Consider the following 61,036-nt stretch of genomic DNA (forward strand, 5'->3'; position numbering starts at 1 on the left):
TAAATATAGTCTTTATTTTTCACTGATTGAGTACACAATTATGGGGAATTTTGGAAAGAGTAGACTCTTCAACTCTGATACGGGAACTAGTTTCTATTCAGAACATTGTTCCAGAAGAAAATCGAGAAGCAGCATGGTCCAGTGGAAACAGCACAGGTTTGGGAGTCAGAGGACCTGGGTTCTAATCCCAGCTCTGCCAATTGCTTGGTGTGTGACCTTTAGCAAGTCCCTTCACTTCTTTGTGCCTCAATTTCCTCAACTGTAAAATCAGGATTAAATACTCGCTTTTCCTCCTACTTAGAATGTGAGCCACATTCTTTCAATTGTATTTATTTAGCGTAGTGTGCAAAACACTGTACTAAGCGCTTGGGAGAGTACACTAAAACAACAGACACATTCCTGCACACAACGAGCTCACAGTCTAAAGCAGGAGACAGACATTAATATAAATAAATAGATAGATAAATAAATAAATAAATAAAATAAGCCATATGTGGGACATGGAGTGTATCTAACCTGATTAACTTGTATCTACCCTAGCCGCTTAGAACAGTGTTTGACACACAGTAAGTGCTTAATAAATGCCAAATGCTATTTGGTTCTGACGCATTGTTATGGCTTAGAGCACAAGTTTCAGGGACCAACTGATTAGTAAGTCTGAGGACTGCCAGCTGCACCTATATCAGTTCTTAGATCACTGAAGTTCAGCAGCATGGAGTAGCACAATTAGCACTGGTCAAGGAGTCAGAGGAGCTGAGTTCTAATCTCGTTTCCGTCACTTGCCTGCTGCGTGACCTAGGGCAAGTCACTTTACTTTTTAGTGCCTCCGTTTGGGACATAAATCACACAGCAGACAAGTGGCAGAGCTGGAATTAAAATCCAAGACCTTTTGACTCCTAGGCCCATGCTCTATCCACATTATCTATAGCATTAGAGAAGCAGCAAGGCTTAGCAGAAAGAGCACAGGCTTGGGAGTCAGAGGTCGTGAGTTCTAATCCTGAATCTGCCACTTGTCAACTGTGTGACTTTGGGCAAGTCACTTAACTTCTCTGTGCCTCATTTACCTCATTTGTAAAATGGGGATTAAGATTGTGAGCCCCATGTGGGACAACATAATCACCTTGCATCTACCCCAGCGCTTAGAACACATACCAACACATAGAAGCGCACATAGTAAGCACTTAACACATACCAACATTATTGTTATTATCAAAGATACAAATTACTCAAAACTCCATCAAGAATTCTCTTGGTTAATCTTCAATGAATCTTAAATGAACAACCAAAATGGAAACTTAGATAACTTTCTGGTTATCACAGGTTTCTGCTGAATTAAATGAGTTGGTTTAGGGTGGAAAATAAACCCAGTGGTTCAACCTACCTGTGGAGGAAAAGCTGATTTTCTTCACTCAGGTGGTTCTTGTTTAAATGTTGCTGGGGATTTTATTTGCTCCTGTTTCCCATGGGATACACAGAATGCAAAGGATCTCAAGATGTGAAGAATCCTTTAAATGAGTGACCTCTCCAGAGGGAAGATGGAAATTGTTTCGAGCAGTCAGGTGGGACACCTTCCTTTTTCTCCCCCCAACATCCCACCCTCCACCCGAGGGGAGGGGATGCAGCTCATCAGGGTGCGGGGCCTGCTTTTCTTTACTCAGGTGGTTCTCGTTGAAATGATGTTGGGGTTTTTGTTTCCTCCCATTTCCCATGGGATACATAGAATGCAAAGGATCTCAAGACACAAAGAATTATTTAAATTAGTGTCATCTCCAGAGGGAAGAAGGAAATTGTTTCTTATTTAGACAACACTGCCCTGTAATCCCTGAGCAATAAAGATTCATAATCACTTAAAACCTGAGGACCAGAGAATCATATTTTCTGTGTTGTTTGCAAGTAATTCAAAGGTACACGGCCAAGTTGGAGACAGGAGGGGGATTCAAGGGCATTGTGAAGTGGAATGTTGAGGCAACTTCCCTTCTGGTGAGAAAAAAGTGGTTTCTTAGTCTGAATAGCTATTAACATCAAACAAATTCAGTCAACAATTGTTCAATTTTGAGTTTACATGTGCTGAGTTTAATAGTTAAAGCAAATGGGTGTTATGTCTGTGTTTTTTATGAGTTCAATTGTAATTGATAATAAATGATGATGATCCAGAGAAATTGATGATTTTGGGCAACCAAACTGAATAATATGGATTACTAAATACTCTTTTTCCTCAATAACGAGTTTGGTATTTTGGTTCCTTCATTAATAACAATAATTGTGTTCTTTGTTAAGCCTTTACTATCTGCCAAGCACTGTATTAAGCGTTAGAGTAATTTCAAGATAATAAGGTCGAACATGCGGCTCACAGTCTAAGTAGGAGGGAGAACAGGTATTGAATACTCATTTTATAGATGAGGAAACTACAGCACAGAGAAATTAAGTGACTTATCCAAAGTCTCAGAGCCGGTAAATGGTGGAGTAAGGATAGGAACACAGGTTCTCTGACTCCAAGGCTCATGGTCTTTCCACTAGGCCATGATTGTCCCTTCTTCATTATACTAGAAATTGGTTCAGCTTTCCATTTCTCAAGTATGGGCACAACCTACAACGACTAATTTGTTTGGGTGTCACATTCCCTTTGTGAAACAGGTAAGAAAAATAATGGCCTTCTGCAATGGATCAGTTCGAAATTAGGTTTCACTTTCAGAAGAAATACCTGGAATTTAATATCTTCATGGAATAAAACAAAGTTTCAGCCCCAAAGAAAGGTTTTGAGGTATAGTTCTATTCATTCATTCAATCGTATTTATTGAGTGCTTACTGTGTGTATAGCACCATACTAAGCGCTTGGGAAATACAAATCGGCAACATATTGAGATGGTCCTTACCCAACAACGGGCTCATGGTCTAGAAGGGGGAGACAGACAACAAAACAAAACAGGTAGATAGGTGTCATTACCATCAGAATAAATAGAATTATAGCTATATACACATCATTAGTAAAATGAATATAGTAAATATGTACATATAAAATAGAGTAATAAATATGTACAAATATATACAAGTGCCCTGGGGAGCAGAAGGGGGTAGAGCAGAGGGAGGGAGAGGGGGTGATAGGAAGGGGAAGAGGAGGAGAGGAAAAAGGGAGGGATCAGTCTGGGAAGGCCTCCTGGAGGAGGTGAGCTCTCAGTATGTCTTTGAAGAAAGGAAGAGAGTTAGTTTGGCAGATATGTGGAGGGAGGGCATTCTAGGCCAGAGGAAGGATGTGGACCAGGGTTAGATGACGGGAGAGGTGAGGACGAGGCACACAGTGAGGAGGTTCACAGCAGAGGAGCAGAGTGTGCGGCCTGGGCTGTAGGAGAGAAGGGAGAAGAGGTAGGAGGGGGCAAGGTGAGGGAGAGCCTTGAGAGAATGAGGAGTTTTTGCTTGATTCGAAGGTTGACAGGCAACCACTGGAGATGCTTGAGGAGGAGAGTGACATGCCTAGAGCGTTTCTGTAGAAAGATAATCCGGGCAGCAGAGTGAAGTATAGACTGACGTGGGGAGAGAAAGGAGGATGGGAGATCAGAAAGGAGGCTAATGCAGTAATCCACAAAACCCCGATCTCTCTCAGCGCATCACACCCCACCTCGCCTCCCTATCCTCTCTACACACTCATGATGAGCAGATTACTGATGTCAACTCCACGCACTCTGCTCAACTCAACTCGCTCACTCCTCTTTCCCTTAGCCACTCTCGCACCACTAACCCACAGCCTTGGATCACTGCCACTGTTCTGCTCCTTCGTTCTTAGGCTCAAGCTGCTCAACGTGCTGGTGGTCTAAATGCCAAGCCAATTTTGTTCACTTTAAGTTTATCCTTTCCTGTCTTAACTCTGCCCTCTCCTCTGACAGGCAAAGCTATTTTTCCTCCCTTTTTGACACCCATGCACATTATCCCCATCAGCTGTTCCATACATTTAACTCCCTCCTCAGGCCTCCTGTTCCTCCCCCTCCTCCATCCTTCATCCCCAACGACCTGGCCTCCTACTTCATTTGTAAAATTAACTCCATCAGGTCTGAGATCCCCAAAATCACCCCCCTTTCTCCATTGCCCCCCCCAACTCTCTCCACTACTCTCCCATCCTTCCGAGCAGTATCTTCAAATGAGATTTCCTCCCTCCTCTCAAGTGTTACTCCATCTACCTGTGCTTCAGACCACATTCATTCTCATCTTATGAAAACTCTCGCCCTTTCCCTCCACCCCTCCTTAACTTCCATCTTCAACTGCTCCCACTCCACTGGTTCCTTGCTCTCTGCCTTCAAACATTCCCACGTCTCCCCCATCCTAACAAAACCCTCTCTTGACCCCACCTCTCCTTCTAGTTATCGCCCTATATCACTCCTACCCTTCCTTTCCAAACTCCTAGAACGAGTCATCTACACTCACTGCCTCTAATTCCTCAACTCCAACTCTCTCCTAAACCCCCTCCATTCCGGCTTCCGTCCCCTACACTCCACTGAAACTGCCCTTTCAAAGGTCACCAAAGACCTCCTTCTTGCCAAATCCAACGGTTCCTACTCTATTCTAATCATCCTCGACCTCTCAGCTGCCTTCGATACTGTGGACCACCCCCTTCTCCTCAACACGCTATCCAACCTTGGCTTCACAGATTCCCTCCTCTCCTGGTTCTCCTCTTATCTCTCTGGCCGTTCATTCTCAGTATCCTTTGCAGGCTCCTCCTCCCCCTCCCATCCCCATACTGTAGGGGTTCCTCAAGGGTCAGTTCTTGGTCCCCTTCTGTTCTCCATCTATACTCACTCCATTGGTGAACTCATTCCCTCCCACGGCTTCAACTATCATCTCCATGCTGATGACACCCAAATCTACAACTCCGCCCCTGCTCTCTCTCCCTCCCTCCAGGCTATTATCTTCTCCTGCCTTAAGGACATCTCCATCTCGATGTCTGCCAGCCACCTAAAACTCAATATGTCCAAGACTGAGCTCCTTATCTTCTCTTCCAAACCGTGTCCTCTCCCTGACTTTCCCATCACTGTAGACGGCACTACCATCCTTCCCATGTCACAAACCCGCAACCTTGGTGTCATCCTTGACTCCGCTCTCTCATTCACCCTACACTTCCAATCTGTCACCAAAACCTGCCGGCCTCACCTCCACAACATCTTTAAGATCCGCCCTTTCTTCTCCATCCAAACTGCTACCTTGTTAGTTCAATCTTTCATTCATAATAATAATAATAATAATAACAATAATAATAATAATAGCATTTATTAAGCGCTTACTATGTGCAAAGCACTGTTCTAAGCGCTACTGCCACTGTTATTGTACAAAACATGATTGGATTGCAGGCCTGGGATAATATCAAGGGGCTTAGCTCAGAGATGCTATTGATTCATTCAATCATTTTTATTGAGCGCTTACTGTGTGCAGAGCACTGTACTAAGCGCTTGTTGGGAAGTACAAGTCGACAAATATACAGATGGTCCCTTCCCAACAACGGACTCACAGTCTAGAAGGGGGAGACAGACAACAAAACAAAACATGTAGACAGGTGTCAAAACCATCGGAATAAATAGAATTACAGCTATATGCACAACAGTAACAAAATAGAGTAGTAAATATGTACAAGTAAAATAAATACAGTAACAAATCTGTACAAATATATACAAGTGCTGTGGGGAGGGGAAAGGGGAAGGGCAGATGGGGGGGATGGAGAGGAGGACAGGAAAAGGAAGGCTCAGTCTGGGAAGGCCTCCTTGAAGAGGTAAGCTCTCAGTAGGGCTTTGAAGGGAAGAGGAGAGCTAGCTTGGTGGATGTGTGGAGGGAGGGCATTCCGGGCCAGGCGAAGGACGTGGGCCGGGGGTCGACAGCGGGACAGGCGAGAATGAGGCACATTGAGGAGGGTAGCAGTAGGGGAGTGGAGGGTGTGGGCTGGGTTGTAGAAGGAGAGAAGGGAAGCGAGGTGGTAGGAGGCGAGGTGATGGAGAGCCTTGAAACCGAAAGTGAGGAGGTTTTGCTTGATTCGTAGGTTGAGAGGCAACCACTGGAGATTTTTGAGGAGGGGAGTGACATGCCCAGAGCATTTCTGTACAAAGATAATCCGGGCAGCAGAATGAAGTATAGACTGAAGTGGGGAGAGACAGGAGGATGGGAGATCAGAAGGAGGCTGATGCAGTAATCTAGTCGGGAAAGGATTTTAGATTGAACCAGCAAGGTAGCGGGTTTGGATGGAGAGGAAGGGGCAGATCGTGGCGACAGTCCTGGACATGTTGCATTTTAGATGGAGGACAGACATCCAGATGGAGATGTCCTGAAGGCAGGAAGAGTTACCAGCCTGGACAGAGGGAGAGAGAACTGGGGCAGAGATGTAGATTTGGGTGTCATCATCGTAGAGATGATAGTTGAAGCCGTGGGACCGAATGAGTTCACCAAGGGAGTGAGTATAGATGGGGAACAAAAAGGGACCAAAAACTGACCCTTGAGGAACCCCTACAGTAAGGGGATGGGAGGGGTAGGAGGAGCCCGTGAAGGAGACTGAGAATGAACAGCTAGAGAGATAAGAGGAGGACCAAGAGAGAAGGGAGTCTGTGAAGCCAAGGTTGGATAGTGTGTTGAGGAGAAGGGGTCGTCCACAGTGTCTAAGGCCGCTGAGAGATCGAGGATGATTCGGATAGAGTAGGAGCCATTGGACTTGGCAAGAAGAAGGTCATTGGTGACCTTTGAGAGGGCAGAGAGGGAGTGTAGGGGAAGGGAGCCAGAATGGAGGGGGTCTAGGAGAGAGCTGGCATTGAGGAATTCGAGGCAGAGTGTGTAGATGACTAGTTCTAGGAGTTTGGAAAGGAATGGTAGGGGTGAAATAGGGCTATAACTAAAAGGGGTAGTGTCAAGAGAGGGTTTTTTTAGGATGGGGGAGATGGGGCATTTTTGAAGGCAGAGGGGAAGGAACCAGTGGAGAAGTAGTGGTTGAAGATGGAAGTTAAGGAAGGGAGGAGGGAAGGGGCGAGGGTTTTCATAAAATGAGAGGGAATGGGGTCCGACGAATAGGTGGATGGGGTGGAACTTGAGAGGAGGGAGGAGCTCTCCTCTGAAGATACTGCTGGGAATGATGGGAACCATGGGAAAGTAGCAGAGAGGGTTGAGAGCAGGGGCGGGATAGAGAAGGGAGGGGGTGACTTTGGGGAGCTCAGACCTGATGTTGTTAATTTTACTAATGAAATAGGACGCCAGGTCATTGGGGGTGAGGGATGGAGGAGGGGGGAGGAACAGGGGGCCCGAGGAGGGAATTAATTGTCCAGAACAGCTGACGGGGGTGATGGGCATCGGTGTCAATAAGGAAAGATAAATAGTTTTGCCTGGCAGAGTAGAGGGCAGAGTTAAGGCAGGAAAGAATAAATGTAAAGTGAACAAGTTTGGCTTGGTGTTTAGACTTTCACCAGCAGCGTTCAGCAGCTTGAGCACAAGAGCAAAGGAAGCAGACAGTGGCAGTGATCCAAGGCTGTGGGTTAGTGGTGTGAGAACGAAAAAGCGGAAAGGGAACGACCGAGTTGAGTTGAGAGGGAGGAGGTGAGAGCAGTAATCTGGTCATCTAGAGTGGATAGAGAGGCTAAGGAGGTGGAGTGTGATATGCTGAGAGAGATGGATGGGGTCAAGAGAGCAGAGGTCTCTGTGGGGTAGTAATATAGATTTACGGGGGGGGGAGTGTGAGTGAGGAGGCAGGTGAGAAGGTTATGATCAGAGAGAGGGATTTCAGAGTTGGTGAAGGTGGAGCTAGTGCACCGGTAGGAGATGATGATGTCGAGGGTGTGACTAAGTTGGTGAGTGGGCGAGGTGGGGCAGCAGGAGGTTGGCAGCGTCAAGGAGAGATAGAAGGTGGGCAGCAGAGGAGTTATCAGGGACATCCATGTGGATGTTGACGTCTCCGAGGATCAGAGTGAGCATGGCAAAGGAGAGAACGAAGGTGAGAAAGGAGTCAAAACTATTAAAAAATTGTAGGTTGGGCCAGGGGGGCAGTAGATGACGGCTACAAGAATCTGGAGGGTGTGGTAGAGGCGAATAATCTGGGCTTCAAAGGAGGGGAAGGAAAGGGAAGGGGAAGGAGGTATATTGCCAAAGTGACATTGTGGTGCCAGAACGAAGCCGACACCTCCTCCTTTCCCGGTGAGTCTGGGGGAGTGAGAGAGGAAGAGGCCTCCGCTGGAGAGAGCAGCCGAAGAGACCATGTCATCCGGGAATGAGCCAAGTTTCAGTAACGGCAAGGAGGAGAAGAGAGCAGGAAAGAAATAGTCAAGGATGAAAGGGACCTTACCTATAATGGAGCAGGGATTACATAGGCCACACTTAGCAGCAGCTGTGGAGGGAGTGGAGGAAGGTGGAAGAGTGCAAAGGGTGTGGAGGGTTTGGATGGGAATGAGTTGGCGGTGGCCTGGGTGGGGAGAGGGGGAAGAGGGGTGGTGGTGAGAGAGAACTGGGATGTGGCAGGGACGGGGGCGGGGGAGTTGGAGAGGGAGCGGGTTGGATGGGGGGGTTGAGGGTTGTCTCTGGTACAGAGGGATTCTGGGGAGGGGGTGAAAAGGGGGGATGGGGGCGGGGGAAAGGGAGGGAAAGAGTAGGGTGGGAGAGGGGAAGATGAAGGGGAAGGCGAGGACTGGGAAGGGCTGATGGGAGCAGGGAAATTGATAGTTCATGGTGAGGTCAGCGAAGTAAATGACAGTACAAAGATTAGTTAACAATTAACATGCAATAGTAATGATAAGATAAGCAGATGATGACATCATAGAGAGCAGTTAACAATTAACATGCAATAGCATTAATAAAATAGGCAGATGATGCCTACAGCAGAAGGTTGATTTGTCCATGGGTCAGTAAAATCAAAAAGGCTAATGGCAAGGAGAATCCAGGGGCTCTTCGCAAATTTGTCTCTGAGGTGGTGGAGGATGGAGTCCCGTGGATGGCAGTTCAGGAGTAGGGTTGAACTGTTATGGGGTTTCATGGGAGAGGAAACGCCTGGGAAGAGGAGTAAACAGCCAAACAACTTGGGTGGGCTGAGTAGGTGTGCATGGGGTTGTTGCTAAAGTGATGCAGTGAGAACAAGGACCTTGTTCCCCGGGGAGGGGGGCGTTGGGAATCAGTCACGTCTGGTCCAGTCCTAACCCAGGTAATGAGAGAGTGGGGGCTCCCCAAGGTGGGGGGGAGCAGGGGGACACAATGTCCCATGGCCCAGGTTGGCTACCTGGACGGACTAGAGGTCGCTTCGAGGGGTGAGTCTTGTGATGATGGGACAGAAAGCGGGGTCCTGTGGGAACGTTTGACCCCTGCAGGGTGGTTTAATGCAAAGAAATTGGCAAACTATTAAAGGTAATGGAGATTGGTCAAGTGTACTGTTACACAGTTCGTTATAGCTCTGACTTTTCTGCAGGGATTTGACAGGTAATAAAGTCCAAAATGGGAGTACTTAGTTGTAACCATGGAGGTATCCTGCAGTGTCCTTCATGATTTTTCTAACTAGGTATACAATTTTAGGTCAGTATCCCCCTGGTGGAATGTCATGTAAATTCATTTCTGGGGAGTGCATAGGGTAAAAATTTTGGAAATATGTATACTTTGGTTGGCCTAGTACAATCAATTAATCAGTGATAATTATGGAACCCTTGCTATGTGCAGAGCATTTGACAAAGGTCTTGGGGACGTTCACTCAATAAACTCAGGCTTGTGTCTGTTTATTGTTATATTGTACTCACCCAAGCACTTAGTACAGTGCTCTGTACACAGTAAGTGCTCAATAAATCCTATTGAATGAATGAATGGACTAAACCCTCCTTTCCTCTTCTTCCACTCCTGTGTCACCCTGCGTCACTCTTTATTCACTTCCTGCTCCCAGACCCATAGCACTTATATACATATCTGTAATTTCATTTATATTAATGTCTGTCTCCCCCTCTAAACTGTAGGCTCATTGTGGGCAGGGGCTAAGTCTGTTTATTGTTGCATTGTACTCTCCCAAGCACTTGGTACAGTGCTCTGCATACAAAAAGCACTCAATAAATAGGATTGACTGACTGACTGACTGCTAAACATGCTCCCTGCCCAGAAGGAGCTTAGAGTCTATAGGAGGAGCTTACAGTCTGCCACTCTCATCGCCTCAGGCTATCACCCCTTTGACAACTGCCTTCATGTCCCTTACACACTTTAAATTTCACTCTCCCCCAGCCCCACAGCATTTAGGTGCATATCCATCAGGAATGTATTTTATTGCCTGTTGTGCCCTCTAGTTCAAAAGCTCCTTGTGGGTAGGGATCATCCATACCTACTCTTTCGTGTTATACTCCTGCAACCACTTAGGACAAGTGCTCTGCACAGTGTAGGCACTAAATAAATACCATCTGAAACACGTGTTTGGTAATTTTTTTGTACTGTTCTCTCCCAAGTTCTTAGTATAGTGCTCTGTACATAGTAAATGCTCCATATTTTTGATCGATTGATTGATTGATTGAAACAAGATCTGCAGGTCAGAGGCCAATGCAAAGATGTAGCTCTTATGCCCCATCTTTCTAAGCCTGTGGCCACTGCCCTATATAACCACATATAATGGAAACAGTGTAATACAATAAGACATGAGAAAATGTTTTATTGATAACAATAATAATAATTGTGGTGGTTGTGAAGCACTTACTATATGGTAAACACTGATCTAAGTGCTGGGTTAGATTTGATGCATTCAGATCAGACAAAGTTCTTGTCCCACAAGAGGCTCACAGTCTAAGTAGGAGAGAGAACAGGTATTGAATCCCCCTTTTACAAATGAGATACCTGAGACAAAGAGATGTTAAGAGACTTGTCCAAGATCACAGAGAAGGCAAGTGGCAGGGCTGGAATTAAAACCCAGGTCTCCACCCTTCCAGGCCTATGAACTTTCCATGCTACTTTTCTGCCTTCATTTACCATCCAGAAATACATTGTATTTCTGTCCCATTTGTATTTGTTCCCAAAGATAATTGGGATCCTCGTTGGGTTATATTCCCCTGAGGCATTTATGTGTATTGAACCCTCAGAGCTAGTTAAGTAAATATAAGTGATGTAGACACAAACCACCTATAGCCCTTCCCTGCCCTGTGATTTTTTGATTATCTGTTCTACAGGTAGGTTAGGCAATTGTAGATTTTGTGGAAAATGAGATATATAATATCGAAATGACTGACCAAATTTCTCATTCGGAATTCCATTTGGAGAAAAGAAAGATTAGCATTTTAGAATATTTGAGTGTATGTCTCTATATGAAGGGTTTTTTTTTTATTCTTACTGATAGCTACTTACCCCAAATCTCAACTGGTATTGAAAGCATAATGATGTCAATCTGGACTCTCTGAAATGTTACTTTGTGTTGCATGATGGATAGGATAAGTGGAAAGTGATTGGAAGTGACTTGCTCAATGTCATTCAGCAGACAAGTGGCAGAGACATGCTGCTTCTCCATCATTTCAGTAGAATTGTTGTAGGGGCCAGAGATAACATGAACCATACTGGCCTAGCTAATAGAGAATGGTTTGGGGAGTCAGAAGGACCTTGGTTCTAATCCCAGCTCCGTCATTTGTTTACTGTATGACCTTGGGCAAGTCATTTAACCCTGTGCCTCGGTTACTTCATCTGTAACATGGGGATTAAGACTGTCAACTCTATATGGGACATGGACTGTGTCCAACCTAATTAGTATGTATCTATCCCAGCGCTCAGTACAGGGCCTGGAACATAGTAAGTGCTTAACAAATACCATAAAAAAAACTTAAAAAATCAGCTGTTTACCATTTTGCCTGCCGCTCTGGGCAGCTGGTCTCCTGCTGTTCAGCCCTCATTCCAATATATTTTTTTTATTATTTTCCTCCAGATAATAAATGCTGAAATGGTGAGGGACAATCACACTGCAGTGACAGGGTTCGTTCTTGTGCGATTGAATGAGAACCCATCGCTTCGGGCTGCCCTGTTTGTACTATTCCTAGCAATTAATGTCTTTATTCTCATGGGAAACCTGGGGATGGTGTTATTAATCTGGATTTATGCCCACCTCCACAGTCCCATGTACTTTTTTTCTCAGCAATTTGTCCTTCTTAGAAATTTGCTATTCCACTGTGACCATGGCCAAAATGCTAACAAGCTTTTTAGTAGAGAAGGTCATTTCTTTTGCTGGATGTGCAGCCCAGATGTATTCCTTTATAGCTCTGGAAACTACTGAATGTTTCCTTCTGGCAGCAGTGTTCTACAACCGCTTCGTGGCCATCCGTAATCCGTTAATATATCTAATTATTATGTCCTCAAAAGCGTATGTCCTCTTGGTCATTGGTTCCTACATAGGTGGCTTTCTTCACTCAGCCCTACATACAGATTGCACTTTTTCATTAACGTTTTCTGGCTATAATGAAATCAATCATTTCTACTGCGACATCACCCCTCTGTTTTACCTCTCTTGTTTGAATACCTCCCTTACCAAACTGCTGCTTTTAAACTTTGTCTTTTTCATTGAAATCATCATGGTGATGGCCATCCTGACCATCAACTCTACCAGAGGCAAGTGCCAGGCTTCCTCCACATGTGCAGGCAATTTGGCTGCTGTGAGCATATACCATGGGACAATACTCTTCATGTACCTAAGGCCCAGCTCCAGTTACTCTTTGGAAATAGATAAAGTGATCACTGTCTTCTATACAGTAATGATCCCAATGATGAACCCTCTGATCTACAGCCTGAGGAACCAGGATGTGCACCCTGTTTTGAGAAAAATTAATCGAGGAATTTATATTTACAGTTAAATTTTGTCAATTAGTAGGAGAACCTATTCCAGTGGTTATAGTGCTGGGATAAGTGCCTGGATGACGTTAGGTGATTCCCTTTGTTACTCTGTGCCTCGATTTTCCCAGCTGAAAAGTGGGAATTAGAATAAATTTACCGTGATTTTTTTCCCATTCAGGATATCTGATTTCAAACCTGAATATCTCATAGTACAAACTGTGCCATTGAGAGTCACTGAGTCCTTACTGAAGCTCTATCAAGTCCTTCAAGAAATTAGAGAGTAATTTAGTTCTTCCTACACTGTAGGGCATTAATTATTAACAGTGACAAGACGATTTTATACAGCTTCCTAAAGTTATTATCTTACCAGGGCTTAGTATTTCCATTAAGTTCAGAAGATGTTAAATATTTTGATTACTTAAAGAGGGTTTTTTTTTCTCCATATTAATTCAAGGCACTGCTGGTGGGGTAATTGCACACAATAATTACATGGCTAAACTCACTCACTGCTGGTACAACTAGAAAATCTTTAATAATGCCAGCTGTGGCATAGAGTCTGCTTTTGAGGCACATATGGATGAAAAACAGGACATTATTGATCACTTTAGCGAAGAGCTATGTACTGGCAATAAATCTGAGGAAAAGCAATATTATGTATCCTCCTACCCTGGAAAATCTTTCACATGACCAGAGATTTTGCATGACCACATGGAACTTAATATGGTCACTACATCTTGCTCACCCACGTAGTGCTTAATCCAATGATGCACAGCTAGATGAATAATTAGAGTACAGAATCCAAATGGTTGCTCAGTTGGGTGGAGAATGACAGAATTTAGAGGCCATGGATCATATAGCTTCTCAGGGAACTGAAGCTCTCGACAACTGTTGGGGTCTCCAGTCTTTCATATAACTCTACGACCTGGATCTACTACAAAAGACTCATTCAGCATCTTAGGCAGTTTCATCAGCCCAACCTGTGAGCCACACTTGATAGCAAATGGCAGGATAAGATGACCAACAGTGAGGTCCTGAGTTACAATTAGCTCACAAACATTGTAAACCAGCTTTAGTGTGAGGAGAACAAACAATAGCAGAAGACCAAAGCAGCTGCTAAATGGAAAATTTAAGTGGGGCACCCATGAGCCGGGTAATCAGAACAAGAGTTTCAGAAACAGGGAAGCAAAAGTCACGAACAAAATGATACATCTACATCTTAACATTTAAGAATTTTATCCCTATTATCGGCACTTATGTACCTATTATTATCATATACATATTTTTATTTGTTTCTGTGTGTATTCAATTATGTAATCTGCTATCTCATTTTGATATTGTTGAACTACTTCCTGTTACATCCTCCTATCACAGAACTAGTAAATAAATTATGTCTGCCTCTCTCAGAGAGTAAGCTGCTTGAGGGTAGAGAGAGTGTATCTTGCCTCAGTTGTATTTCCACAGGTGCTTAGAATATGGCTTTACACTCAGTGGGTGCTCAATCCGTATCACTGATTGATTGATTAATCTACATGTTCTATCCACAATTTCTATTATTTGCATGTCTTATACACTTGTTACTCCAACCCAGCTCCGCTACTTGTCTGCTGTGTGACCTTGGGCAAGTCACTTCACTTCTCTGGGCCTCAGTTTCCTCATCTGTAAAATGGGGATTGAGACTGTGAGCCCCAGGTGGGACAGGGACTGTGTTCAACTCTGATCTGCTTGTATCCACCCCAGTTCTTGGTACAGTGCCTGGAACACTGTTCTACATGGGACTTGTAGTCTAAGTAGAAGAGAGATACCAGATTTATCAGATAAAATGGATATATTGAACAGGTCCTAGCAACAATCCCTATTAACTCTTCTCTGACTAGGAAAATGACCATTAAGAGCAGCATGGCATAATGGATAAAACGTGGTCCTGGAAGTCAGAAGGTCATGGGTTCTTATCCTGGCTCTGCCACTTATCTACTGTGTGAGCTCGGGCAAATCACTTAAATCCTCTATGCCTCATTTCCCTCATCTGTAAAATGGGAATTGAGACTGTGAGCAACACGTGGGACAGAGACTGCATCCAATCCAATTTGCTTATATCCACCCCAGCACTTAGTACAGTGCCTGACACGTAGCAAGTGCTTAACAAATACCAGAATTATCATTATTATTATTATGATTATTTATCCCCCTAATCTTTTTTCCCATCTTTACCAAGTTTCCCATCCATGACAGAATGGCCTCTCCAGTCCTAGAATCACAATAGGTAATAAGATACATGATCTTCTTCCAGCATGCAGGAGTGACTATATTAATATACTTTGCCATGATAATCAGGGCCTAAAATGGCACCTTGAAGTGAATCTTCCAGAGCAAATAAATCCATCCACTCAAAATATTTGAATGTTGTAGGGATAATTCAGATCCAAATACATTTTGAGGTTAGACTTTTGAGATAATGTGGGTCCGGATGGACATATACAGAAAAGTAACCGTCAATCAATATAAATACTGAGGATTTCTTCCTCCCTGGACCAGTAATGTAGAGAGGTAGTTCCCAGGACTATCTAGCCCAAAATATGTCACATTATATGTCCAAATTCATCAAGTAATTCTCCTCACTCAGTTTAATTCAATTTGCATAGGCTGAAAATAATAATAATAATAATAATAATAATAATAATAATAATAACATCATTAAGCACTTACCATGTGCCAAGCACTGTACTAAACACTGGGATAAAATATAAGAAAATTAGGTTGAGCAGTTGGGGCTCACAGTCTGAGTGTCCCGGATATTTATTTTATTTTGCCTGGGACATTAAAGTTACTGAGAGCTATCAATTCCCTGGTTCTCAAGGAGGAAAGTCCTTGAAAGTAGCTTATTTAAGGATTACAGAGTAGGGTGCTGTCTAATTAGGAGACAGAATCCTTCTTCTGCTCCCTGGGAGCTGGCATTTCCTCTGTGATTCCATTCTACCCTGGGAGGAGGGGGCAAGTCTGAGATTCTTAGAGGGAAGCAGAAGCAAACAAAGTGCTCCAGCAGCTTCAAGCAAGAGCCAACTCAGTGAGGATAAACAACTTCTCCTCCTCAGGTCAGTCAGATTGCCAGGTTTCTTTCTGCATTTTTTGTTATGCTCAGAACCAAACCAAATGTTCACCTGACAAGATGTTATCTATCTCACTTTAAGGAAACTGGGTATCGCTTCACTCAGGATAAAATGCTGCCATTGCTATTGAATTAAATTTCCGTTACATAAGACAGGTAATTCATGTTTTTCAGAACCACCCCAAATAAGTGGTGGGAGGGTATGTTCTCTGTCTTTATGAGCTGACCTGCTGCTGCTGCCATCTTGTCTTCTGCTCCAGTACTTCCTGTTGCAGGAATTTCCTTAAAGGTGAACACAACTAAATTCTCCTTTAAAATAAACATATAACATAGCTATTTGAATGCTTGATGCTAATATTTTGTTAATTATCGATTATTAATACTTGAGAAACAGCATGTCTCAGTGGAAAGAGTATGGGCTTGTGAGTCAGAGGGCATGAATTCTAATCACAGCTCCACCATCCATCTGCTGTGTGGCCTTGGGCAAGTCACTTCACTTCTCATCACTTCACTTAGAGAAGCAGCGTGGCTCAGTGGAAAGAGCCCGGGCTTTGGAGTCAGAGGTCATGGGTTTGAATCCCGACTCCACCACATGTCTGCTGTGTGATCTTGGGCAAGTCACTTAACTTCTCTGGGCCTCAGTGACCTCATCTGTAAAATGGGGATTAAGACTGTGAGCCCCACGTGGGACAACCTGATCACCCTGAATCCTCCCCAGTGCTTAGAACAGTGCTTTGCACATAGTAAGCGCTTAACAAATGCCAATTATTATTATTATTATTCTCTGGGCCTCAGTTACCTCATCTGGAAAATGGAGATAAAGACTGTGAGCCCCACGTGGGACAACCTAATTACCTTGTATCTACTCTGGTGCTTAGAACAGTGCTCGGCACATAGTAAGCACTTAACAAATACCATTTGTTGTCCACCAGTGGACTTGGCATGACCGACTCCATCTTATGCATACTGAAAGTAACCCTCCATTTTGTGCAGGCCGAGAGCAACTCCTTCTCCCCTTCTCTCCTTCTGGGTTGTTAATTTGGAGTGCCCGGAGAGGCCAGGTTAGTGGATTTCCTCTCCCTAAGTGGCTGTGGGAGGGAGGTGTGCCCCTTGGTTTAAGGGGTAAGTGGGTTGTCGACCTCAGAAGACGTTCTGAGGGGCCTAGAAGACGTCCTAGAGGTTAAGCTGAAAAGGGGTTCCGGTTGTTGGAACCATGTGCTCAACTCACTCTAAAACAGGCTCGTGTCTGACTACAATTCTCCGATCATGGGACGAGGGTCACCTTCCGGTAACTAAAAGACTGTCTAAAAAACAACTTGTAGGGTGTCACAGGGTCTGGACTCAGTTCTGAGACACACAGAGTTATTATTTCTGGCCCGAGGGAGGGTCTTTTGATCCTCCAACTTTTGTCAAATTCTGGGAGGTTTTATCCTGTTCCCAGTCTGATGAAATATGCTATTGGTATTGTTGGGCTGAAATTATTAAGGTTCAGGCCTCTCAGACTGAAGTAGCAACATAGCCACCCGTAGGAGAAAAGGCTGTGTTGCCTTCAGCCCTGGATCCGCAGCCCCACTCAGCGGACCTGATGGGTACCTCAGTTCCTATTCTCCAGCTTATTTACCTCCAGTACCACTTCTAGCAGTAGTTCTTGAGAACTACCAGCAGATCCCAAGGGCAGACGGGAACATTCATAGTAGTCGGGGTAAGTGCTTATGTCCCTTTTGAGCCTCCAAACTCTTATAACCTGGCAGCAGAATACTCCAAACTTTCAGAAAATCCTCAAGAAGTGTATCAGAGGATCCTGGGAATTTTTAGAACCCATCTTCCTACATGGGCAGTTGTAGAGGAGCTGCTAGAATTGTTTTTCACTTCTGATGAGCGCTCCCGTCTCAGACCTCTGACTGTAAAGTTAGAGAACGGTAGTCAGCCCCATGTAGCATGGCCACCAATCGAGCCTGATTGGAATTTAAATGTGGAAATAGATTGGAATTGCCTTAATCAGGCACAGCAAAATCTCTTGGCCGCCATCCAAAAATTAGGCCATAAATCTCCTAACTGGGACTCCTTTAATGAGATGGCCCAGAAGGAAGGGGAAACCTCTGATGAATTTTTCCCTCATCTTAGTGAGAGAGAAGAGATGATGGTTTAAGGAATTGTATGTGTATGAAGGAAGGAGGAGGGAAAAGGAGAAACAAAGAGAAGAGAATAAATTGCAGTTGAAGGAAACTGCTCAGGCTTCTACATCCTGTGAAGCAGGTGTCCCATAATGGGGGATGATGGGTGGAGAAATTACCATTGGAGGAAATAGTATGAAGGCTAGAGGGAGTGTATGTGAAAGAAAAAGAGACAGAAGTTAATTTTGGTCGAATGTCGGTCTCCCTGTAATACTCCTGTGTTGCCTGTGCGAGAACCGGGCTCCCCTTCATCTTATCAGTTAGTCCAGGTCTTGCGTGCAATTAACTCTTATGTCTTACCCATGCATGCTGTGGTCCCTAGCCCCACGATGGTAGTTAGCTCCATGAGTCCAAAAGCAACCTGTTTTACTTGTATTGATCTGTCATCTTCTTTATCATCCCAGTGGCCTGTGAGAGCCAGTACCTTTTTGCCTTTACTTGGGAGGGCTGTCAACTGACCTGGACGAGACTTCCCCAGGGTTTTGTCCACTCCCCAACCATCTTTTTGAGAGAATTGTACCAAGACCTATATCCCCTCAAATTACCCGAAGTGGTCATTATGTTCCAGTTTGTGGATGACATCCTTATTGCTTGGGGCACGGAGAACCTGTGTTGGTCTGGTTCCCTCCAGGTTCTACCTTATTTGCATCAGCTTAGTCTTAAAGTCAGCCGCGAGAAACTACAGTGGTGTCAACCCCAGGTTAAATATCTTGAGTTCATGTTGAGGGCAGGAGAGAGAGCAATAGCCCCCAAGAGAGCAGGCCTGATTCAGTGCATGCCTCGTCCCACTACCAAACGAAGCTTGAGAGGGTTTCTTGGGGCAGCTGTGTTTTGTCGAGCCTGGATTCCGGAATTTTGGCTGATGACCAGACCCCTTTTTGAGCTCCTAAAAATGACCTCCCCAGAGCCTCTGGACTGGACTCCTGAGGCTGCAGAAGACTTTTGGGCCCAAAAATCGTGCCTGAGTTCAGCCCCTATTTTGGGACTCCCTAACTATAGTAAGCCATTCTATTTGTACGTTCATGAGCACCGCGGAGTGGCCTCAGGTGTCCTGTGCCAAACCCTCGGTCCTCACTATCAGCCAGTAGCCTGTCATTCGGGTATCCTCGATGCTGTATCCGCTGCATAGCTGCAGTGGTAATGTTGCTCAAAAAGTCTCAGGATATCCTCTTGGGCCATCCCGTTGTTGTTCAGACTCCACATGAAATTGTGCACCTCCTTCATGGAGCAGCCACACAAGACTTATCTGTGGCATGTCTGACTAAGTATGAGATTGCCTTATTGGAGAATCCACAGGTACATGAGGAGCACTGTGGCTCCTTGAATCTGGCTACCCTGCTGGAGTCTTCCCAAATGACTGACCAAATTTATGACTGTGACGAGGTATCTCGGGAAAGTGTCGCTCCTCGACCAGACCTATGCGATGAGCCTCTGTCCACTCCTGATCTAACTTTGTTTTTGGATGGCTCCTCCTATATGGATCAAGGTGTGCACCTCACCGGTGCTGCCATTGTTACCCTAACTTCTGTGCTGTGGACTAGCTTGCTTCCAGCTTCCTGTAGTGCTCAGGAAGCTGAGCTCAAAGCCCTTACACAGGCATTATTACTCAGTAAGGGGAAGTATGTGACCATCTATATAGACAGTAAGTATGCCTTTGGGGTCTGTCATGCTACAGGTGCCCTATGGAAAGCCCGTGAGTTTCTTACCTAAAATGGCCATCAGGTTGTTAATAGGGATCGTATAGAGCACCTACTAGGGGACCTCATGCTCCCAGTTGTGGTGGCCATTGTGCATGTGCATGCCCACACCCGAGAAAATGATTCCCTGAGTTTGGGCAATCACCAAGCCAACGAGGCCGACTGTTGGGCAGCCGGGCATGTCACCCCATTTGTGTAGCTCTAGTTTTCCTGTACATCTTGTTTATGGTATGCTGTGTTTTTCAGCTCCTGAAGGCCTGCATCCTATGTGCCTCATCTACCCTGATGTTTCTGCAGCCCCCGATCGAACCCCTGTCCAAGGCTGAGATCATGGACATACAGCACCGTCTGGATGCCGTGTTTCACTGAGGGGGGATTGTTGTACGTAGTCTGTGGGCTGCCATGCCGTCTGTTGTGCCTAGATTTTGTGTGATCTGTTGTCCCTGGATTTTTCTGTCTTTTCCTTTGTGCCTCTAATTTTTTGTCTTTGCCTTGTCCTTTGCTTTAGGTGCCAACTGCGGAAGACCTTTGTTATTCCTAGGAGGGTCATATATGATCTTCCCGGAGGCCGTGGGCATCGGAAGGATCAAAGAGGGGATTGTTGTCCCCCAGGGGACTTGGCATGACTGACTCCATCTTGTGCATACCGACAATAACCCTCCATTTTGGGCAGGCCGAGAGCAACTCCTTTTTGTATTTTATGCAAGACTCAACAACAGAATGTCTTTAAGGCCAGTAACAAGTAACACCTGTCGATGCAAGATTGAAGGGCCGATAACAAGTAACTCCAGTCTGTACGGCAAAGTCCATTCATTCATTTAATCGGATTTATTGAGCACTTACAGTGTGTGGAGAACTGTACTAAGCGCTTGGGAATTACAAGTCGGCAATATATAGAGACAGTCCAACGGGCTCGCAACCTAGAAGGGGGAGACAGACAATATAACAAAACGTGTAGACAGGTGTCAAAATCTTCAGAACAAATAGAATTATAGCTATATGCACATCATTACCAAAATAAAAAAAATAGTAAATATGTACAAGTAAAGTAAATAGAGTAATAAATCTGTTCAAATATATACAAGTGCTGTGGAAAGGGGAAGGAGGTAGGGCAGGGGATGGGGAGGAGGAGATGAAAAAGGGGGTTCAGTCTGGGAAGGCCTCTTGGAGGAGGTGAGCTCTCAGTAGGGCTTTGAAGGGAGGAAGAGAGCTAGCTTGGTGGATGTGTGGAGCGAGGGCATTCCAGGCTAGGGGAAGGACGTGGGCTGAGGGTCAATGGCAAGACAGGTGAGAATGAGGCACAGTGAGGAGATTAGCAGCAGAGGAGTGGAGGATGCAGGCTGGGCTGTAGAAGGAGAGAAGGGAGGTGAAGTAGGAGGGGGCGAGGTGATGGAGAGCCTTGAAGCTGAGAGTGAGGAGTTTTAGCCTAATGCAAAGGTTGACTGGCAGCCACTGGAGATTTTTCGAGGAGGGGAGTAACATGCCCAGAGCGTTTCTGTACAAAGATAATTCGGGCAGCAGAGTGAAGTATAGACTGAAGTGGGGAGAGACAGGAGGATGGGAGATCAGAGAGGAGGCTGATGCAGTAATCCAGTCGGAATCCAGTCGGGATAGGATGAGAGATTGAACCAACAAGGTAGCGGTCTGGATAGAGAAGAAAGGGCGGATCTTGGCGATGTTGTGGTGGTGAGACCGGCAGGTTTTGGTGACGGATTGGATGTGTGGGGTGAACGAGAGAGCAGAGTCGAGGATGACACCAACGTTGTGGGCTTGTGAGATGGGAAGGATGGTACTGCCGTCTACAGTGATGGAAAAGTCAGGGAGAGGGCACGGTTTGGGCGGGAAGATAAGGAGTTCAGTCTTGGACATATTGAGTTTTAGATGGCGGGCAGACATCCAGATGGAAATGTCCTGAAGGCAGGAGGAGATACGAGCCTGGAGGGAGGGAGAGAGAACTGGGGCAGAGATCTAGATTTGGGTGTCATCAGCATAGAGATGATAGTTGAAGCCGTGGGAGCAAAAGAGTTTACCAAGGGAGTGAGTGTAGATAGAGAAAAGAAGGGCACCAAGAACTGACCATTGAAGAACCCCTACAGTAAGGGGATGGGAGGGGAAGGAGGAGGCCGCAAAGGAGACTGAGAATGAACAGCTGGAGAGATAAGAGGAGAACCAGGAGAGGACGGAGTCAGTGAAGCCCTAGTTGGATAGCTTGTCGAGGAAAAGGGGGTGATCGACAGTGTGGAAGGCAGCTGAGAGGTCGAGAAGGATTAGGATAGAGTAGGAGCCATTGGATTTGGCAGGAAGGAGGTCACTGGTGACCGTTGAGAGGGCAGTTTCGGAGGCGTGTAGGAGATGGAAGCCAGATTGGAGGGGTTCAAGGAGAGACTTGTCATTGAGGAATTCGTGGAAGCTGGTGTAGACGACTCATTCTAGGAGTTTGGAAAGGAATAGTAGGAGTGAGATAGGGCTATAACTATAAGGGGAGCTGGGGTCAAGAGAGGGTTTTTTTGGGATGGGGGAGATGTGGGCATGTTTGGCTCACATCCAAGCCGTCACCAAAACCTGCCAGTCTCAGCTCCGCAACATTGCCAAGATCCGCCCTTTCCTCTCCATCCATACCGCTACCCTGCTCATTCAAGCTCTCATCCTATCCCGTGTGGACTACTGCACCAGCCTTCTCTCTGATCTCCCATCCTCGTGTCTCTCTCCACTTCAATCCATACTTCATGCTGCTGCCCGGATTATCTTTTTCCAGAAACGCTCTGGGCATATTACTCCCCTCCTCAAAAATCTCCAGTGGCTACCAATCAATCTGCGCATCAGGCAGAAACTCCTCACCCTGGGCTTCAAGGCTCTCCATCACCTCGCCCCCTCCTACCTCACCTCCCTTCTCTCCTTCTACTGCCCAGCCCGCACCCTCCGCTCCTCTGCTGCTAATCTCCTCACCGTACCTCGTTCTCGCCTGTCCTGCCATCGACCCCTGGCCCACGTCATCCCCCGGGCCTGGAATGCCCTCCCTCTGCCCATCCACCAAGCTAGCTCTCTTCCTCCCTTCAAGGCCCTGCTGAGAGCTCACCTCCTCCAGGAGGCCTTCCCAGACTGAGCCCCTTCCTTCCTTTCCCCCTCGTCCTCCTCTCCATCCCCCCATCTTACCTCCTTCCCTTCCCCACAGCACCTGTATATATGTATATATGTTTGTACATATTTATTACTCTATTTATTTATTTATTTATTTATTTATTTATTTATTTTACTTGTACATATCTATCCTATTTATTTTATTTTGTTAGTATGTTTGGTTTTGTTCTCTGTCTCCCCCTTTTAGACTGTGAGCCCACTGTTGGGTAGGGACTGTGTCTACATGTTGCCAATTTGTACTTCCCAAGCGCTTAGTACAGTGCTCTGCACACAGTAAGCGCTCAAGAAATACGATTGATGATGATGATGATTTTTGAAGGAAGAGAGGAAGGAACCAGTGGAGAGTGAGCGGTTGAAGATGGACGTTAAGGAAGAGAGGAGGGAAGGGGCGAGAGATTTAATAAGATGAGAGGGAATGGGGTCTGAAGCACAGGTGGGAGTAGCACTTGAGAGGATGGAGGAGTTCTCATCTGAAAATACTGCTGGGAAGGATGTGAGAGTAGTGGAGAGGGTTGAGAGTCCTGGGGATGGGGAAGGGGGAGGGGTGACTTTGAGGATCTCAGACCTGATGGAGTTAATTTTAGTAATGAAGTAGGAGGCCAGATCTTTGGGCGTGAGGGATGGAGGAGGGGGTTTTCAGGCCTATAACAAGTAGCTTTTGTCTGTACAAGGTTGTGATAACAGAGACCAATGAAAATTCACAACAATCCTGTCGGTCCTCAGTGGTTCCCTAAAGCTCCCATTGCTCACTCCCGCATTGCTGTAACTTAATAAATGACACAGTGTGAATGGGATCGGGGCTGCATGTCACTCGTACCTCTCTCGGGAGGTGAACGGGCAGGTACCCACCTTCCTCCTTTTCTGCTTTATCTGAACTCATGTCTCCGAATCATTTTTCCTATCTGCGTCACTACCTTGGGTTCTTGAACTCTGCCGCCGATTTACACTGGTTAACTTATTTTGCACTTTACTGTCGATAACACATTATTATTGATACTTCATATTGTCTTGTCTTTCTAGTTGACCTTAGTATATGTTTTCTCTCCCACTCTTTTCCTCTAATACTGTCATTAGACCCTCATATTTTCACCTTTACTCCAGTCCTGATAGGATAATCTTATCTTCCTTTTGTGCACAGCACTGTTCTAGTCACTTGAAAAAGCACAACAGAGTTAGAAGACCCAATCCCTGTGGCATACAGAGTTGCTCTTCTGCTTGTGGATTTTATTTTACCGATTAATGTCACTGGGTTTTTTTGAGACGTTCCTAAAGTCATTTGGAAATCCTTGACTTTACTTGGGACTGAAATGATGCAAAGGCAAATCAAGATATCTAAGACCAGGGACATCTGTAGGAATGGGAAGTAACATGGCTTAATGGCAAGACCACAGGGCTGGGAAGCAGGAAACCTGGGTTCTAATCCCACGTCCACCACTTACCTGATGTATGACAATGGACTTCACTTACTTTCTCTGTGTCTCAATTTCCTCACCTATAAAAGAGAAATAAATGCTTATTTTCCCTCCTCCTTTCATAGACTGTGAGTCCCATATGGAAAAGGGATTGTTTCTGATCTGATTGTACTGTACCTACCCCAATGCTTAGCACAGTGCTAGAACATGATTGCTCAAGAAAAATAATAATATTTTTCTTGAGTGACTGCTGTGTGCAGAGCACTGTACTAAGTGCTTGAGAGAGTTCAATATAACAGAGTTGATAGGCATGTTCCTTGTCCACATGCCCAAGAGCTTGTTTTGAGGAAAGGTGGACAGTGTCCAGCATGAGGACTATGTTTGGTAGATACTAATAATAATGATAATTGTGGTACGTGCTAAGTGCTTACAATAATAATGATGGCATTTGTTAAGCTTGTACTATGTGCAAAGCACTGTTCTAAGCGCTAGTTGTTCCAAGTACTATTCTAAGCACTGGGGTAGATACAAGGTAATTAGGTTGGGCACAGCCCCAGTCCCACATGGGGCTCCCAGTCTTAATCCTCATTTTACAGATGAGGTAACTGAGGCATAGAGAAGTTAAGTGATTTGCCCAATGTCCTACAGCAGACTAGTGGTGTAGTCAGGAATAGAACCCACGTCCTCTGACTTCCAAGCCCCTTCTTTTTCCACTAGGACATGAGAATGAAAAGCAGTCCTGTTTTGGGGGCTCAGCTATCTCTGGAAAGTTTTCTGGGACTGCCCACTGTTGCCCCCTCTCTTGAGGCCACCAATTTCTTTAAAGAGGTATGGAGTCACTAACTTCAATCCCCTCCATCCTCCCAAGGATCTCTAAAGGGCGACTCCTGTCTGTACCCAATAGGGAAACTCCTTGCCAAAGAGGGAGGCCAGCACTATGCCAAACATCCGTGCCCCCCCCACACATTAGCACTAATGTGTGACCTTTGCTTGTGCTTTATGTACATTCAGCTAAAGATCCAATTTCTCTTGAGAATTGAGTTGGTCAGTCAGACAACCGTATTTATAGATGCTTACTGTGTGAAAAGCACTGTACTAAGCACCTGGGATAGTACAACCTAACAATAAACAATCACATCCCCTACCCACAATGAGCATACAGTCTAGAGGGAGAGATGGAGATTAATATAATTGAATTAATAATAATGATGGTGTCTGTTAAGTTCTTAGTACAGTGCTTTGAACACGGTTAGTACTCAATACGTATGATTGAATGAATGTGCCAAGCACTATTCTAAGCACTGGGGGAGATACAAAGTAATCAGATTGTCCCATGTGGGACTCACAGTCTTAATCCCCATTTTACAGATGAGGTAACTGAGGTACAGAGAAGTTCAGTGATTTGTCCCAAGTCACATAGCTGATGAGTGGCAGACCCTGGATTAGAATAATAATAATAATAATAATAATAATAGCATTTATTAAGCGCTTACTATGTGCAAAGCACTGTTCTAAGCACGTGGGAGGTTACAAGGTGAGCAGGTTGTCCCACGGGGGGCTCACAGTTTTAATCCCCATTTTACAGATGAGATAACTGAGGCTCAGAGAAGTTAAGTGACATGCCCAAAGTCACACAGCTGACAGTTGGCAGAGCCGGTATTTGAACCCATGACCTCTGACTCCAGAGCCCGTGCTCTTTCCACTGAGCCACGCTGCTTCTCTAACCTACAACCTCAGACTTCCAAGCCCATGTTCTTTTCACTAAGCTACGCTGCTTCTCATTTACAGAAATACAGATATATACATAAGTGCTGTGGGGCTAGGAAGGGGAATGAAGAAAGGGTGATGCAGAAGGCAGTGGGAGAAGAGGAAAGGAGGGCTTTTGGAGGAGACACACTCTCAATAAGGCTTTGAAGCAGAGGAGAGTCATTGTTGGATATGAGAAGGGAGTTGAATCTATGCTTCTCGGTGAATTCTCATCTATAACACACAAGCATGTCCATTCTGTTGTAAACTTTGCATCTAATCGATACCAAGGTCATTACTTAGAGTCTTGATTATCTGATATGTTGAAGGAAAGTTCCTGTTTGTTGTAAGGACCACCGATTAGGTATATGAAGTATCTGCCCTTATGATAATAATAATAATAATGATATTTGTTAAGCGCTTACTATGTAACAAGCACTGTTCTAAGCAATGGGGTAGCTATAGGGTAATCAGGTTGTCCCATGAGGGGCTCACACTTTTAATCCCCATTTTACAGATGTGGTAACTGAGGCACAGAGAAATGAAGTCACTTGCCCAAAGTCACACAGCAGACAAGTGTCAGAGCTGGTATTAGAACCCACATCCTCTCACTCCCAAGCCCATGCTCTTCCACTAAACCATGCTGCTTCTCTGATCAGAGTAGAAAGGAAATGCTCTCTTTTGAGTAAATTTAAACAGCACACAAAATTATAAAACTATTCTGTAGTCATTTTTATATTTTCATGTTTGCTTTCCCCAGTAGAATGTAAGCTTCTTGTGGGCAGGGAACATGTCGCTGTGATAGTCTGTACTCCCCAAGCACTTAATGCAGTGAACCACACCAAATGGGTGCTCAATAAAAGCTACCACTGCTACTTGTTGACCAGAGGTCCCTAATCTTCTCTGCATCATATACCAGAGTGGTAATAGTTCTTCATTGTTTTTTTCAATACTTGTTTTATGTTAACATGTTATGTTAACATGTAAAAGAACTGGGTATAAAAAGAGGCGTGGAACCACAAACCATTTAAGATCCAAGAGGGACTATTCATTCATTCAATCGTATTTATTAAGCACTTACTGTATGCAAAGCATTGTACTTAGCGCTTGGGAGAGTACAATACAACAACAAGCAGACGCATTCCCTGTCCATAATGAGCTCACAGTCTAGAGACTAGAATAACTTTTATTTAAGGTGAAAAAAAATCTAAATTGAAGGTGCTCTAAAGAAATGTCTTTTGCCTCCCCTTCCTGAATGAATGTGAGCTAAAACGTGAAGGATAGTACTTAGACCGCTCTCCTTTCTCCAGTTACAGATACCTACCCCGGGGATCATGGCTGAGGGAAATCGTTCCCAGCTGAGTGAGTTCATTCTCACCGGGCTCACAAAACTTCCAGAGCTGCAGATCCCTCTCTTCGTTGTGTTTCTGCTTATCTATTGTACCACAGTTGTGGGGAACCTGGGCCTTATCTTCCTGACCAGGACTGATTCTCGACTTCAAACTCCCACATACTTTTTCCTCGGCCACTTGGCTTTGGTTGAGGTTGGCTACTCCACAGCTGTGGGCCCCCAAATGATGGTAAATTTGTTGGAGGAGAGAAAATCTATTTCCTGCTACCTCTGCACAATGCAACTCTGTTGTTTCATTATTTTTATCATTACCAAACTTTTCTTCCTGGCTGCAATGGCCTACGACTGCTACGTGGCCATCTGCAATCCTCTGCTCTACAGGATCATCATCTCCTGATGATTGCAAGAAAGTTTGCACTCTTTTGGTTGCCATTCCCTACATCTACAGCTTGTCTGTCGCCCTGTTCATGGTAGTCTCCACGTTTCGGTTGTCCTTCTGCAGTGATATCATCGATCATTTCTATTGTGATAAGCCTACCCATCCTTGCGTTGTCCTGATCTGATACCCGTGTGGTAGAATACTTCATTTTGGGGGATTCTACTTTCATTTTGGTTTTCTCCCTCCTGGTTGTCCTGATCTTCTACATCTTCATCATCTCTACCATCCTAAAGATCCATTCTGCCCAAGACAAGCTAGCTAGTCATCCATTTGAAACAGATAAAATGGACTCCGTGTTTTACACCCAAGTGATTCCTATGCTGAACCCCCTGATTTACAATCTGAGGAACTAGAAGGTGAAGGAGGCCCTGGAAAGAACTCTCACTGCTTGTTGGCTACATTTCAAATTCCTGAAATCCTGAAATCCATTCAATAAAACACTTTAATAATGAGACCAAAATCCTGTTTAAAATATCTCTGGACTGTTTCCTTTTAATATAAAGACCAGATAATCAAGCTGGGGAATTAGAAAAGGACCATGCTTAGAAATTTGCACGGCATTAGAAGGTGTTTTCAGTCATTTTCAAATGTTCCCGTCAATTATATATTTGACTTGAAAATAGAACTTCGTTATCATCTTGGGACAGAAAAAGGCACTAGTCAAGCAAGAAGCAGAACATGTAAATCATTTCTGAACCTCTGCGTTCTGCCCATATTTCCCTCAGTTTGAGACATAATGGAGGGACAGAAGCCTGCCCAATTTCCTACCACTGTTCAGAAAAGATAGGGACAAGCATAGCCTGGTGGAAAAATCACAGGAATGGGAGCTAGGAGACCTAACTCTAATCCCAGCTCCACTCCTTACCTGCTATGTGATCTTGGGCAAGTCACTTTACTTCTTTATACCTCAGTTTCCTCATCTGTAAAATAGAGATAAAATAGGGATTAAATACTGTTTTCCTTTCCCCTTAGACTGTGAGCCCCAGGTGGGAAGGGACTGTGTCCATTCTGATTTTCCTGTATCTACCCCAGGGCTTAACTCTCTTAATAAATACCACAATTATCAGTAAACTCACTGCAGTTTCCTTCGGAAAAGCCATCTTGCTCCTGTGACTTATGACTTGACCAATGTCTCTTACCCTACAGGCAGAGCAGTCTGGGACACTTCTGGAAGCCAACATCCTCACTGCACTGGCTCCAACATCTAGGGCCATTTCACTACGTTATCCAGCCTTAAATTAATCCATTTGTATGTCCATGTAGGATGGGAGGGTAGACCAGCGTGAGAAGCAGCACAGCCTAGTGGAAAGAGTACAGGCCTAGGAGTCAGAAGGCCCTGATTTCTAATCCCAGTTCTACTACATGTCTGCTGTGTGACCTTGAGCAAGTCACTTCACTTCTCTGGGCTTCAGTTACTGCATCTGTAAAATGGGGATAAATTCTTCTCCTTCCTTCTTAGACTATGAGCCCTCTGTGGGACCTGATTATCTTATATCTACTACAGTACTTATTACAGTGTTTAGCATATAGTAAATGCTTAGCAAACACTATGATGATGATGATGATGATGATGATGATGATGATTGGACCAGAAATTCAGGGCTTGTAAAAAAAATTCTGGTAAAATACAGCACAGGTGGAGTGACCTGAAATTTTTCCAGTGGTGGGAAAAAACAGAATCAGACAAAAATTTAAAACCAAATCATAATGGAGTATATTAATATAATATAGGAACTAGTCAGGGCATTTGAATTTTCCTAGGAAGTTTTAGGTTCAAAATGTTTGCTGATGAATTTTAATAAAAGTCAGCTGTTTGTCAACCAGGAACACTGAAAAAAGAAGAGTTTGTGATATTTGATATAACTACTTAACATTCACTAAGCCCAAGCAATAATACACTTTGAAAGACATCAAATTAAACTTTGGAAATGAAATGCAATTTCTATAGGATGAAATTCAAATGAACTTCAATTGAGTTACTTTTCAGAATCAAAGCAAGCAAACAAGACTGGATAACTGGATAACAATTCATTATAAAATTGAGCCCCCTGAATTTGCTTATATCCCCTACGTGGAAAAGATGGAAGAGAATTTTGATAGAGATACTATTACTTACAATAACTTTAAAATGTTAAGTATAAAAAACAGCAACTTTCAAATAATTAGCAATTCAGAAAGGATTTTCTAATGAGAAATAATTCTCTTGAAATCGTAGTAACAAAATTTTCAGCAGGAGAAAATTCTTCCTAAATGAAAACTGCCTTTCTCTCTTAGAGTGTGAGTCCCACATGGGGCAGAAACTGTATCTGAAGTGATTATCTATATACATCTGGGAAGAGTAGTTGACACACAATAAGGATTTAATAGACAGTAATTACTTACTGTCAAGTCATAATCAACTCTTTCAATTGCATAAGGGGCTGTGGATTGTGTGTGCGTTTGTGTGTGTGTGTGTGTGTGTGTATGTGTGTGTGTGTGTAGGGGCAGATGGGACAGCTAAAGAAGCAGCAGGACCTAGTAGATAAAGTACAGGCCTGGGAGTCAGAAGGACCTGGGTTCTAATCCCGTCTCTGCCTCGAGTCTGCTGTATGACTTTGGTCAAGTCACTTAACTTCTTTCTGCCACAGTTACCTTATAAGTAAAATGGGAATAAAGACTGTGATACCCATATAGGACAGGGACTGTGTCTAACCTGATTACTTTGTATCTATTCCAGTGCTTAGAACAGTGCTTGTCACATAGTAAGCACTTAACAAATATATAATTATTAAAATAATTACAATTATTATTATTTTTAACCAGCCTAACTTCCACAGATGCAATGTATTACATTTGGCCTCAGCACGTTTGGAAAACCCCAAGCATGAAACTTAAAGAAGAGGTCTACTTGGGTTGAGGCAGGAGTAGGAAGGGGTCCATTGCTGCAGTAGTCTTTCATCAATTTCTTTGGTTTCATTCTTTACCCTCTGTGGATGACATTCCCTTTTGAAAGCTATTTTAAGCTCTTTGAGGGCAGGCATCATGTCTACCTTCTTTATGGTACTCAACCAAATGCCTAGTACAGTGCCCTATGCACACTAAGCACTTGTTAAATATTAATGATTGATTATGTGGTAAAATAATCCATCAATGACATTTATTGAGCATTTACTATGTGCAGAGCACTGTTCTAAGAGATTGGGAGAGTACAATACAAGATAAATTAGCAGACATGTTCCCTGCCCATAATGAGTTTACAGTATAGGGAGGAGCTTACAATTCCTCACTTCCCACTTACAAATATCTCTGTGACTCTTGGTCCACTGGGGTATGCTATTTAAAATCCTTATTAAGGAATGCTCCTTGGTTACCCACTGTTTACTTTATATATTCTCTGATGGGTCCTTCATGAGCCATATTCCAAGGGGAATATATTTCAGTATATAGTTTATCCCATGTAATCTGCATTTTAACCAGGAGTATTTGGAAGAAGAAGAAACTGGATCGTTCATTTTTCCATAATGCAACATGTGTTATGAAATAATGGTTAAAAACCCACTGCTTTCCTAAAGAAATTGCCCTCTAAATTATCCAGATAAGAGTGGAAGAGGTAAAGAGGTATGGTGAAGGATTTCTGCTAGGGACTGTTGATCTTGGGGATTTCATAACTTCCAGTACTGAGGTATGTTGGGCTTTACAGAATTGTGTGATTTCCTGGTAATTAATTACCATGATGAGATAATTGAGATGGCATAATATCTGTCTTCTTCCTTAAATAGTTACACTGCAAAGGAAGGTGTTATGTGTAAAGAAGTTATGTCATCAACTGCAACAAAGTAACTAGCTTGAGTCAATCAATCAATCAAAGGTATTTATTGAGCCCTTAATGTATGCAAAGCACTGTACTAAGTGCTGGAAGAGTACAATAAAACAGAGTTGGCAGACATATTCCCTGCCCACAGTGAGTTTACATTCTAGAAACGTGTAGTCATGCTAACACAATATAGCTGTAATGACAAAAGTGACCAATTCATTTAAAATTTGTTCGGTCAACATGCCAAACAGTGCTTAGAACTGTGCTTGGCACGTAGTAAGTGCTTAACGAATACAATAATAATAATAATTACTATGATGTTTCCTGACAATTCCTCAATTCATTCAATCATATTCGTTGAGTGCTCACTCTGTGCAGAGCATTGTACTATGTGCCTGGGAGAGTGCAATACAACAATAAACAGACACATTCCCTGCCCACAATGAGTTTACATTTTTCTCTGTTGAAAATGACCCTAACTATAAATTCTGTGACTTGCCAAGGAAAGTGAAAAGTTTGCTATCCTCAAGAAAAGGTGATATTCTTGGGAGCATTCCTGTCATGGAATTTCAGTCTTCTTATAACAGATTGAAAGAGTAAGGATTTATAAGTATTTCAACCTTTCCTTTGCATATACATAAGCCAAAACCCTAGCAAAAGGGGTCATCCAGGAGAGTAGCTTAAGCAATCCTCTTGCTTGTGGGAAAAGTCATGGCCTAGTGGATAGAGCATTGACCTGGGAGCCAGAATTCAATTCAATTCAATTCAATTGTATTTATTGAACGCTTACTGTGTTCAGAGCACTGTACCAGAGAATTGTACTTTCTCTGTTGCAGTTGATTAAATAACTCTTGTTTATACACAAGGATCTGAGTGCTAATCCCAGCTCCACCACCTGTCCGCTGCATGACCTGGGGCAAATTACTGAAGTTCTCTGTGCCTCAGTTACCTCACCTGTAAATTGGAGATTAAGACTGTAAACCCCATGTGAGACAGGTACTGTGTCCAAACTGACTAGCTTGTATCTACCGCAATGGTTAGAACAGTGCTTGAAACATAGTAAGTGCTTAACAAATACTATTATTATTATTATTGTTAATAAGCCAGGGCAATCTTATTTGTTTCTCAAATCGTAGTAGTAGTCACTGAAGTAATATTTACTGAGTGTCCACTGGATGCAGTGCCTTGTACTAATCGCCCAGGAAATGCAAAACAGAAAAGTGACAGATTCCCTGCTCAACTGTGCACACTCCAATGGAAGAGATACAGAAGAATATTTACAAATAGGTTAATAAAAGGAAGGAATTAAATTATGATTACAATTTTCTATCCACAGAGCTACAAATCCAGTATTGTCCTCTTTTATTGGCGGTGATTTTTAAAGGTGGTTTCTGTCTAGTATTTTGCTGAACTTCAAAAGCTAAGGTTCATCCTCCTCCCTGCTCACCTCCCCTATTGGCTCCCCAAAAATTTCTCGTGAAAAACCTCCTGGAAAACTGAAGGGAAAAAAAAACCTAACATGAAAAACAATGTTGAACGTGATTACCATCTGTGTCTAAGGGTAAAATGGGGAGTCTTGAGACTGCAAAGGGACATTCCTATAAATGTAAATAAATAACAATAATGCATTTTTCCATCTTTCCCAGCTTGGGGAGTGAACCCAAGAATTCCAAGATCCCTCACAGGAAGTGTCAGGAGAGAAACTATGTGTATTACTGACAATTCGATGTTGGGCTCATTTTCCAGCAAGCTGGCTCCCTGAGATTTAAGAGTCATCTTGGACAGAAGTGGAGTGGCAGACTATGCAAGCCATTTTGCCCAGGGATGATTCTCCAATTATAGCAGGCACACCCCTGCTTCAAACAGAGATTAGAGGAGAGTTCTGTAGCAGGCACATACCTGCTTCGAATGGAGGCTAGAGGAGGAAGTGAGGGGTGAGTGACTTTCCACTCAGGGCTCATTGGACGGACCTCAAGAACCCCAGCCAAATGGCTGTAGTTGAATGATTTGGCAAGCTCAAGAACTCTTCAGTAACAAGCCTTTCCTCTTCACAGTTCCTCTGGTGAAATTTGCTTCTACTTCTCTCCAGGGTAAATGATTCCTTTTCCATCCCCAAAATGAAGGCTTGAAATAATTTCCCCTGAGAAGGAGTTCATCTTGTTAAAGTTGCCAGTGTTTCTGAAGAATATTAGGGAACTAATGAAATTCCTATCCTTATCAAGTCTGCACCAACCATCGGACACAAACTACTTGGTGCAAATCTGTAAATGAGAACAAAACATTTACCTTTTCAAGTATGGTTTCAAGGAGTTCACTCTTGCCCTTGGACAAATTCTAACGAAATTAAGATAATCAACATCCCTAATTTTCTGGATAGGAAGGTCTATTACTTGAACTAAGATTCCTGATTCTGTCCTTGCCAAGTCCCTAAACAGTACACCACATCAAATGATCACTCAATAAATTGTATTACTGCTAATACTACTACTACAAGTAGATGCTTTTGAGGTTGATTGTCTACAAATATATTGGGGGCGCGTTACATTAAACTAAATATCATTCCGTTATGTTATGCTAAATTTTATTCCATTAGCCTGAAAGAATCACACACCACTTTACTCTTGCTTTGCTAATATAATCCCACCTCTTGGGTTAACGGCTGGAAAATCTGGAGGATCTCATGGGGCGAGGTAACTATTCTGAAGTGATGGAGTTCATTCTGGTGGGGCTCACAGATAGCGTACACATGCGGGCCATCCTTTTTGTGTTTTTTCTATTGATCTATGTAGTTGGTGTCATGGAGAATCTTGGACTGATCAGATTAATTGGGCTCAGCCCTCGACTTCACACTCCTATGTACTTTTTCCTAAGCCATTTAGCCTTTGTTGACTTCTGTTATACCTCTTCCATCACTCCCAACATGTTGGTGGACTTGGCTGTAGAATTGAAAAGCATTTCCTTCACAGCCTGTGCTATTCAAGTAGGTTGCTTCATCACTTTTATGAATGTAGAAATTTTTCTCCTGTCATTGATGGTGTATGACCATTATGTGGCAATCTGCCAACCTCTTCTTTATATGACTGTGATGTCTTGGAAACTGTGTACCCAACTGGTAGCTGGTACTTACCTATATTGTTTTTTGGTTGGATTTTTTCACACATTTCTGACATTTCGTTTCTCCTACTATGACTCCAATGTCATCAATCACTTCTATTGTGACGAGGTCCCCTTGTTAGCATTGACTTGCTCTGACACCCGTATCAAAGAGAGGCTGATTTTTGCATTTGCTGGTTTTAATATGCTTGGCTCACTTCTAATTGTCCTCATCTCTTACATTTTTATTCTCTTGGCCATCTTAAGGATCCACTATTCTGAAGGGAGACATAAAGCCTTTTCCACCTGCACCTCCCACTTAACATCTGTTACTATATTTTATGCGACTATGTATTTACAGCCTAAATCAAATCATTCACTGGACACTGATACAATTGCTTCAGTGTTCTACACCATCGCGATCCCCATGCTTAATCCCTTGATCTATAGCTTGAGAAATCAAGAGGTGAAAGGCGCCTTAAAGAAGAAAATAGGGAAAATAAGATGTATGACACCATGAGTGCAATTCATTAAATAAGAAATGTGACCTAGTGGAAAGAGCTTGGGACTGAAAGTCAGCAGATCCAGGTTCTAATGCTGGCTTCACTCCTTGTCTGCTGTTTGGCCTTGGACAAGTCACGTAACATCTCTATGCCTCAGTCACCTCATCGATAAAAAGGGGATTAAATCCTCCTCCTTCCAATGTGAGACTTGGAGCCCCATGTGGGACAGGAGCTGTGTTCAAACCAATAACCTTTTATCTATCTTAGTGCTTAGTGCAGTGCCTGAAACATAGTGAGAGCTTAACAAAGTACAATAAAAAATAAAGACTAAGGTGACCATTTATACCATGGCAGATGGGATGGTCACAAATTTTTGAGTCCTAGTCTCCTGAGCCCAAAGTGATAGTACGAACTACTGGATACCCCTCTCTTAGCTAAAAGTCAGGAGAGGGGGCATGAAAACAGCATCAGTGGAGACAGAAACAGTAGCAGGTAAGTAGAGACAGCCAATACTACTCATCCACTTGGTCTCCTCCTCCTACTTTTCCTTTTTCCCTTTATTGCCATTGCCTTATTCTTCCTTTCCCATTTCTGCTATGGTTGCCACAATCAATCAAAAAGTCAGACTTCCTGAGCACTTGCTGTGTGCAGAGCATTGTGCTAGGCACTTGGGAAAATACAATATAACAATATAATAGACACTTTATATGTGCCTCAGGCACATCTATCATGACCACATCTGCTGGATGTTTCCTAGAAATTTCTGGAACTGCCTTTTCTGTGTGCAAAGCAGCCTTGCCTGAGACCGAGAGGGAGCAAGCAACCCCAGCAACTGTCACCGTGACAGATAGGGCCATGGAAACGTAAGATAACTGATGACAGTAATGGAAGAAGGATGATAACTATTGAAGACTTTCTAGATGAGAGTTGGTGACTGTCTATCACCATGTGTGCCTTTATAGTCAAGTTTGTGTATGTGTGTGACTGTGACAGTAACCACTGCATTTTCCTTCTCTGTCCCTCTCTGCTGATTTTTCCATTTCATTCTCTTCTAGTTCTTTCTTAATGACTGTTTCCAAGTGTTTTCAACTATTTCTGTCTCATTTTAATTCTTCCTGCCTAATTTTAATTTATTCCAGTGACTGTCTCCCCATCTAGACTTTAAGATCCTTGAGAGCAAGGATCCTGTCTACTAATTCTATCCTACTCTTCCTTGTGCTTAAAAAAGTACTCTGCACATAGTAGGCACTCAATAAATACTTCAGATTGATTAATAGATTTACTCTGTTCCTTTATTTACTTCTTTATCTCTGCCTTCCTCAATCTCGCTGTTAATTGGTTGATTGATTGATTCTCTCTTCTGTTCTGATTCTTTCTGTCTTTATAATAATAACAATGGTATTTGTTAAGCACTTACTATGTGCTAGGCACTATACAAAGCACTGGGGTGGATGCAAGTAAATCGTGTTGGACATGTCCCTGTCCCACATGGGATATTTATGTCTTGTACTTTCTTAACCTCTCCCTGAGAAGCCCTATACAGCTTTGAACTCCATAAATATTCACATTAAGACCTGTAAAAAATCAGTATTGCTTCCACTTTCTGTTTCAAATTTACATGTGCTACAGACTTTGTAGTAAATTCGATTCTGAACTCCCATTAGATTTTGAAAGCTATAAGGCAGTGACCCCTCATTTAGTTTAGACTCCTTACACCATATCATACACTTACCATTTTAATTCCTAGCAGGGCAGCAACTAAGTTCAATCGTATTTATTGAGTGCTTACTGTGTGCAGAACATTGTTTTCTGGAAGGAGTACTATGTGTGAATGAGCCTTTAATAAATGTATTTCTAGGAATGAAAATAGGTGTGCTACATCAATTATTGATAAATGTTCTCCTGATAGTTAATACACCTTCCCAAGTCCCCAAAACCGACTTATTAGGCCACAAAAATCCTCTTTGTCCCACCAAATCTGTTCTATCTTCTCGGATATCCTCTACTCCCTCTCCTTTCTAACCATCCCTCCTCTTTCCATTGTTCACTACATTACCAGGTTAATAATAACAATAATAATGGCATTTAGTAAGCACTTACTACGTGAAAAGCACTATTCTAAGCACTGGGGAGCTAACAAGGTGATCAGGTTGTCCCACAGGGGGCTCACACTCTTAATCCCCATTTTACAGATGGGATAACTGAGGCACAGAGAAGATAAGTGACTTGCCCAAAGTCACACAGCTGACAATTGGCGGAGCTGGGATTTGAACCCATAACCTCTGACTCCAAAGCTCGTGCTCTTTCCACTGAGCCAGACTGCTTTGCTGCATAGGCATAGGCAAGTCTCTGCTGCAAGTTCTTTCAAGAGTTTACTACTAAAAATTATCCTTAACACAAAGGAAATCAATTGATAAGGAGAGGTGAGGATACTTTCTTTTAGGTTCCCTGGCTTATTTTCTGCATATCAGGTATCTTAGTGCCATTTTCTTTCTTTTTTTAGACCCTGATCATCAATCGTAATTATCATCAATCATATTTATTGAGCGCTTACTGTGTGCAGAGCACTGTACTAAGCGCTTGGGAAGTACAAGTTGGCAACATATAGAGACAGTCCCTACCCAATAGTAGGCTCACAGTCTAAAAGGGGGAAACAGAGAGCAAAACCAAACATACCAAGAAAATAAAATAAATTGAATAGATATGTACAAGTAAAATAAATAAATAAACAAATAGAGAAATAAATATGTACAAACATATATACATATATACAGGTGCTGTGGGGAAGGGAAGGAGGTAAGATGGGGGGATGGAGAGGGGGATGAGGGGGAGAGGAAGGAAGGGGCTTAGTCTGGGAAGGCCTCCTGGAGGAGGTGAGCTCTCAGTAGGGCCTTGAAGGGAGGAAGAGAGCTAACTTGGTGGATGGGCAGAGGGAGGGCATTCCAGGCCCGGGGGATGACGTGGGCCGGGGGTCGATGGCGGGACAGGCGAGAACAAGGTACGTTGAGGAGATTAGCAGCAGAGGAGCGGAGGATGTGGGCTGGGCTGTAGAAGGAGAGAAGGGAGGTGAGGTAGGAGGGGGCGAGGTGATGGAGAGCCTTGAAGCCCAGGGTGAGGAGTTTCTGCCTGATGCGCGGATTGATCGGTAGCCACTGGAGATTTTTGAGGAGGGGAGTAACATTCCCAGAGCGTTTCTGGACAAAGACAATCCGGGCAGCAGCATGAAGTATTGATTGAAGTGGGGAGAGACACAAGGATGGGAGATCAGAGAGAAGGCTGATGCAGTAGTCCAGATGGGATAGCATGAGCAGGGTAGCGGCATGGATGGAGAGGAAAGGGCGGATCTTGACAATGTTGTAGAGCTGAGAACGGCAGGTTTTGGTGACGGCTTGGATGTGAGGGGTGAATGAGAGAGCGGAGTCGAGGATGACACCAAGGTTGCGGGCTTGTGAGACGGGAAGGATGGTAGTGCCGTCAACAGAGATGGGAAAGTCAGGGAGAGGGCAGGGTTTGGGAGGGAAGACAAGGAGTTCAGTCTTCCCTGATCATATTTTTATGTTTTATTCCCATCATTCATTCATTCATTCGTATTTATTGAGCTCTTACTGTGTGCAGACCACTGTACTAAGTGCTTGGGAAGTACAAATCAGCAACATATAGAGACGGTTCCTACCCAACAACAGGCTCACAGTCTAGAAGGGGGAGACAGACAACAAAACAAAACAACACCCAAATCATTTCCCAAGGCTCATTAGCAGATGCAGCAGGCTGTAACACCATCTTTGACAACTCACCAGTATTCCCTGTAAAAATAGTCACTTGGGGAATATTTTAATTTAAAAGTTTGCAAATCAATAAATGTGTTAATTGCACAATGCACAATGAAGTATGAAAATCCATTCCCAAATGACTTATTAAAAGTGGGGCAAGACTGTAGTCCCTTTTGTGCACCTAGAAAATTATTTCTTAAAGACAGTTGAAGTCAGTTATTCCATACAGTTTCCAATGGAAAATTAGTATATTGCCAAACACTTTAACAGTTATGGACTTGAAGATGATGACTGGGTTCACATTGATGGTCAATTAATTTATCAATGAGATATTCTTATTTCAGCCATTTGTTATATGGCCTGTAAGGAAAACATGGTCCCAAAAGTAAGAGGAGGTGATGATCAGGCCCTCATTCATTCATTCAATCGTATTTATTGAGCGCTTACTGTGTGCAGAGCACTGTACTAAGCGCTTAGGAAGTACAAGCTGGCAACATATACTGTCCCTACCCAACAGCGGGCTTACAGTCTAGAAGGGGGAGACAGACAACAAAACAAAACATATTAACAAAATAAAATAAATAGAATAAATATGTACAAGTAAATAGGGTAATAAATATGTACAAACGTATATACATATATACAGGTGCTGTGGGGAGGGGAAGGAGGTAAGGCAGGGGGGATGAGGAGGGGGAAACTATCATTTAAGGTTGAGTAGAAGTAGCATTACCTAATTGAAAGAGCACGGTCCTGGGAGTCAGAGGACTTGGGTTCTAATCTCGGCTCCACCCCTTGTCAGCTGCTTGACCTTGGGAAAGTCACCTCACTTTTCTGTGCCTCAGTTACCTTAACTGTAAAATGGGGATTTAATAACTGTTCTCCTTCCATAGGGACTGTGTCTGACCTGATTAGCCTGTATCTATACCAGGGCTTAGAAAAGTGCTGGACACACAGTAAGAAGTTTTTAAAATGTCATAAAAAGAATCTATAAATTGAGAAAAGTAAAACAAAGTTTGACCTGAATGGAGGGGAAGATCAATTAGTCAATCAATAGCATTTATTTCCCCTCTCCAGGTCACACCTGGAGAGTTTCCAGTACTCTACCAGTCTCAACTATGGGAGCGAGAGTCAAGCAGAGGCATACCCATTCCTTTCTTAGTTTGGGTAGTGGCTAGAGAGTGAAAGGCAATCACCTACAAGTCAAAACTCACCGGTGCTGGGCAGCAACAGCATGGGAGAAAGTCAAGGATGGAGACTCAAGTTTACGGTGTGGAAGGAAGCAATAGTAAATCACTTCCATATTTTTACCATGAAAACTCTAAGGATACTGTACCAGAACGATTGCAGATGGAGATGAGGTGTTCTGGGAGAAATGTGTCCATGGTGCCGCTATAGGTCAGAGACAACTCAAAAGCATAAGGCAAGACAAGCATTTATTGAGCTATTACTGCATAAAGAATTCTGCACTAAGCATTTGGGAGAGTACAGTGCAAGAGTTGGTAGACACAGTCTCTGTCCACAGTGAGCTTCCAGAATAGAAATATATTCTTTCTCCAGTTCTGGTGACCATTTTATAATAATAACAACAGTAGTGGTATTCCTTAAGAGCTTACTATGTGCAAAGTACTATATTAAGCCCCGGGGTAAATACAAAATACTCAGATCTGACACGGTCCTTGTCCTACATGGAGTTTACTGTCTAAGGGGAAGAGTGAACATACACTGAAGCTTCATTTTACAAATGAAGAAACTGAGGCTTGCACAAGTCACACAGCAGGAAAATGGAAGAGCCGGGATTAGAACCAGGTTCTTCCGATTCCCATGCTCTCTTTTCAGGTAGCATTTGTTGAACATTTACTACGTGCCACATTCATCAACTTTGGCAAGTTCTTTCTGTGTACAGACCACTGTACTAAGCCAATAACCGTCCTAAACACTGGGGTAGATACAGTTTAATCAGGTCAAACCCAGTCCCTGGCCCACATGGGGCTCAAGGTAAAAGGGTATAGGAAAAGGTACCTGAAAGGTACGAGTATTTCAGATGAGAGGAATTCCTTTCAAATGGAAGGTCTGATATCCAAATCATAACATAGGACCATTTAGAAATGAAACAACCCCCTCAAAACAGGGAGGTCACAACTCATTTTCCCCCTGAGGAAATGTGTTCCAGCATGCTCCCATAGGGAGGGAGTGAATGCTTCTCCACCTTCTTCCTGCCTCTTCCCAGAGGGATTAGAAGACACCTAGGAAGTACAGCCCTCCTACACGTTTGGGGATACAGGCACATAAATCTTACCATATGCAACTTATTCTAAGAAAAATTTGCCCAAGAATGAAAATCCTATGGAGGGTGTGGCAGGATAGAGAGAGTGCTTCCCATATTCCCTCCTTCTTTTGTTCATTCATTCAATTTCATTTATAATTTACTGTGTGCACAACATTGTACAGAGCACTTGGGAGAGTACAGTATAACAATGGACGGACACATTCCCTGCCCACAACAAGATGGGAGACAGAGACCAATATAAATAAATAAATTACAGATATGTACATAAGTGCTACGAGGCTGGAAGGGGGAATGAATAAAGGAAGCAAGTCAGGGTGACACGGAAGGGTGTAGGAGAAGAGGAAAGGTGAGTTTAGTCAGGGAAGGCGTCTTGGAGGAGATGTCCAAAGGAAGGACATGGGCCAGGGGTCAGCGACGAGATAGAGGAGATCAAGGTACAGTGGGAAGGTTGGCATTGGAGGAGTGAAGTGTGCTGGCTGGATTGTAGTAGGAGAGTAGTGAGACACTTGCTCTGGCATGAAGCCTATGTAGGGCTGAAGCTCCTGGAACATTAGCCGTGGGATTGGAGGTAATTCCAAAGCTACGTGCAGCTAAGGGTAGTACATGAAGAGAGTTCTTCGGGAAAAAAATCTGCCTTAGAGAACCTGGCTCAGGAAAACCTAACATTAAGCACCAACCAGAGTCCACATCATTGGAATTAGATTAACTACTTTGCAGTCAAGTATTTCTATTCCCACTTACAAACCTGCCACCAAAAGACTCTACATAATTTCATTGCCTTCACACTCAGGAGGCAGGCCAACTGCAAGGAAAGTAAAGAAGGAATAGCAGGGTGCTAATTGTGAACTAGGTGGACTTCAGGTCAATCAATTGTTTTTATTGAGAGTTCACTGTGTGCAGAGCACTGTACTCAACTCTTGGGAGAGTACAATATGACAGATTTGGTTGACATGTTCCTTTCCCACAAGGAGCTTAGAGTCTAGAGAAGAAATGGTAGCATATAGGAACACATTACCACCCAGCAAAAATAATCAATTCCACATGCTTTAAGATTACCCACATAATGTTCTGCAGTCTATGCAAAACAATCTTGAGGAAGCTTTCCTTTTTAGGGCAAGCTTCAGTTCGAAATAATCACCAGTCTTCATCAGATAATGGGAAGGAAGAGCAGTTAAAATGTATTATTCTTTAAAAAGAATGGGAATGGAAATGTAACACTGATAGAAAACTGCAAATAAAATTCTCCTGTTTAATCAGAAGTAAGACAGCACCTTGGCAGTTGCATTTGAAAGGCAAGACAGTTCCATAAATAAAAAGTTAGGAAACAAAGGACACAAGGAGTGTGCAGATAGAAAGTGATTCAACGAACAGGCTTATCCCCAGAACTTTCCCAAAAGATAGAAGGACAGGATTCACTGGAAATGCCATAAAAAGCAAAGTCTGCAGAGTCAGATAATTTTGTAATCTGAATAGAAAAACAAAATCAGACACTGTGCTCAGTTGTTACTGAGCAGAGAAGAAATCTTTCACTTAAACTTCTCTCGATAAAGAGCTGTCTTTGTTAGTGTTCTGGTTAATATTACCTCTAGACTGTAAGTTCGTTGTGGGCAGGGAATGTGTCTGTTTATTGTTGTATTGTACTTTCCCAAGCGCCTAGTACAGTGCTCTGCACAAAGTAAGCGCTCAATGAATGTGATTGAATGAATGAATAATACTGTGGGAAGGGAATGTACCTACCATCTCTGTTAGAATGGACTCCTCCAAGTGGTTAGTGTAATGCTGTGCACAAAGTAAGCATTTAATAAATATTACTGATTGATTGATATTTAAGGAGCACTTGACATGTGCAGAACTCAGTGGCAAGTGCTAGGGATCGTAACTACCATCTCTATTGTACTCTCCACAGTGCTTTTTACTGCGCTCATAGCATAACAGTAAGTGCTCAATAGTGTATGAAAATTGGAAATACAGTTAGATATTGATATTTCTCCTTTATAAAAGTGTAAAAGATCTGTTCATTTTCCCTGCTTATCAGTAGCTTTTCCTTTACTCCCTATCAGGAAATGGATCATTTTCTATTATTGCCCTGAGGTTAATAAAATATCTCTTCCATACAGCTATGTTATAGTTCAAACGATTAAGCTGAATCAAGCTTCCTCAATACATACTTTACTGTTTTATCATAATGATGTATTCAATATTCAGTTTTATTTGGAAAGTGGGTTTCTTCTGACGATTTTCCAGAAAGCTTCCTTCACATTCTTGTTCCTCAGGCTACAGATAAGGGGATTTAGCATGGGAGTCACAAAGATATAGAAAACTGCTATTATTTTTGATTGCTCTACAGAGCAATCAGCTGGGGGTCTTACATACATTCAGAAAAGAGTTCCATAGAATACAGTCACCACTATCAAATGTGATCCACAGGTGGAGAAGGTTTTCCTCCTTTTCATTCATTCATTCATTCATTCATTCAATCGTATTTATTGAGCGCTTACTGTGTGCAGAGCACTGTACTAAGCACTTGGGAAGTTCAAGTTGGCAACATATGGAGACGGTCCCTACCCAACAACGGGCTCACAGTCTAGAAGGGGGAGACAGTCAACAAAACAAAACATGTGGGCAGGTCATCAGAATTAATAGAAATAAAGCTAGGTACACATCATTAACAAAATAAATAGAACAGTAAATATGTACAAGTAAAATAAATAGAGTAATAAATCTGTAAAAACATATATACAGGTGCTGTGGGGAGGAGAAGGAGGTAGGGGGGGAGGAGGAGGAGGAGGAAAGGAAAAGGGGGGCTCAGCCTGGGAAGGCCTCCTGGAGGAGGTGAGCTCTCAGTAGGGCTTTGAAGGGAGGAAGAGAGCCCTCAACAGAGCACATCCTCAGAACGGCTATCAGAATGAAGACGTACAAAATGAGGATGATCAGGAGTGAGCTGGAGAGCTTAAAGCCGGCCACTATAAACATTGACATATTGGAGCAAGCCAGTCTTATGAGAGGGGGATCAGCACAGTAGAAATGTTTAATTGTGTTGGAGTCGCAGAACATCAAGTGATACGTCCACATGGTTTCCATCAGCCCGCTAAGAAATCCATATATATATGGAGCAACCACTAAGCGTAGACATACAGCCCTCGTCATTCTGCTGTGGTAAAACAAGGGTCTACAGATGGCCACGTACCGGTCATAGGTCATAACAGCCAGGATGTAGTATTCTGTAATCATCATGGCGATGAAGAAATAACACTGCACTAAACAGGAAGCCAAAGAAATGGTTCTCTTTTCTGATAAGAAATCCATCAGCATTTTGGGAGTGACATGTGTGGAATAACGATGATCCAGAAAGGACAAACTCGGGACAAAAAGTACATGGGGGTGTGAAGCCGAGAATCTATCCAGATCAGCATCAGTAACTCAAGGTTTCCTACCACTGTGGTGGGGTGGATAACTAGAAAGAGCACAAAGAGTACAGACTGTAGTTCCAGACGATCTGTTAGCCCATCAGAATAAATTCCATGACCAGGGTGTCATTTCTCTGGAACACTTTCTTAGGTGTTGGCATAATCTGATCCGATAAATTAAAACAGAGAAAAAGATGAGTATTCTATCAATGTAAGCATTCTCTGACTCCTATCTCTCTGCCATGCACATGAGAGCACTTTAAGTAATCTCAATTCATCTTTAAAGATGGGTGACAGCTTGCATAATTACAGGCTGGAAAAGCCAATTTCATTCATTTATTTGGGCTAGATAACTATTATAAAAATAATTGTGGTATCTGTTGAGTGCTTACCTTGTGCCAAGGACTGTGCTTAGCTCTGGAAAAGTGGCAAGGCAGAGTCTCTGTCGCAGATGGGGCTTGCTGTCTTTACAGGAAAGAGAACTGGTATTGAATCCCCATTTTATAGATGAAGAAATTGAAGTACAGGGCAGTTAAGTGACTTGTCCAAGGTCACATAGCTGGCAAGGGGCAGAGCTGAGGTTTGAACTTGGATCCTCTGACTCCCTGACCTATGCTTTTGAGGCCTGGGGCCCGTGCTTTTGACACTAAGGCTTGCTACTGCCTTCTCCACCATTATATTGAAATTTCCTCTGTGCTATGCCTGATGTCTGACAGAACAGGTAGAATCCTAGAATTCCCTATGCTAGAATTGTTAAGGGATTCTCTTTAGGCTTAAACTATTCCCAGAGATAAAGTCAGTATCCCTGTCGGCTGTGTTCTTGAGACTAACAGGGCACTAGTTAGCTCAATGTTAATTATAATTATGATATTTCCTAAGTCTTTACTTCATGTCAAGCACAGTCTAAGTGTTGGAGTGGATAAAAGATAATCAGATTAGATACAGCTCCTGTCCCATAGAAAGCTCACAGTCTGAGTAGAAGGGAGAACAGGCATTGCATCCCCATTTTGCAGCTGAGAAAAATGAGACACAGCAAAGTTAAGTGACTTGCCCAAGCTCACACAGCAGGCAAGTAGCAGAGCTGGGATTAGAACCAGGTCATTTCACTCCCAGACCCATATTCTTTCCAATAAGCTATTCTGCTCCTCAGTGACCCTTTCCCAGTCCTCTTCTCCTTATTTTCATTCTCCTTCCTCTAATTTTCTCTTCCTCTCCAAGCCCTGTATTCAACTTGTTCAGGATCAAACTTAGATGTCATCCCTCCCCCTCTTCTTTCCATCACTGCTTGCTAGAGAAGCTGCATGGCTCACTGGAAAGAGCCCGGCTCTGGAAGCCAGAGGTCATGTGCTCTAATCCCGGCTCTGCCACCTGTCAGCTATGTGATTTTGGGCAAGTCAGTTAACTTCTTTGTGTCTCAGTTACCTCATCTGTAAAATGGGGATTAAGACTGTGAGCCCATGTGGGACAACCTGAATACCTTGTATCCCCACAGTGCTTGGCACATAGTAAGCCATCATTATTATTAGCATGCTCTGCTGCCAGGAAAAGGCTTGGTCATAAGTAAATCTGAGATAATCACCACTCCAAATTTGGCATGACTTCTCTTCACCTCCCTCCTTACTCACTAACCTATAGTTCAAGTAAAGAAGTAGCTCTCAAAGCCTGATCTATCAGATTCATTGCTGAGTGGTTAGGCTGTTATAGCTGTTGCTTTCTTAGCTGTCTCATTTTCTGGGAAGTAAATTCCTTCCTAAGTAGGTTGAGGAGAAAAAGAATGGATGAAGCATGTCATGTCTGAATGTCCCAGCTTCTGTGAGGAAGTGGAATTTCTCAATGGATTTTGCTTATTCCATTAATGATGTCTTCACCTGGAAGCTGAGAGTTCTAGCAAGATGCTAAAGGATGACTATTTAATCCACTGTGAAAAGATACTGACCTAGAGTTACCTAAGGACTACAACAATCCCCTCGATTTACTTTTCTTCCACTAACCTTTTGAGGAAAGAACAGAGGAGACTGGAGGACCAGAACTGACAGGCCAAGACTGGAAGTTGTGGAGTGTGTTATATTTATATTTTCTCCCCCTTCTAGACTGTTATTCCCCTTCTAGACTGTGAGCCCGCTTTTGGGTAGGGACCGTCTCTATATGTTGCCAACTTGTACTTCCCAAGAGCTTAGTACAGTGCTCTGCACACAGTAAGTGCTCAATAAATACGATTGAATGAACGAATGAATGAATATTTTCTCACAAATAGGAGAACATTATCTGTTTCCACCTTCTCGTCCTTCTTCTAATCTTTACCACCTTCTTCGGTGCTGGTAGCCTCCATTTATATGGCTTCTGTTCTCCCTCTGCCTCCTTTCATTCCTCGTATTTTTTTCAAGCTCCCTTCTCCCTTCCCACAAACAGTTCCACCCAGATCCTTCTCTTGTACTTACATTCATGAGACTTCTCTCAACTGCTTCTCTTCTCTGTTTATTTCACAAGATTATCATATTGCTAATAAAATGTCAAGAAAACAAAATCTATTAAAGGCTATAGAGGTGATGATGGTGACAATGGAATTTACAAAACACTTACTACATGTCACGCACTGTAATAAGTGCTAGGGTAGATACAAGATTATCAGGTTAGACCTGCCCCAGTGGGGCTCACAATTTAATGGACTGGGTGATAATGTGTGTATATTTTACTTCCATCATTCCCTTAAGTAAAATAAAAATTATATTCTGTGTCTTCTTGTCTGGATTATTTTTAAACTGTAACTCCTAGAGATGGAGACTGCTTTTTGTGGTTAATTATGTTTTAAAAAATTAGTGTAATGAGGTAGAGCAATACCATGATCAGATAGGTATAAATACAATTCTGATTCAATTTTTGTGGATCAAACATATTCATGGACATGAAGAGAAGACATTTTCGTATTGAGCACATGTCATAAATTAAATGTTCCTGGAGCTCTTAATGTGGGCCAAGCATTGTACTAGGCATTGGAGTAGCTACAAGATAATCAGGTCAGACACAGTCCTTGTCCCATATGGGGCTCAGGTCCCATGTATCATATCCACATCAGAATGATACCAGAGCAGCTGAAAATCGACTGTCTGGTTATAAAATAGGACATCTGATCACGTTATTAAGAACAGGAATGGGATTTTTTCTCTCTTAATCACCTATAGTAAATACTACATTGGGCAAGAAATGCATTGTTTCCAAGTATCTCAAGACACTAAAGATGAAAGTCCTGTTGGAGTTCTCAAGTCTTGCAAAAATCTATAGCTATAGAACTACATATGGATAAGTTTTGGGGCACATCCTTTCAAACTCTTTGGACAGGAACTTGATGAGTGGATATTATTGGAAAAAATCTTTGCATTCTTATTCACAGCTATTCAGGATTACATGAAGATGATCATAATAATGGTCTCCATGAATATGACATGATTACAACCACACCAAAATTATTCTTCAGCCACGTTTTCAACAGAGTTCGGCAGAACAATGCCTAGATGAAAACTTCACACACTCATCCCTTTGTCATATCATCTTACTTTAACAACAACCTCATTCACACCTAGTCAGTCCACCCATGCTATTTCATTCATTCATTCATTCAACCGTATTTATTGAGCGCTTACTGTGTGCAGAGCACTGTACTAAGCGCTTGGGAAGTACAAGTTGGCAACAACTAGAGACGGTCCCTACCCAACAGCGGGCTCACAGTCTAGAAGGGGGAGACAGACAACAAAACATACTAACAAGATAAAATAAATAGAATATGTACAAATAAAATAAATAGAGTGATAAATCCGTACAAACATATATGCATATATACAGGTGCTGTGGGGAGGGGAAGGAGGTAAGGCGGGGGGGATGAGGAGGGGGAGAACCAGACCCTTATGTGATCATGTCTCATTTATATAATATCTCGCTCCTTCGAAAGTGTAGGCCTCCTCCCAGCCGGTGGGCAAATCAATCAATCAATCAATAAATCAATCAATCGTATTTATTGAGCGCTTACTATGTGCAGAGCACTGTACTAAGCGCTTGGGAAGTACAAATTGGCATCACATAGAGACAGTCCCTACCCAACAGTGGGCTCACAGTCTAAAAGGGGGAGACAGAGAACAGAACCAAACATACCAACAAAATAAAATAAGTAGGATAGAAATGTACAAGTAAAATAAATAAATAAATAAATAGGGTAATAAATATGTACAACCATATATACATATATACAGGTGCTGTGGGGAAGGGAAGGAGGTAAGACGGGGGGATGGAGAGGGGGACGAGGGGGAGAGGAAAGAAGGGGCTCAGTCTGGGAAGGCCTCCTGGAGGAGGTGAGCTCTCAGCAGGGCCTTGAAGGGAGGGAGAGAGCTAGCTTGGCGGATGGGCAGAGGGAGGGCATTCCAGGCCCGGGGGATGACGTGGGCCGGGGGTCGATGGCGGGACAGGCGAGAGCGAGGTACAGTGAGGAGATTAGTGGTGGAGGAGCGGAGTGTGCGGGCTGGGCAGTAGAAGGAGAGAAGGGAGGTGAGGTAGGAGGGGGCGAGGTGATGGACAGCCTTGAAGCCCAGGATGAGGAGTTTCTGCTTGATGCGCAGATTGATCGGTAGCCATTGGAGGTTTTTGAGGAGGGGAGTAATATGTCCAGAGCGTTTCTGGACAAAGATAATCCGGGCAGCAGCATGAAGTATGGATTGAAGTGGAGAGAGACACGAGGATGGGAGATCAGAGAGAAGGCTAGTGCAGTAGTCCAGACGGGATAGGATGAGAGCTTGAATGAGCAGGGTAGCGGTTTGGATGGAGAGGAAAGGGCGGATCTTGGCAATGTTGCGGAGCTGAGACCGGCAGGTTTTGGTGACGGCTTGGATGTGAGGGGTGAACCAGAGAGCGGAGTCGAGGATGACACCAAGGTTGCGGGCTTGTGAGACGGGAAAGATGGTAGTGCCGTCAACAGAGATGGGAAAGTCAGGGAGAGGACAAGGTTTGGGAGGGAAGACAAGGAGCTCAGTCTTCGACATGTTGAGCTTTAGGTGGCGGGCGGACATCCAGATAGAGATGTCCTGAAGGCAGGAGGAGATGCGAGCCTGGAGGGAGGGGGAGAGAGCAGGGGCAGAGATGTAGATCTGGGTGTCATCAGCGTAGAGATGATAGTTGAAGCCGTGGGAGCGAATGAGGTCACCAAGGGAGTGAGTGTATATTGAGAACAGAAGGGGACCAAGCACTGAACCTTGGGGAACCCCCACAGTAAGAGGATGGGAGGGGGAGGAGGAGCCTGCAAAAGAGACTGAGAAAGAACGACCGGAGAGATAAGAGGAGAACCAGGAGAGGACGGAGTCTGTGAAGCCAAGGTCAGATAACGTGTGGAGGAGAAGGGGGTGGTCCACAGTGTCAAAGGCAGCTGAGAGGTCGAGGAGGATTAGGACAGAGTATGAGCCGTTGGATTTGGCAAGCAGGAGGTCATTGGTGACCTTTGAGAGCGCAGTTTCCGTGGAATGAAGGGGACGGAAGCCAGACTGGAGGGGGTCGAGGAGAGAGTTGTTGTTGAGGAATTCTAGGCAGCGCGTGTAGACAACTCGTTCAAGGAGTTTGGAAAGGAATGGTAGGAGGGATATGGGACGATAACTAGAAGGTGAGGTGGGGTCAAGAGAGGGTTTTTTTAGGATGGGAGAGACATGGGCATGTTTGAAGGCAGAGGGGAAGGAACCAGTGGAGAGTGAGCGGTTGAAGATGGAAGTTAAGGAGGGGAGAAGGGATGGAGCGAGAGATTTCATAAGATGAGAGGGAATGGGGTCAGAAGCACAGGTGGCCGGAGTAGCACTTGAGAGGAGGGAGGAGAGTTCCTCTGAGGATACCGCTGGGAAGGATGGGAGAGTAGCAGAGAGTGTTGAGAGCCGGGGGGTTGGAGAAAGGGGGGAAGAGACTTTGGGGAGGTCGGACCTGATGGATTTAATTTTGTTAATGAAGTAGGAGGCCAGATCGTTGGGGGTGAGGGAAGGAGGAGGGGGAGGAACCGGGGGCCTCAGAAGGGAGTTGAATGTACGGAAGAGCTGGCGGGGGTGATGGGCATGGGTGTCAATAAGGGAGGAGAAATAGTTTTGTCTGGCAGAAGAGAAGGCTGAGTTAAGGCAGGAAAGGATAAACTTGAAGTGAACGAGGTTGGCATGGTGTTTAGACTTTCGCCAGCAGCGTTCGGCAGCTCGAGCATAAGAGCGAAGGAGGCGGACAGTGGCAGTGATCCAGGGCTGTGGGTTAGTGGTGCGAGAGCGGCGAAGGGAAAGGGGAGCGAGCGAGTCTAGCTGAGTAGAAAGGGTAGAGTTGAGAGCAGTAATCTGATCATCAAGACTGGGTAGAGAGGAGAGGGCGGCGAGGTGGGGTGTGAGGCGCTCCGAAAGATGGGTGGGGTCCAGAGAGCGGAGATCTCTGTGAGGGAGTAATACGGATTTACAGGGGAAAGGAGTGTGAGTGAAGAGGCAGGTGAGAAGATTATGATCAGAGAGAGGGATCACAGAGTTGGTGAGGGTGGACACAGTGCAGCGGTAGGAGATGATGAGGTCGAGGGTATGACCAAGTTGGTGAGTGGGTGAGGTGGGGTGGAGGAAGAGTTTGGCAGCGTCAAGGAGAGATAGAAGGCGGGCGGCAGAGGAGTCGTTAGGGATATCCATGTGGATATTGAAGTCTCCGAGGATCAGAGTGGGCATGGAGAAGGAGAGAAGGAATGTGAGGAAGGGGTCAAAGTCGTTAAAGAAGTTGGAAGTGGGGCCCGGAGGGCGGTAGATGACGGCTACAAGAATCTGGAGGGGGTGGTAGAGGCGAATAATGTGGGCTTCAAAGGAAGGGAAGGAAAGGGAAGGGGGAGGAGGGATAGTGAGAAAGCGACATTGGGAGGCGAGAAGGAAACCGACACCTCCTCCTTTTCCGGTGAGTCTGGGGGAGTGGGAGAAGAAGAGGCCTGCACTGCAGAGAGCAGCAGAAGAGACCGTGTCGTCCGGTGACAGCCATGTTTCAGTTAGGGCGAGGAGGAGTAGAGAACTGGAAAGGAAAAGGTCCAGGATGAAAGGGATCTTACTTAAAACGGAGCGGGGGTTCCAGAGGCCACACTTGGCATCAGCTGTCGAGGGTGGGGAGGGAGGGGGAAGGGTGCGAGGGGTGGGGAGGGTTTGGATTGGGATGAGTTGGCGGGGGCCTGGGCGGGGAGAGTGGGAAGGGGGGTGGCGATGGGAAAGGAGAACTGGGATGGGGTGGGGACGGGGAGAAGGGGAGGAGGGGGGCCGGGAGGGAGAAGCGGAGGACCTGCGCTGGTACAGAGGAATCCTTGGTAGGGGTTGAGGGGGAGCGGTCTTGGTGGGTGAGAGGGAGGGAAACAGCTGGGTGGGAGAGGGGAAGGGGAAGGTGAGGAATGGGAATGGCAGTTGGGAGCAAGTCTGGGGTGGGGCGTCGGTGTCCGGTGAGCAGGGCCTCTCCGGTGACGGGGTGCAGCCAGCTCGTGCTCTGACACTCCTCGTTGATGAAGAAGAGTCGTCCGCCGGGGGTGACGCCGTAGGACCAGGTCCGGGGCAGCGCGCGCAGCCAGGCCGCCCTCCCCCCCGCCACCCGCGGACCCCGCACCCTCCCCCTCCCCCGCCACCAAAGCCGCCGCCGCCGCCATGCCGCCCGCTCCCCGGGTGGGGGAGGAGCGCACCGCAGCACACAGCACCCCGGGCACGGCGCAGGGCGGAGCAGGGCAGGGCGGAACGCGCGCGCGCGCGCGCCGGGGAGCGGGGGGCGGGCGGCGGGCGCGGCCTCGCAGCGCGTCCCCGCCGGTCGGCCGCGCGCCTGCCTCCCTCCCTCCCTCCCTCCTCCTCTCCCCAATCATCTCCTCTCCCATGAACCCCCTTAACATTTCCGCCCTACGCCAGAACTGCCATCCATAGTACTCCATCCTCCACCACCTCGGAGACATTTTTGCTAAGAGCCCCTGGATCTCCTTGCCATTAACCTCTTTGATTTGATTTGACCGACCTATGGACAATTCATCCTTCTGCTTCGAACATCATCTGCCTAATTTATGGTCGCTTCTGCGTGTTAATTGTTAACTGCTCTCTGTGATGTCATCTGCTCATTTTATTATTCCCATCGAATGTTAGTTGTTAACGTCTCTCAATGATGTCATCACCTGCTTATTTTACTGCCATCACAAGTTAATCGTTAAGTGCGCTCCGTGATATCATCTGCTTATTGTTTTGACAACACATATTGTTATCTGCTCTCTGTGATACCATCTGCTTATTTTATTATTGCCATAACATGTTAATTGTTAACCACTCTCCGTGATGTCATCACCTACTTATTTTATTATTGCTACTGCATTATTGCTACTACATGTTAATTGTTAACTGTCTGCTTTGCTGTCATTTACCTTGCTGACCTCACCATGAACCATCAATTCCCCTGCTCCCAACTGCCCTTCCCATTCCTCACCTTCCCCTTCCCCTCTCCCACCAAACTCTTTCCCTCCCTTTCTCGAAATCCCAACTCTCCCCCTCACCCCCTTCCCAGAATCCCTCTGTACCGGCCCCAATCCTCAACTCCTCCCTTTCAATCCCCTCCCTCCCCTCCTTCCTGCCCCCACCTCATCCTAGTTCTCCTTTCTCATCGCCACCCATCTTCCCCCTCTTCCCGCCCAGACCCCTGTCAACTCATCCCAATCCAAGCCCTCCCCACCCTGCCCACCCTTCCCCCTCCCTTCCCTCCCTCCACAGCTGCTGCCAAGTGTGGCCTTTGGAAACCCTGCTCCGTTATAGGTAAGCTCCCTTTCATCCTGGACCTATTCCTTTCCAGCTTTCTGTTCCTCCTCAGCCTAACCGAAACATGGCTCACTCCTACCTCACCTCCCTTCTCTCCTTCTACAGCCCAGCTCACGCCACTAAACTCCTCACTGTACCTCGTTCTCGTCTGTCCAACCGTCGAACCCCGGCCCTCTGGCCTGGAATGCCCTCCCTCCGCACATCTGCCAAGCTACCTCTCTTCTTCTTCAGAGCCCTACTGAGAACTCACCTCCTCCAGGTGGCCTTCTCAGACTGAGCCCCCTTTTTCGTCTCCTCCTCCCCCTCCCTCCCGCCCTACGTCCTTCCCCTCCCCACAGCACCTGTATCTATGTTTGTACAGATTTATTACTCTATTTTACTTGTACATATTTATTATTCTATTTATTTTGTTAAGGATGTGCATCTAGCTTTACTTCTATTCATCTGATGACTTGACACCTGTCCACATGTTTTATTTTGTTGTCTGTCTCCCCCTTCTAGACTGTGAGCCCGTTGTTGGGTAGGGACCATCTCTATATGTTGTCGACTTGTACTTCCCAAGCGCTTAGTACAGTGCTCTGCACACGATAAGCGCTCAAGAAATACGATTGAATGAATGAATGAGTGAATGAACCGTAGCCCTAACCCTTATCCTCACCCTAAACATAAACCTAAACCTAACCCTAAACTTAATGCTAAACTTAATCCCATCTCTAACCTTATCTCCCCTCTCACTCGCCTAGAGAGGATGTACTCAGTCATTAATGACAAGCTGACAACAGCCCCTCCCTCTGCCAGAGCAGTGACCAACCAAGGCAGAAGGCGATGGAGAGTTACCCGCTTTACCAGAGGGGAGCTCACTGACCTCCAAGAGAAGTGTCAGAAATCCCTGTTAGAGAGTTGGTTAGATTAACTCCATAGGCTTTGGCGAATGGGTGCCATGGTGACTATGCTTCTGCCCGGGTAAGCCGAAGTTCTCCAGGTGGCATGTGAAAGGAGAATGCAGCTCGGTTGGGGCTGGGTCCTGTAATCTCGCTGTGGGAGGCAGCCCTGGGTGTGGTGTGGGGGATTCTCCAAGTGGACAGCAAAGGCCTCCCCAAGAGGTAGGCCAAGTGGAGGCCAACAGAGAGTGACGGTCTGGATGGGACAGATCTTTTAGCTCAGAGAGTAATGGAGAGGGTCTGTGTAAACTCACCCAACAGGCGGATCCGGGTGGCACCCCATTAGACTTCAGCTTTCATTTTGTCAATTGGATAGTAGCCCAAAGGGCAGAAGTTAAGGGAATTAGGTGTGTCCTTCATGTCCCCTACCACCCTTAGTCCAATGGAATGATGGAAAAGTGGAAAGGCATGCTTAACATCGATGTGAAAGATATGCTCTCCATGGTCCCACTCCAGAACCAGAACCAGGATAGGTTTGTCTTTACTTTGGAAGGGTGACAATACATTTTTATGCCTTTATGCTCTGCACACAGTAAGTGCTCAATAAATACGATTGATGATGATGCTCTTGCCCCAGGAAGTCAAGCACAGCCCTACCATCACGCATGAGGCACTGGCCCAGGAGATGGATCGGTTCAACCTGCCAGCTGGAGTTACCATCCTCCAGTACACAGATGATATCCTGGCCAGGGGACATGACCAGAAGCAACAGCCCTGAAAGCAATCATCAAACATTTGGAGGACCTGGGTATACCCCCCAGGAAAATCCAGGTACCAGCCCAACATGTCATCTTCCTGGGAATATCATGGTAAAGAGGCCGAGAGGTAGTATCAGACACCAACATGACCACTCTAGCAACAGTACCAAGCCCGTCCTTAGAAGACGACCTCCGAGTAGTCCTTGGAATGTTGAGAATGTGGAGCTGACATGACCCGAGATTCGCAATTTGGGCCCGGCCCTCTTTCTCCCTGCTCAAGAAAGGTGTCCAGTGGGAGTGGACAGAGATGCATGAGGTGGCCCTGCATGGGATCATCTAAGTCATGCAGCAATAGTGAACCCTCAGACTCCTCAATAGGGAAAGACCACTAGTTTTACACAAAAGGACTGGAAGCACCAGTGGCAGTATGGTTCCATCAGGGGAAGCCCCCGCATATCCAAACCCTGATCATGTTCTTATAAGCAGGATGGAGCCCAGAGTCGCTATTTCCCTTAGGAGAAGATGATCACTCTCCCATATGAAGCCCTTCAGACTATTGAAGACATCACGAGGGAATGGGAAATTGAGCTGCGCTTTGCCCTACCCCATTCCCCATTGGGAGGTCATTCCCTTGCCCCCAGGAATAGCCCACATCTCCATCATCCAGAAGATGGTCATGTACATGGCCCATAGAGTTTGGACAGAGGGCTAGCCCACACTGCAAGGACGCCTCACCGAGGTGGCTGTACTGTACCCCAGGGGGCTACCCGTGGTTCCCCTGGATCCAGTCATTCAGGAGGCACCAACAGCCACGCAGCTTCGAGATATCCAGACGTGGAAATGGACCTCGTTCACTGATGGCAGTGCTCACAAGAAAAATGGCCAGTGGATGGTGCGAGCAGCAGCTTTGTGCCCAGCTATGGGATAGGAGATCACTGAGGAGGTCGAAGGGTCCATCTACATGACAGAATTATTGGCTCTCCTTTTAGTGGCGAGATCTGGTCAGGAGGTTATCTACATGGACTCAATGCACACCTTTAAAGGTGAGACCATGTGGGCCCCTGCCTGGGAGGCCTGCGAGTGAAAAGCCCAAGGTTGAAAGGTCTGGAGAATGGAGCTGTAGTGAAAGTTACTGGAATTAACATTTCAGAAACATTTGCAGGTCAGACATGTGAATGTCCATAGCAAGGGCTCTGATCTCCCAGCAACTCACTGGAACAATGAAGTGGATCACCTTGCCCGACTTAGGGTGGTCCAGACCCCAGACCCAAAACTATTGGCCTGGATCGACCAAGAGATTGGGCATGGTGAAGGGAGGGCCTGGTAGGTTGGAGCCAATGTATGGGTCAGCCGGTCACATGAAAGCAAGCACATTCATTCATTCATTCAGTCATATTCATTGAGCACTTACTGTGTGCAGAGCACTGTACTAAGCACCTGGGAAACCACAATAAACAACAAACAGTGACATTTCCTGCCCATAGCAAGCTCACAGTCTGGAATGGAAGAGGCAGACATCAATACAAATTAATGAAATTACAGATACGTACATAAGTCTCTGGGGCTGGAAGCAGGGGAGGAGCAAAGGGATAAATAAAATTACAGACATGTACATAAGTGCTTTGGGGCTTGGAGAGGGGGAAGAGCAAAGGAACCAAATTAGAGGGACGCAGAGTAGAGTGGGAGATGAGGAAAAGTGGGGTTTAGTCTGGGAAGGCCTACCAAGTAAGGCTTTGAAGGAAGGGAGAGTGGTTGTCTACTGGATTAGAGGATGGCGTACATTCCATGGCAGAGGCAGCCTGTGGGTTAGGGGTTGGTTGCCATACATGCACTAGAGGATCAAAGAGTGTTGGCTTGATTGTAGAAGGAGAAAAGCAAAGTGAGGTAGGAGGGGGCAAAGTGATAGAATGTTTTAAGGCTAGTGGAGAGGAGTTTTTGTTTGCCACGGAGGTGGATGGGCAACCATTGGAGTTTCTTGAGGAGCAGAGTGATGTGTCCAGGACTTTTTTGTAGAAACTTGATCGGGGCAGCAGAGTGAAGTACCAACTGGAGCATATGACATTGTCTGATCCTGCACACTGTGTCAAGCCAGGCAGGGGGTAGTCGGCCAAGATCAAGTGTGGTGGAACCTCAGAGAGGGGAAGCTTCTCTGATCAGCATGGCAGGTGGACTTCATAGGACCCTTTCTCCGGAGTAGGGAAGGATGGTGCTATATCCTTACCAGCGTAGAGATTGTCAGTGGTTTAGGCATCGGTTACCCCGGTCCATCCAACATCACCGAGAATATCATCCATGGATTGGATGCTTGGTTTTCACAACTACCCCGACGGAGTGAATTGCAGTGAGACAACTGCTCACATTTTGTCAGTCGGGTAGTAGCCCAAAGGTCAGAGGTTAGGGGAATTAGGTGTTTCCTCCATGTCCCCTACCACCTTCAGTCCAAAGGAATGATGAAAAAGTGGAAAGGTATGCTTAAAGGCAAGTTGGGGGTGGCCTGGGCCAACCCGGGCAAATGTGGGGGTCTGGGGACGCAGGTTGCAGAGAGAGGTTTGGGCACTTAACACCTGGGAAACGCAGAAAGGGAGCCCGATACATACTGCTTTTGAGACATACAGTCAAGTGATTAGTAGTACTGTTGGGCAAGATCCACCCCTGTAATGAGAGAATACCCTGCAGGTGGATACAGGTGGTCATCAGTCATCCATCCTATGGTATGTTTGAGGTGGCCTTAGTCCAGGCCCTCTCCAAGGGAACATGGAGAGTCCAGGGGGAGGAGTTCCCTGACCGTGTGATCAATTCAGAATGGATTTAAACCCCGAGGGAGCAGAGGAGGGCAGTGTCAGAGGAAAGGTGTTGGGGGTGTACCGGTTCTTGTTTCTTCACCACAGGAATCTGACAATCCACTGCGGAGCGAGAATGGGACCCCATCAACCCCGATACCTACTGGTATGGCTGGCCTGTCTGGGTCATGCTGATTCATGGATGGAGAACACCACCCTGTTACTGGCCGAGACAAACACCAGGCAAGCTCACCCCAGTACCATTAACAATGACACAGCCTGCTGGGTCTGCCTGCACCTTCCTCATTACTATGGGTAGTGTGCCCAGTTTCTGGCTGTTACCATCACGTTGGAGTAGTAGACAATGAGGTGAAGCAACAGCGCCATATCTCATCGGACTTCACAGAGGAATGCTTGGTGGGTTTGGTGGTAACAACCCTTTTAGATGTACCCCTTTGTTTTAACATCACGAGGGGTAACCTTTCGCTGGGACAGTACAACAAGTGTCACTTCACTATCACACTATGTGACTGGCAGAATATACTCAAACATTGCAGTACCCCCTGCAGCACCACTATCCTGGGAGCAGGAGAGGCTGTCAGAGCCCAGGATAATTTTGAGACTGACCAGGGCAACTTCACAGCATGTGTACAAATTGATGGGGTCCGGGTCTTCAGCCCTCCTCCACCACCTGGTCCTGGCCTACCTCCTCCGTCTTATCCTGGTCTTCCTCCTCCATCTGGTCTTGGCCAGGCTGCTCCGCCTGGTCCTGGCCCTTTCCCCGAGTCTGGGCCTGGTCCCCCTCCTCAGCCTTGTCCTGGCCCTCTTTATCAGACTGGTATTTTCCTGCCTCCTCTGCCTGAAACTGACCCTAACCCTAACCCTAAACATAGCCCGAGCCCCAAACCTATCCCTAATGCTAACCCTCACCCTAATACTAAGGCTAACCCCACGCCAACCCTAGCCCAGTCCAATGGTTAACCCTAACTGTAACACTAAACCTCAACATAACCCTAACCCTTTCTCTAACCCTCATCCTAACCCTAGTCATAGGCCTAAAACTAACCTTAAACCTAACCATGTGGGGATCACAGTCTCAATCCCCATTTTAAAGATGAGGTAACTGAGGCCCAGAGAAGTGAAGTGACTAGTCCATGGTCACACAGCAGACAGGTGGCAGAGTTGGGATTAGAAACTATGACCTACAGACTCCCAGGCCCATGCTCTATCAACTACATCATGCTGCTTCCCCATAATGATGATATTTGTTAAGCACTTACTTTATGCCAAGCACTGTTCTAAGCACTGGGGGTAGATACAAGGTAATCAGGTTGTCCCACGTGGAGCTCACAGTCTTAATCCCTATGTTACAGATGAGGGAATTGAGGCACAGAAAAGTTGTGACTTGCCCAAAGTCACACAGCTGATGTGACAGAGTCAGGAGACAAGACTTTTGTCTCCCAAGCCCGTGCTCTTACCGTTGTATCTCCTTCCTTTGGTGTTGAAACATAAACTGATCTCTTCTAAACAGGCCATTGAGTGGTTAGCGATACCTTGATTACATAATTTGGTAAGGACTTTAACTGATTTCTTTCCAGCTGCCTTAAACACCTCAATAGAAAGCCTATCAAAGCAGAGTGGCTTAATTTTGGCAAGACAGTGCAAAGCTGATCTAATTTCGCTTTCCATGATGAATAGCTCTAATTCATAAGGAACTTCAAATACCTGCATAGTGCTATCCTTCTGGTGCATCCTGTGTGCATTCCTTCCATCTCTCTCTGATTCCACTGGTATCATTTATCATCAGTCCATCTTTGCTTTTAACAAAGCCAAGCTGAGGATGAAATGTTCCCTTAATTTCCTTAATCTTCTGAAATAATGATTCATTCATTCAATCGTATTTATTGAGCGCTTACTGTGTGCAGAGCACTGTACTAAGCACTTGGGAAGTACAAGTTGGCAACATAATGATCTTGTCTGTCCACATGTGTTATTGACTTCCATTTCTTTGCATATGCCATTATAATATTCCTGTTTGTTGTTCCTGGCAGAGTGCTAGAATTCTCGGCTTAGATCTGTAACCAGGTTCTTTTGTCCTCTGATTTTTCTTTCGTTCCTTTTCCTGGCTACTTCCAGAGATACGTTCGACATACAGTTTGGCTCTTTCTACTTCCTGACCTTTTACAATACTGTGTCGCTTTCTTCCTTCTTGACATTTTTAATCTCCATCCACATTTTCTCTGGTGGCTTATCTGTGAGATCAAGCCCCTCAAATCGATTTTTTACATGCTCTTTAAATGCAGGGGAGCATTTCCTATTCGGGCAGTTTCAAAGCATGATTGATCTTTCTAAGTTTTCAGTTCGAGTTTACACATTCATGGTTCATGATATGTTCCACAATCAGCTCCAGGCCATGCTTTTTCTACCAAAATAGAACTCCTCCATCTCTTTCTACAGAGTAAATAGTTTATTGGATATCTGTATAATACAACTGATGAAGTCCATGTGTACAGTCCTCATTTAGTTGGTTAAAGGTGTTGGCACTTACTTCACCTCGTCCTGGACCTCCTCCTGTGCCTGGCCCTGGTCTTCCTCCTCTGTCTAGTCCTGGCCACCCTCCTCCACCTAGTCTTGGTTCTCCACCTACACCTGCTCCTGGCTCTCCGCAAACACTTGGTCCTGGCCGTACATATCCATGTGGTACAGACCCTGATCCTCTACCTGGTTATGGACCTCCTCCTCTCCTTGATCCTGGCCTTCCCCTTCCTCTTGTTACTGGCCCCCCTCCTCCACCTCTTCTGGACCCTCCTCTTCTGCCTGGTCCTGGCCCTCCATCTCCACCAGGTCCTGGCCCTCCTCCTCTGTCTTGTTTAGACCATACCACTCTGCCTGGGGTTAGCCCTCCTCCTCAACCCAATCCTGGCCCTACTTCTGTTTCTGGTCCTGATCCTCTTTCTCCACCTGGTTCTGGCCCTCCTCCTCTGCTTAGCCCGGACCCTAATCTTCTGCCAGGTCCTGGCCCTCCACTAGGCCTGGTCCTAGTCCTCCTCCTCCGACTGGTTCTGGCCCTCTTCCTTTGCTGGTCCTGGCCTAGACCTGGCCATCCTCCTCTGCTTGACCCAGGAGCTTCACCTCCACCTAGTCCTGGTCGGC

General features: G+C 44.9%; 2 protein-coding genes and 2 pseudogenes across 2 annotated transcripts; 3 read left to right on the forward strand and 1 right to left on the reverse strand.

The window, feature by feature from the left end:
* Positions 1-12,110: 12,110 nt before the first annotated feature.
* On the forward strand, positions 12,111-12,782 carry LOC119923653 (olfactory receptor 1102-like). Its single transcript, XM_038742979.1, has one exon. The coding sequence runs from the start codon at positions 12,111-12,113 to the stop codon at positions 12,780-12,782; it is 672 nt and encodes a 223-aa protein (XP_038598907.1).
* A 14,584-nt stretch (positions 12,783-27,366) lies between these two features.
* LOC119923652 lies at positions 27,367-28,244 on the forward strand (annotated as a pseudogene).
* A 6,051-nt stretch (positions 28,245-34,295) lies between these two features.
* On the forward strand, positions 34,296-35,228 carry LOC119923654 (olfactory receptor 1038-like). Its single transcript, XM_038742980.1, has one exon. It carries the CDS (start codon positions 34,296-34,298, stop codon positions 35,226-35,228), a length of 933 nt encoding a protein of 310 aa, XP_038598908.1.
* Positions 35,229-43,475: 8,247 nt separating this feature from the next.
* Positions 43,476-44,836, reverse strand: LOC119923651 (annotated as a pseudogene).
* Between the last annotated feature and the right edge of the window lie 16,200 nt (positions 44,837-61,036).

This window comes from Tachyglossus aculeatus, unplaced genomic scaffold (assembly GCF_015852505.1).
Source record: "Tachyglossus aculeatus isolate mTacAcu1 unplaced genomic scaffold, mTacAcu1.pri scaffold_212_arrow_ctg1, whole genome shotgun sequence".
Lineage (NCBI taxonomy): Eukaryota > Metazoa > Chordata > Mammalia > Monotremata > Tachyglossidae > Tachyglossus > Tachyglossus aculeatus.

Bases quoted from the DNA above. Each gene is read 5' to 3' on its own strand.
- LOC119923653 (XM_038742979.1), top strand. From the start codon at position 12,111: ATGGCCAAAATGCTAACAAGCTTTTTAGTAGAGAAGGTCATTTCTTTT.
- LOC119923654 (XM_038742980.1), top strand. From the start codon at position 34,296: ATGGGGCGAGGTAACTATTCTGAAGTGATGGAGTTCATTCTGGTGGGG.